Raw genomic sequence first — 72,089 nt, forward strand, 5'->3', positions numbered from 1 at the left:
TTAATATTCCCATTTTACAGATAGGGAAAACTAAGCAAAGTGATTGCCCAGAGACATAAGTGCCTGAAGTAGAATTCAGACTCAGTTCTTTCTGCCTCTGTGTACAATGCTTTTCTGTTAATCTGAGTGTCTGCTTGTATTAAACTATGCATCCCACAGGCTTTGCTATTAGGGCATCAATATGTTTTTGGTGCTCATCTGGGGAAAAAAAAATTGTCAGGGGACAGGTCGGAGCTTAAATGTTACTCTCTCTGTGATAAATTTGTTGGGACGTATCTTATGAAGCTCAACAGCAAATCATTGGAAATGAGAAGCATTTGGCAGTAAAGGGTTATATTCCTGTTCATGAAAGCCTGAAATATTCAAAGTCTGACCACTGACATTCACATTGAGTGAAAACCAAGCTATCGGCACTGAAAGGCTGAATTCAGAATAAGAAGAGACTTTCCTGATTTTATTTTTCTGAAACTCTATCCATGTGGGCTAGGCGTGAGAGGCCGGACAGTACAATGGAAACCGTCCTCACCTCAGAGTTCAGAGGTCATAGGTTAAACCTTACCTTGGATTTTTGCTATTTATGTTACTTTGGTCATAGCATGGGAGTTGTCTGGTCTCAGTTTTCTCCCTTGTAAAATGAGCTTATTTGGTTTAAGGGCCTTTGAGGGCCCTTTCAACTCTACATATATGATCTCCCTCTGCCCCCAAGTACAGAATAGTTGCAGTTTGACTGAGAGGTCATCGCCTCTTCTAGGGATTGGTGAGGATCCATAACCTGGCTTCAACGCCAGGACGTGCTCTGGGAAGTCAGAGCATATTGTCCTGAGTCATATGCATATTGTCTGAGTGTGATTTAGAATCGGGGACAACAGCCTAGAATCCTCCTGGAAATGGCTCTCTCAAGGGGAGGTTTCCTCTTCGTGTGTCTGCTTGAAAGACTGGAAATGACCTAGTCAAAAATCAATTAGTTGCCATCCCCCTTGAATTGGTGAGCCCTCAGCATCTCTGCCACGAGTGGCCTATTTTAGGAAAGTGGAAAAGTTCTGTAATTATTTCTAGGATACAATCTTCTACTCTCCAAGTGTGCATTCACACACGCACACACACACACACACACACACACACACACGCCCATACACATGTGCACATACACACTCCTTCTAACTGAACACAAGAGACCAAAGACCTTAAAATGGAATATGGCACAGCTGAAGCGTGTTCAGAAATAGCAGGAATGCTGTCCCCAGGTGCTGAATTGATTCAATCTTTTTATCTGGGGAAGAAATTGGACTCAGAGATATGAGCAACATTTTCTCCCACTGAACTGATTACTGTTATAATCCTGACAATGATTGATTCTGAGTAATTATCCTGGAAGGAGAATTAGATTAAAAAACAATATTCCAGATTAGAGAGAACTCTGGTCCATTTTTGTAATTAGCTCCTTTTAAAGTCTGAGATGCTATCATGGCAGAGGGACTGAAAATGACATTCTTTTATGCAGATCGTGTGTTGTGGCTTTGGAAGGACACACAAAGCAAACATAAGGCCTTATTAATAAAATGAACCAACTTGTGGACAAACTTGGGGTGTGGTTTAGTGGAAGGTGGGCACAAGTCTCCATAAAGGACAGAATTCTCTCTCGGGGCTGCCAGTGTGCCCATCGCACAGCCTTTGGCCCACCCCTGGCCTCCTTGGACTGCATTGTTCACCACGGTGAATGGAAAGTGTTGGCTGTGATGATCCCTAAGGCCCTTTTCTGTGTCTTTCATGCTTTCACTCTTCCATTCTATAATGGCTGATAGAAATGTACTTAATGTAAATGATGATGATCTAATGACTAAGGAAAGTAGTAGTAGTAGTAGTAGTAGTAGTAGTAGTAGTAGTAGTAGTAGTAGTTATAGTGATAAAATTTACAGATCACTTTAAGCGTATTAATTCATTTGATCTCGTATAATCTTGTGGGGTGCTGTTATCACTAAGATGATGAACTATAGGAATTAGAAATGTATATGAACACTTCAATAATTCAAGCTATGCAATTTCTTCAGGGTGGGATTTCCTTCCAGTGGCCTTCTATTCCTTAGTAAATGTTTAGTGAATTTGCGGAGGTGGAGACAGGTAAGTCATTTACCTTCCAGGGTGGTGAATATCAAATGCAATATTTGTAAAACATTTAGCACAGTACAGGCATTAATCACTGCATTTCATGAGCTAAGGAGACAAATGAATGGAATTCGAGAATGTGATACATAAATTAGAAGAAGAAAATCATTTCCTCATGGATGATATATTTTGTGTGACTCGATGGTCAGGTCAAGAAAATATTTAATTTATTTTTTCTTCTAATGTTTGATTAATTCATGGAATAGGCCTTGAAGAGAGGGATCAGATGGGCTTAGGAACTCATCCTTGATAAGAAGGACTACAAGAGTTAAGGCATAGAGACTACAGATGACTGAATGATGATGAGGAACTGAAACTAATTCAGTTTGAGTGGAACAGAAGACACGTAACAAGGAAGGTTCTGGGATAAGGGTAAAAAAGGAAATTGTAGAGGAATTTCCAGCTCTGACCCATATCTGGCTGTGTCTCTATCATCCAGGGTCTGATTCATTAAAGTTATTTTCCCCCCAATAATAGACGTTATTTTGCCAAAGCAGTCATGTGATTCCCTATGTCTCAATTCAACTTCTGCCCTTTACCATGTAGAGTACCTCAAGATTCATTCAGATCGAAGCAAGAGTTTTTGTTCTAGTACCTCACAACCCTCCCCCTAACCTTGTTCAGTGACTAATCAAACAAGCTGAAAACCTCAAAATAACTGATTCAGACTGAAAGCAGGGCTACATTCTATATACATATATGTCCATACATATGCACATATGTTATATTTTGACCACACAGCAGACTCCATGATGCTAGTGATGGAAACAAGAGAATTCTGTTGTGAATAGGAGAATAAAATTCTTCTTCCCTGATGAAATCCATTACACTTACAAAGAAAGGGAGAAGACGCAAATGAACATAGCGTCTAGTGGTCTTGTCCCCTATTAGACTTAGGATCTGGGCAGTAGGGTAGCTAGTAGTGTTGCTTTAGCTACACGCCCCAGAGGAAGCTATCTTGGAATGGGTTACTTGCATCCTCACATGTCTGGCAACCTCTGAGATCTTTTCATCACGTCTGACTTAGTTAAACCAGATCTGAAGATCTAAGAGAGTCCAGAGGCCAGGAGGAGTGTCAGAGGGGAAAGAGATAGGAAGGAAATAAGTAGCCAGGACTCAATCAGAATCCCTGATTGCTTCCTTTTCATATAATTCAGTGAGTCATGTAGATGGTCACCAATTCATGTTGTTCTTCCTCTTAGACTTTTTCCCATAAATGCCCTCACCGTGTTACTATTGCCAATGGCCCGTTTTGTTCCCCGCTGATTGGATTTCCAATTTATAGAAAATTGCCATTCATAAATAAATTCAGTTATCTGCAAGCTTTATGTGCCACTGTCCAAGAATAGATATTCATTAACATCCTTCAGCACATAATTATATTCACTAATTATCACTAGGACTATTTTAATACATTTCCAGGCAGCCTTGTCCTTCTCTTCTGAAAAAAAAAATAAAGGAGACAGACAGCCCTTGACAATGTGTGGGTTCACTGGTATATAGAACTGTTCATCTTATGAGTAATAAAGTCTGAAGAATTCATTGCTTTTTTATCCCCTTTCCTTAATAAAGGTTACAGAGACATGAGAGGTGTGGAATTAATGGGAAGATTCGGATCCTGCATATTCTGCTGCTGACTTCCTCTCCCATCATCCTAAGTGGGGATGGGCTTGGGGGTAGTCTGAGGGTGGCTCTTGAAATATTTCCACTTAGCTTTTTTTTCTTCCTATTTGCCCAGTGAATCAAGAAGGAAGTCCCTGAAGGACTTAGCCTTTTATCTCAGTTGCCTGGAGTTAGATGAATTTTCAGTACTTCCAAATAACAAATCAGAGAGGGACTTAGCTCCGCTTTGGTTGGTTAAAGAATTCTTCAAATTAAGAGACCAATAGATCCTTAAGATTTGCCCAATAGTAACTTCATTTGGAATGCCATAGGGATTCAATCAATAATGAGCATTTATGGAGCACTTTAAAATGTGTCCAACACAGTATGTATTATAGCTATTTCATTTCATCCTCAAAACAACCCTGGGGGTAGTTGTTATTATCATCTTGATTTTATAGGAAGGGTGATGGAGACTGAGAGAGTTTCTGGATTTAGCCAGCCTCACACAGACTGTGTCTGAGGCGTGACTCACACTCAGAGCTTTCTGGCTCAAAGTGTAGTATTCTCTTCACTGCACACAGGCTAGCCATCATTCCTCCTACCATCTCACAAGCAACAAAATAATTCAATTCAATCCAACATACATTTTAAATGTCTGTTATGTAAAAGACACTATTGGGGACAGAGAATTCTAAGCTAAAATCTTGAAAAATTTTTCCACTCCAGGTTCTTTTTTATTATTAAATTTTATTTTTAATTTATGAATAAAACAAGTATTTCCATAACATAGCACAATGAAAAATTGATGATTCCACATGAAACTGCAAATATACTATGCACATGGTATTCCTTTCAAATAAATAACAAAATGTCTACTTCTTTTTCTCCACCCCCTCCTGAGATGGCTACTATTAGACACTGAGAAAAAAAAATCTATATATATCTATATCTATTGTATATGTAAAATTGTTCTGCATATACTTTGATTTATCAGTTCTTTCTCTGGATGCAGATAATTTTTAAAAATGTATTCTTTATAGTTAATTTGGCTATTTATAATAGTCAAAATAACATTCATTCAAAATCATTCTTAAAATAATATTGTTGTAACTGTATACAATGTTCTCTTGGGTCTGTTCTTTTTCTCACTCCATTATCTCATGCATAATGTGTGAAAGTCAAAAAGAATAATATTTATAATTAACACAGGAAAAGCAATTTTTAATTACAAGTGATATCCCAAAACTAAATTGGCTGCTTAAGTCCAGCAGCAAGAAATAGAAAGAAATTTCATTTAAAATAACTATAGACAATAAAAAAGCCTTGTAAATCTGCCTGCCAAAATAAACCCAAGAACTATATGAACAGAACTATAACACCACACTAATAAAATAATATCTAAAGAACTGGAAAAATATCAGTTGCTCATGGGTAAACCAAGTCAATAGAAATGATAATTCTGTCTAAATTAATCTATTTATCTAGTGCCATAACAATCAAATGATCAAAAAACTATTTTATGGAGCTAGAAAAATAATAAAATTAATCTGGAAGAAAAAAAGGTCAAGAATATCGAGAGAATCGATGGAAAAAATGTGAAAGCAAATGGTCTAGCCGTACCAAATCTCATACTGTATTATAAAGTGGCGATGATCAAAACAATTTAGTACTGGCTAAGAAATGGCCACTGTGGAATCAGTGGAATAAATTCCATTCTAGTAAAAGATCAAAGTAATCTAGTATATGACAGATTCCAAGATCTAAGGTTTTAACAGTATGACAAAAATTAGCTATCGATCAACATCTCACATTGTATACCAAGATAAGGAAAAATGAGCACATGATTTACACATACAACATTGTACCATAATCATAGAATATGGAATAGTTTATCTGTCAGATTTTTGGATAAGGGAAAAAAATTAGGATCTAAGAGAATGTAGAGAGGATTCCAAACTATAAAATAAAATAATATTGATCCTATCAAATTAAAGGAGTTTTATACAAAATAAATGCATTGATGGTAGAGTTATGAACTAATCCAATCATTCTGGAGAACATTTTGAAACATTATAGCCAGAGAGCTATAAAACTGTTCATATCTTTTGATCCAGTGATACCTCTTTTAGATTGATATCCCAAAGACATCCAAAAAAAATGGAAAAAGGACATATTTGTAAAAAAATATATTTATAGTAGCTTTTTTTTTTTTGTAATGGCTAAGAATTAGAAATAGAACCCATAAATTGGTGAATTACTGAACACATTGTGATATATGATTATAGAGGAAAGTTATTGTGCCAAAAGAAATGATAAGCAGGATGATTTCAGAAAAACCTGGAAAGGCGTACATGAATTCATGCATAGTGAAGTGAACAGAACCAGTAGAATGTTGTACACAGTAAGAGCAATATTATTTGATGAAGAACTGCGAGTGACTTAGCTATTCTCGGTAATGTAATGATCCAAGAAAATCCCAAAGGACTCATGATGAAGCATACTATCTGCCTCCAGAGAAAGAATACATAATTATCAAATACAGAAGCATGCTATTTTTCACTTTCATTTTTTGTTCACGTTTTCTGTACAAAATGACTAATGTGAAAATGATTTACCTAATTGCACATGCATAAACTATATCTGATTGCTTTTCATCTCAGGAAGGGGTTGGAGGGAGGAAAACATCAAATTTGGAACTCAAAATTTTAAATAAAATATTTGTTTAAAAGACTAAGTAGTTCCCCTTGATGGAGGTCCTCAGTCACTTTCTGAATGTGTTATAGAAGGGATTATAATTCAGAGGTTGCATTACATAGTTTCTGAAGTCCTTCCAGTCATGCTAGTCAGTCACCAAGCTTCTATTAAACACATACTCTGCTGAAATGGTCAATGACAATGTCTTGGAAGTCTCTTAAATACTTGATGTCACCAGTAATTCTACCTAAATCTTCTTTTCTCTTGGGTAAATATACTTAATCCTCAATTTATCTCCATCTGGTTATTCCCTTCCTGGAACATCTAGATTATCTATTACTTTTCTTCATATGATACTCAGGACTATTATCAGCTGGTCCTCATCAGTCTAAAGGACCCTTTTTACTCTGTCATGTGTTTTTCAAGGGAATATAAGGTACTTTTAGTTTTGTTGATGATTGCTTTGACTCGCATTCAAATCTATAGGTGATTTTCAAAGGAAATAATGTGTAGTCACATGTTTTTCATTATATCTCTATAAATTTCCTTTTTTGGGAAAATAAACATTGAATTTTACATGCATCCTTTTTTATTTAAAGCTTTTTATTCTCAAAACATATGCATGGAAAATTTTTCAACATTAATCCTTGCATAGCTTTTGTATTTCAAATTTTCCCCTCTTTCCCCCTACCCTCTCTCCTAGGTGGCAAGCAATCCAATATATGTTATACATGTTCAAATGTATGTTAAATCCAATATGTGTAGACATATTTATACAATTCTCTTGTTGCACAAGAAAAATCAGATCAAAAAGAAAAGTAAACGAGTAAGAAAACAAAATGCAAATGAACAACAACAACAAGAGTGAGAATGTTATATTGTGATCCACACTCTGTTCCCACAGTCCTGTCTCTGGGTGGAGATGGCTCTCTTCATCACAAGATCTTTGGAACTGGCATCAGTCATGTCATTGTTGGAAAGAGTCACGTTCATCAGAACTGATCATCATATAATATTGATGTTGCTGTTTTACACGTATCTGTAATTGGGTTAATGGTTTCCCATTTTTTTTGTAGACTGTTGAGATGTTTTGTGATGACAGCTTTGCTGTCTAACAGGTCAGTTGTTTCCTCTCATTTCAAGTCATTTGCAGAATCTACAATCCTGAGTTTCATCTTCAGGAGTTTTTGATATAAATGTTAAAGGGCTTTTTCACAAGGATAAATCCTGTGTGCATCCCATTATAGAGGAACCTCTGGACAAGGTGATCTTAGCCTGTTAATAACAAATCTTTGGTCTCTGGACATTCCATCAATTTCATATCCTCCTAATCTTAATATGGCAGCACTCTTACCACACACACACACACACACACACACACACACACACCATTTGTTATGTTGTTAAAGGTTTTTAAAGGAATTCTACGTGGACTTGAGCTCTCACTCCCCAGGGAATGTCCTTAGATGAAAAGTTTTAGAGAAGGTGCTGACTGGAATAGGAGAAAGAATTTCTTTTCCGAAGAGTTCTGTGTGAGATCGATAACGCCACAGTGAGGGCCCCAGTTCTTATTCTTATTGGGCACACCTTTGTGCAATGGGGTATCATTAGTTTGATGCTGCCTTTTCTTCATGAAGCCATGTGGGTTTTTAATGATCCCTGCTTTGCTTTCTATTTCTCCAGTAATAGAATTCAAACTCAGTGGTCTATGTTTAAGAGACTCCATCCTTATTTTTTGGATTATTTGGTCATTTATTTACCGTCCCTCCCCCAACCATCCATGGTTTTTCACAGTCTGTATTCAAGAGTCACGGCTGTATTCATTCACTGTTCTAGGAAGTGCTTTGTCCAGCCCTGATGACTTGACCTCTTTGAGGACAGAAAGCTATTGCCTGGTTGTCTCTGCTCCCTGCTCTTATCTTATGCTCTTTCTATTGGCAACCATGATTTTCTTCCATCCTTCCCAGTTTAAAGAACATTTTCCCTGAAAAGGAAAAGGGAAACTAAATAAGACCTTTAGAGACCCAGCATTTGCTCTTTGGGAATTCATTTGCCGTTATAGGGGTCCCCAGATTGAGTGTCCGTGGCCTCTCTTTATTCTTAGCTTGCTTGGTAAGTTGATTAAAAAGGATGGAGAGAGGGCAATGCTCCAGAGTTCTAGATCTTTCTCATTGCCCACAATTTGCTAACATTGCAAAAGTCAGATACTATTTATCAGTTTTGAATTTTCAGCAGCAAAAGTGTCATTAATTTTAATGAAAAAAATACTGTTCTGCCATGGATGGAGCTGACCTTTTGAAATCCTTGGACCAAATGTGCTGTGTAACTATAAAGCATTATTATTGTTATTTGGAAATGAACTAGAATGCTTTATCCTTTTATAATACTGCAAGGGGCCGAATATATGAATATTTGGATTTTTTTTTTGCCTCCGTGTACTATCTAGCGGAATATTCATTTTGAGAGAGCTTCTTGCATCGGCACTTTCCCTGGAATGACGGGAATATGAAATCAACCTGCACCCACAACAATCCACACTCTCTTAAACAGGCAGCTAAAAAGAATGATTTGTCCAATGCTATTGATTTATTTACTTCTATTGCTTTCAATAATACCCAAAGCTGGATCATTTGTTATTAATAGGACCAAGCCTATCACCACCTCGGATTCCTTTAAACAGCCCCGCTCTCCTCTTGCTTCAATTTATCTTGATTACTAACCAGAGTCACATCCCTAGTTTCCAAAGAGCCTGGGCTGGCCTGCCTGAAATCTGGGCAACTAGCTGCAGAAATGCTTTTGTTTGGAAGCCAGAAGGAGGCCTGCCCGCTCACCTCTTGTGCCTGGATAATGTTTGTTTCCATCAAGCCATTTTAGTTATCTCCAAATACAAAAGGCGAGAGCTTTTTCTCAGCTTCAAAGGTAGCCTTGTACCTGAGCGCTGTTCAAAGGCAGCTCGGCACACATCTCCATCCCTCCCTTGCCGCAGCCATTTCGAATACACTTAGGTGTACCATCCATCCTCATTACATACAGCTCGTCCATATGGGCAGACAATTCTGAACAATCAGCTGAGCCCATCCCCAGGCTGGATTGAAAAGATCCTGGCTATGTTCAGCACCACTGCCTTCCTTTGCAGAGCTCCCAATTAGCACCATCTTTTTCAAATGATCAGAGACTTCATATTTGATTTCTCAGGTGCTCATTTATGCCCAAGCCACTTAATAGATATTAAGGTTGAGAGTGGGGGGTTCGGAAGGGGAAATTTAGTCTTAGGGCAGTGCAGGGCTGCACCATTAGAAGGGATTGAATTTCCTATGAAAAGAAACAACCCCCAAAGCTAATTTATTAAACTCGGCATCTTTGTCATAAAGAGAAATCTATAAAACACAAACATTTGCATCATAGAGCTAGTGCCCCAGCCCCACCCCAGAAGGGGCCAAGGATAGTACGCAAATTGCCACATTGTCCTGAGTTGAAGTTGTATTTCCCCCCTTCATCTTACTTAGATAGAACCTTACTAAATACTATAAATAGTGCATTTTAGTATGCACCTATGTGCATTCAAAGAACACAATACAGTTATCGAGTTCGTGGAAAAAAAGAAATGAAGCAGAGACCACATCGCTCTTCAGATACATTTGAGAATTTTGCAGACTTTCTATTTGTGTACATACATATACGAATGAAGGATTCATTAAGTTCTTACTGTGTGCAAAGAACCGTACTAACCTTTGGGGAGCTTGACGGGCCAGCCCTTCGGGAACTTAAATGCTAACAGACAACACACAGGAAATGTGTCTGCTGCAAGTCAGATAGAAATGGCCCGTGGTCTTTAGGGTGCAGTAGCAAATGGGAGTGCTGCTTCTCCAAGGTACTTGCCATCGTTACAGTGATATCAGTTTTTGATATGGAGCCATTTAACGGTACCAAGAATTTTGGTATCAATCTTTCTTTTAAGATTCTTTAGTAGCTGTGTCTGCAGCAACTGTAGGAGCAATTATCAGGCTGAATCACTAGAGGAGTTATTTCTCAGGCTGTAACTATGGCTATTAAGTTGGAAGCATTTTAGGTTTTGGGGTGATGGGTTCTGGGCTATCTCTTAAAGCTCCAGGGAGATGGTGGTCAAAGACGTTTGATTACCTTGACACATGATTTTTCCTCTTTCCTCTCCCCTCTCACTCTTGCTTTCTCTTTCCCTCTCTCTCTCTCCCTCTGTGCCTTGCTACTTGAGTTAGATAGAATAGGTCTCTCTCTATGTGTATATATATATATATATATATATATATATATATATATATATATATATATATATATATATATATATATGTGTGTGTGTGTGTGTGTGTGTGTGTGTGTGTGTGTGTGTGTGTGTGTATGTATTGCTGTTTTTGAGTCTTTTTAGTCTGTCCTTGACTTTCTGTGACCCCATTTAGGATTTTCTTGGTAAAGATAATGAAGTGGTTGGCCATTTCCTTCTCCAGCTCATTTTACAGATGAGAAAATTGAGATAAACTGAGTGACTTGCCCAGGGTCACACAGCCAGTAAGTATCTGAGGCCAGATTTTTAACTCATGAAAATGAATCCTTTTGACTCCAAGTTCAATGCTCTATCCATTGAGCCATCTAGTTGCCTCTTACAATTTTTCTAAAGAAACACAGATTATCTTTGAAAAAATAAAGTTGATTTCAATTTTTTATACATTTTTTCAGTATTCTAAATACTACACTAATAAATACACTAATAGGTTTTTCAAGTTGGTAATTGTAGCACATAGGAATGAAGTTTAATTAATTTCCAAGCTTGTGGCCTTTTTCATTTTTTAGTCTTAGACTCCATGTTCTCACATCATTTGCCCTGACCCCTTGGCCACTTTGGCATTGAATCCGTTGCATATTCCAATGTGGTTTGATTTGTTTTAAGTTTTCTTTGTCAAATCTTGAATGGCAAGCTCTCAGTCCATTGCCATGCCTGGAATGGATGCCTTTCTACTTTGGGAGGTCATTCCAGAATTGAACTTTGTTTTCCTGGAATAATTATTGCTAAGCTACCATAGTCTTTATTTAACGAGGAGATCTCAGAGTAAGTCTGTGAGTATATTTGTAGGGAAGATAATTATGATAGTGGAAGTCTTTGAATTCATAGTTGAAAGAAATGGGTGGGGAAAGAGTTGGCCTTGAGAAGAAGGGCTTGAATGCCGGTAGAATAATAGCCATCTCTGCATTTTTGAAGGATTTCATATGGACTAAGACCAGATCTGTTTGTTTGTTTTTGTTTTGCCTTAGATAATAAATCCATGATAATGGGTAGAAGTAACACAAAAGGCTTTCTCATTTCTAAAATGAGTAGGTTGAAATAAATTATCTCTGAATACTTCTAAGATCGTGATCCTTTGCAACTGTCCAACGATTTGTTCTTGAAGTTGGAAATAGCATAAAGCAATTTTACTTAAAAGAGAACACGTGCCTGCTTTGCTAGAGCATTCTTTCTTGTAAACTTCCCAACTTTACTCTGCTTTTTTCTTTGTCTTCTTTTTATGGTGACTCTGACTGTTTTTTTCTTCTTCAAGGAAATCATCATTGATTTCATTTGTAAAGGATTTTTGAAAAGGAAAAAAAAAAGATGCCCAGGGATGTGTTTGCTTTCCCCATTTACTAATATTAGTATTCCTTTGAACACTCTGATGGATTTCACCTTTTTCTTTGTCAGTTTCAAACAAAGGCATCCTTTGAAGAAATATGTTTCTCCCACATCTTTTCTTCCCAACAAATGAGTCTTTGCATTTTCTTTATGGTGTTTACGCTGGTTAGTGAAGGCTGGTTTGGGGAAGAAGAATGTGTCTGTTCATGTAGTTGTGCCCTTGCAAGAAACAGGCTGCCATGATAATTCCATGCTCACCACCACATGCTCCCATACAGTGGCTAGGTCAGCAGGGACAGAGCCCAGCTAAGATCTAGTTCTTCCTCAAAGAAGCAAAATAGTGCAAGGGACTGAAAACTCCCAGGTGCTCATTTGGCTTCTGACATTTCCGAGCTGTGGGCAGCTCCTTTATCCCATTTTTCCTCAGTTTTTTCATTTATATAATTGGGACAATCATACCTCTTCTATCCACATCATAGTTTTGATCTGAATTCAGCAATTTATATACCTAAATGGACCACGTCAGTGGCTGTTTTTATTATTGTCTGCCCTCTGCCATAGGTTACGTGAGAGAATATGGCTGCCAAATGGTACCCAATTTTTAGGTTCAAGGATGACTGGGTACACACTGCTGCAAAGTAATCTTCCTCATATCCTATTCTTCTCACAATACTCACATCCTCAGAAACTTTCAATAGCTTCTTAATATCAATTAAGCAAACTCTAAATTCCTTGAAGGACATTCAACACTATATCCTGGCTCCTTAAGAGCCTTATATACTAATGCTACATTGTGCTCTGGCCAAAGGATTAGACTGTGAGCTCCTGGAGTTCAGAAACTGTCTTTTGTCTTTTTTAAATACCCAGATTACTTAGCACGGTGCAATAGCAGCAGTAGCAGCAACAACAGCAGTAACACCACCAATAAAAACAACAGCAAAAACACAAACACCAGCATTAGCACCAATAGCAACAGCAATAACAGCAGCAGCAACAGTATCAATAACAGCAGCAACAACAAAAACAGCAACAACAATAACAGTAGAAACAACAGCAACTACAACCACAACAACAGCAATAACAATAACATCTCAGTCAGATTTCTTCCCTCTCTAGAGATCAGTCTTTAATTCATAAATAGAAGTGCTCAAGTGGATGACTTTGAAATCTATTCCATCTCTGAATTACATGAATTCTAATGATTTATCAGTGGTATTCCTTATATCTAGAATACCCTTCTCGACCACCATCTCTACCCACTGTGACCTTATGTATCCTCTAAATTCTAACTCAGATGCCTTCTTTATGAGGCCCTCCTTGCTCTTGATAATATTCCATTATATTCTCTCTCTCTGTACCTCGATAGCATTTTTATATTTGTTCCAAGGATCTGTACTTTTGTCCTAGATACTCCCATTCCCCATATACCCTACCTTACTAGATGTATACATGAATTACTATGGGTATAAAAAAGAAATGAATCATCATGAACATTTTTGGTGTTGACCGTATAACCAGAGTTAGACCATAGATATTAACTACTTCAACCATAAGACAGTTTAAATGATTTAAGTTTAATTTATAATCATTTAAGTTTAAATGATTTAAACCAGATGACTCCCAAATAATGAATGGCAGAGCCCAAACTGAAAACCAGGTCATGAGTATTGACATTCAGAACTCTTTCTACTGTGTCATATTCCTTGATAGTCTTGGAGGGGTCTCAGAGGAGGGGTCCATTTTTATGCTCCGGTTTGTGTTATAGACATCAGGTAAAATCTGACTCGATTCCTCTATTAGATTGTAAGTTCCCTGAGGATAGAGGCTTTTTATTTATTTTTGTAACTCTCTTAGTGACTATACAGTTCTTTGCATAAAGGTAGTATTTTATTTCTCTTTTAAAAAAAATTAGTTAATGATGACATTGCCAAAATATTGTACTGAGTAAAGACACAAATTAAAATAGTCTTTACTGACAGGACATGAAGGATGATGGCAAATGAAGAGACTAAATCTGTGCATGCAAAATGTCTTTTTTGAGGCAGCCATAAAACTGTGATAACAAGAAAGTTTCTCTCTAGGAGTTAGCAATTGAGCTGAGATTCCGGATAGTAATGAGACTTTGAGAGCATTTTGACATTTTTATTTTTTGAGATGCTATTTTTTTTTCAGGGCACAGGTTTTCAGTAAAAGTTTCTTTCTTATTTTTTTAATTCATAGTTTTGAAGTCTAACCCCAAAAGTCTAATTCTTACTCAGTGAGACCTGACTTTATTAAGATAATGTACTCATAGATGGTAAAATCTAAGTCTTAATTTTAGAAGTTAATTTCTGTCTTGCTATTGATTTTTCTATTAAAAAGGAAAGTGCAATGTATAAATGGACAGATTTTATCAAGATGAAGTGGCCTCATGGGGCTGAATTACAAATCATATAATGGTCATAAATGATCACTTTTTAAGGGGAAAAAGTCATTTGAAAAATGACAGGACTTGGAACAAAGATAGGAAAATTTAAAAGAAAGAGACTGCCATTGTCCCTGTCTGCAGTATATTATCGCCATAAAACCTTCCTCATATAGTCTGCAAAGGAAGATGAAGAGACTTTACAAATCAGTGCTATTGTCCCAAAATGGATTCTTGATCTGGCCCTCTACTTTCTGAGAAAGGCAGCTCAGGCCTCTGCTAAAGAGGAGGGCATAATAGCTCAAGTCATCCCTAAAATAGCAGGGATGACGTCCATCTCCAGTACCTTCCTTTACCTACCTACTCTCCACAGCTCTGCTGCCATTTAGATTAGGTTATTTCCTTGCTCTCTGAGCTCAGTTGCTCCTTTAGCTTTTATTTATTTATTTATTTTTATTTCATTCATTTGTTTGTTTGTTTGATGAGGCAATTGGAGTTAAGTGACTTAACTAGGGTCATACAGTAAGAAGTGTTCAAAGGCTGGATTTGAATCCATGTCCTCCTGACTCCAGGACTGGGTGCTCTAGTTATAGCACCATCTAGCTGCCTTCCCCTTTGTATTTTAATTGATTCAAATGCTATAATTTCTTCCTCCAAGTCATCTATAATATGGCCCCACCCACTCTCTTTAGTCTTATGCCCATCCTTGTGTCAACCAAACCACTTTGCACACAGTTCTCTCCCCACCAGGAAGCTCATTGCCTCTTGGCCTGGACTAATGACCAGCATTAGGCAGAGAGGATGCTCTCTCAGCCTATCTTGAGAGCCCTGACTTCACTGACCACCAAATTGGGAGTATGTCTTCCTTCTCTGAATTCTCATGTCATTTTTAGCCTTTTGAAGTTTTGTGGAAAGTAAACTGATCTTGGAGGCAGGAGCCTTGGATTCACAATCCAGCTTACATTTTTCCTAGCTAGATGGACACTACATGTATAAATCATTCAACAGAAGAAGACTTAGCTTCTTCATCTGTGAAGTAGGGGAAAGAACATGTTCGTTGAGTACTCAAATAATTGTTATGAGCCGAGATATTTACACACTTCATAGCTCTATGGAGACAAATGAGATTTGGGAATCCTGCTATTACTACTACTCCCTGGGCATTTATCATTGACTGATCACTTACTGACATTTATCACTGAAATGAAATGGAATATGCACTTATTAGGCCCCTACTATATTGCACACTGTGCTAAGAACTTTACGAAGAAGATCATATACCTTATTGACCTAAGTAAACTGGAGCTCAGATTGCATCTCATACATCTCTACATTTCCTCTAATGTGGGTCTTTGGTTTCATGGGTGTAGAGATCCTTTTACCAGGCAGATCTGCCTCTTCTCTGCATTTTTAATGAGACAAAAATATTTTCCCAGGAGTTGATGTTTAGGATAGGTAAATGGACAACAAGGAAATAGTTAGGGGCCCTTAATGAATTCAAGTCACCTAGCCTACATTGAACTGTCTTTGGGTCCAGTATTTGGAAGATCCTGGGAAAGGCAAGTGGTAATATAAGATTGGAGAAGGGTAAATATTATCTGAACTTAAAAAAAAGAAAATAAAAAGAATCAAGACTTCAAAGTTCAGACCAATATCTATGATTTTGATTCCTAGGAATACTCTAGGCTGGATCATAAAAAACTGGACGGTAACTATCTAGATAAGGAAGCAGTGAAAGTAAGCTGGTTTCCACAACATAGCATTTTCACTCTTTACATTTTGGTTTTCCTTTTCAAGTTTTTTCCTTTCTTTCTAGATCCAATTTCTCTTATGCTGCAAGATAACTGTATAAATATGTATACATATATGTTATTTAACTTTATATACTTTAACATATTTAACATATATTGGACTACCTGCCATCTGGGGAGAGGCTTGGGGGAAGGAGGGGAAAAATGGGAACAGAAGGTTTTGCAGCTGTCAATGTTGAAAAATTACCCATTTAGGATTACTAGGTGAGAACTCAGGTTGTCTGGACAGTGACAAGGCGAGAATTCAGGTTGTCTGGACAATTACAAGGTGAGAACTCAGGTTGACTTGATAGAAGGAGCAAGCTCATTGGCTGAAGTGGTTCTTCCCAGAAGCCCTTGCATTATCCCACGCCCATTCTCTGGGAGGATAAAAAGAGGCAACAGTGAGCCTGGAAAGTCAGTCTGCCTGGAGAAGGATAAGAGCTGGAGGAGATTCAGAGCCAGGATTCAAGGAGAAGACTCTGCACTACATCTGGCTTGACGGGGCTCTCTGCAGGAAGGGAAGTCACTTCTCTGGACAAGAGTTAACAGCAACTGCCTGGAGACAACGGTTCACTACAGGAAGAAGAATCTGTCTGAGAGATTTGAGTAGACACAGCAGATCTCTTCCCAGAGAGTGATCTGGCAGCTTCTGGAGACGACAGCTCGCTACAGCATATGTTTTGTAAATAAAAAGCTATAATAAATTTTTCCCCCCTGAGGCTGGGGTTAAGTGACTTGCCCAGGGTCACACAGCTAGGAAGTGTTAAGTGTCTGAGATCAGATTTGAACTCGGGTCCTCCTGAATTCAGGTCTGGTGCTCTATCCACTGCACCATCTAGCTGCCCCAATAAAAATAAAAAAAAAAAAAACTGGAGATAAAAAAGAAAGTAAGCTATTTAAAAAAAAAAAACAACAGGTCATATCTTCTTTTCCTTTCTAACAGAAATCCTAACGTAGATGTGAGGATGCTGTTAAGACCATTTATATTTTAACAAAGCTTTTGATATATATTCCTTATGTTTAGATAAATCAGGCACAGATGGGAATTAGATAGTATACAAAGGGATGGATTCAAGATGGTTGAATGGCTGGATTGAACAAGTAGCTTCTACTACCTCAGTGTCAATTTGATATCAGGTCTCCAGGTGAGTATCTCAAAGATCTCATCTTAGCCTTTTGGTATTTCATTCCCCCCCCCCCAAAAAAAAAAGAAAAAGAAAAAAAATACCTCATAATGATTTGGATAAGGTAGACTCATTAAATTTTGAGGACACAAAGTTGAGAGGCAGACATGAAGATGACCATGAATGACACAATTTGAATCCACAGGATCTTTATATGCTAGAACATCTAGATTGAGTCCAGTGAGAGGAAATTCAGTAGGGACAGAAATACAATTAAAATCTTAAACTTGGAAATAAAAACCAACTTCCATAGATTTGGAATAAAGAAAGCATGGGTAGAGGGCAGCTGTTCTGAAAAATGCTCTGGGAGTTTTAGAAAAACATAAGCTCAATATGTGGAAACCACAAATGCTAAACAAAATCTTGGGCTACTGAGGACCCAGCTTTTGGGAAAATGGAGATGCCAGCCCCACTCTCCTCTGCTCAGCAAATCTCAGTGGTTCATTGTGCTGCAGTCTAGGCCGTTTAAGAAGGCCATCACCAAACTGGAGAATGTTCAGGGGAGGGAAATCGGGTTGGTGACAGAAGAATCAAGTGAAGAAATTGGTCATGTTTAGCCTAGGAAAAAAAGAAGACTAGGCATGGAGGTCGTGATTGTTGCCTTCAACTATTGTTGCCTTAGAAAGGTTGACTGCCACATGGGAGAAAGGTTAGATTTGCTTCATTTAGTCAAAGAGAATTGAACTCGTCCCTTTAGGTGGCCATGGGCTAGAGTCGAATGGAGGCATGATGTCAAGGAGAGAAACCAAAAGCCTAAGACCCGGGAGACAAAATTTGGACATTTGGGACTGACCAAAATTGAAATAAGTTCTAAGAAGTAGTGGTTTCCATCTCTTCAGAGAGCATTAGGAGGCTGGGCCAGTATTGTTGGGGAGGTTGTACGGGGGAATCCTTTTGTGCATGGCTTGCGCTCAGAGGCCACATCAACCTCCCAAATCCTGTGCTTCTGCTATTGCTGTTAGTGGTATGAGACAGTTCATCGATTTGCGCAGGGGCAGGATTCCAAGATGGCCTCTGCATGACTCATTCTCTCTGTGTGTACTTCCAGAAGTTCCTTCCCTTTGTATGCCTTGCAGTAAAGGGGTTTTCAGTGGGTGGCTTCTCCACTCTCACGAAATCACCATCCCTGTGTATATTTATGTAAGAGAAAGGTTAAGGCTGGATATGCTCTGCACTGGAGACTTGTTACATCATCCACATGTGTCAACCACGAGACCTGTATTTCTGAGGCCTGGCCACACAGCTAATGCCCAATGAATGGTTGTGACCCAGGCTGAGGGTTCCCATCCTGTCTGCTCAACTGGATTTACAGAAACATGATCTCTAGAAATCATGTCAAGGATAAGTGATTTTTTTCATTTGGGCTATGGAAAGAAGGAGAGGAAGAAAGCCTTAAGCACCTACTATGTGCTGGATACTGTGCTAATCACTTATACATATTATCTCATTTGATCCTCATGACCACCTGAGATGTGAATGCCATTATTATTCACATTTTACTGTCGAGGAAACTGAGGCAATCAAAGGACAACTGGCCAAGTTTTACTGCTGGTAAATATCTGAATCTGGATTTGAACTCAGTCCTTCTTGTCTCCAGATGCAGATTTCTGGCCGCTGCATCACCTAAGCTACAGAATGAATTTTTTTTGGGAAAATACTTGTTTGGGGAAAGATCTGAGCCCCAATCTCACTTTGCTACTTTTTTGTGCTCAATCTCAGCTTCTGGAGTTTGGTAATGGGGATTCCCATGTTCTCCGCCCCAGCATTTTATCAAACAAAGATGCTTGTCTAAGAATTTGAATTCTTTCTTCCCCTGCTAATCCGAGGGGCTGACAGAGCTGTCTTGGGCATGTACCACATAGTTTTTGAGCATCATATAAAATGTTCTCATCATTTGGTTCTTTGGCAGCTAGCTCTTGTATTAGAGTCTTGGAGTCAGGAAGATCTGATTTTGAAACTTGCCCCAGACAAGTGTGGACAAGTACTAACAGTGTGACTGACCCTGGATAAATCACTTAACTTGCTCATGCCTCAGTTTACCTATCTGTAAAAAGTGAGGTGTCCAGGCTCCCATCTATCTGCCTCACAATCCAGAATCCTTATGATGCTATCATCCCAGAATCTGCTTTGGTTTCATGTTTCATAGTATTTGGTCCCAGAGAGTTTTGTATAATGAGTGACTGTATCTTTAGGAGAATAAAAGTAGTTCCTTTCCTTGCTTTCTGATAACATCCTAGACTTTCCTAGAGATTGCTCAGTGCAGTCTAGCTAACTTGAAGTGAATTTTGGATGACATGCTACTGATGTCTTACTAGGAGAACAAGGTTTGCCCCAGGGCTGGTGTGGTGATGGTGAAAAGCTGAAGACAGAAGAAATCCAATTTTATCCGTAGCCCTGTGTGGCAGGGGAAGGATTTACTCTAGCTGATGCCTCCAACCAAATATACTTTTGCTGAGAACCGGTCCAGTGGTTTGTGGCTCCAGCCCATCCTGTGGTCAAAGCATCTTTGACATTCTTGCTGATTTGGGGAATACCTGGGAAAAGTCACTGTTGGGCAAAGGCCAGGCGTCAGTGAAATGAGGACAATTAATACTTGTCTGGCCAAGCAGCAGTGGGGATTAATGAGGTGTTTGTAAAAAGCTTAAAGAGGCAAAGGCTCCCAGGGCTGAAAGTCCCAGTGCTGGTTAAATCAATTTGAGAATGATATTTTCAGCAAAAATCTCTATCATTGGAATATTATTGCCTCATATCAAGAGATAATTAAAATATCCAGCATCTTCATTACAAAATGGCTTGATAGGAATCATAAATCTCTTAATTAACTGATTCAGGGGAGGTTAGGGCAAGTTTTCAAATTAGCCTTAAGGACCAAGGAGCCCAGAAGCTCTTCTGGGGCCATGATGGAGAAGGCTTGTGTAAAGATTAATAGAAGCACACAGCAGTCTCAAGGGACAATGGCTAGTTGTTATGTGGAGTCTCTGTTGTGGGGGATGAAGGAGTACAAAGAGCTTAGAGACAAAAGAGCAAGGGGCAAATCTGGCTCCAAGATTTGTCAGTGGGATGGATCAGAGAGGTAGAGCTGGGGGCAGGTAGACAAATGACTCACCCAATGTCTTACAAGTGATAAGTAGGGATATAATTCAAATATAGGCTTTTACTTTCCCCTTTGTGTTACTGTGTTTATTAAGCCTTTTAATCTTTGAGCGTCACTTTCTTCACCTGTAAAATGGGAACAATGAATGCCAAAACTATTCACCAAGTCAATGGGGCTTCAATATTTTGCAAAACTAGAAAGTGTCATGTATGTGTCAACTCTGGTTACATAACTCAGCATCACACGAGTGTTTAATTACTTTAGATCTAGAAGAAAAGCAGCAGGTTTCTGAGTATCTGAGTAATGGGCCTGATCCTTGGTACTTCCACTAACTGCCTTTTCACTTCTCCCTCCTTATACATGGACATGTCCCAGCAGTGACAGGATGCCTTTGATATAGTCAGGGCCTCGCACATTCTCAATGAAAAGGCAGATTTATAGACAGACTTCCTGAGCTCCTTCAGCTGTTACCCAGCCTTCATTCATGCATTCTTTTTAGCTTGGTTTTCTGTCTAGATGGAGTGTCTAGAGTGTCACAGTGACTCAGTGTCCATATACAAGTAGCAGTTCAAGTCTGACTATACAGATAAAGGCCAGGTTGGACTGGGGTGGGAGGGGGGCTTGGCAAAGGGAGATTCAAACACTGTCCCATCACAAAATGGAAGAACGTTTGGTCAATGTTCCCTAGACAATGCAAAAGCTTAAGGAGACTGGAACATGAAAAAGTATACATGATATCAAAATACTCTTCTTTCTCAACTTTACACAAATTCCATGAACTTTAATCTTCTTGCCTCAAGTAAGTTTACAGTTCTATCTTGGGAAAAGGTTTTTGTTTGCTTACTTGCTTTTTTGATATCTTTGAAGGCACAGCTACAACTATGGACCACTGAGTCATATACCATTAAGTAAAAGGTATATTATTTTCTATCTCTTTATAGTTTTCTCCAGAAGTCTATGATATCTAACTTTTCTAAAATTCTATTCACCTCCTTAACTTCTTTCTTGTTTATTTTTTTGGTTAGATTTGTCTAGCTCTGAGAGGGGAAGATTGAATTTATTCCACTAGAATAGTTTTGATGTCTATTTCCTCCTGTAGCTCATTTAACACTTTAAAAAAGTGAATGCTATACCATTTGGTACATATATGTTTGATATTGATATTACTTCATTTTCTATAGTATCTTTTAGAAAGCTGTGGTTTCTTTCCTCATTTCCTTTGATTAGGTCTATTTTTTTGTTTTTGCTTTTTTTCTGACATTATGATTGATATCCTAATCCTGACACTTTATTCATTGTGTTACCTAGTTGCATATTCATTATAATATGTTTAAAGATACTCATAACTCTTCCAAGTTGTTGCAACATATACTTCCATGTAGTTTAGCTCTTCTGAGAAAGATGGCAGAGAAAGATTTCAATTAGCCAAATTAAAAGTTTGGAGATGTTAATGGGACATCCTGTCAAGGCAGGGCTCCTGTGAGGTGAGCCCCATTTCCAATACCATTCAGAAAGAGGCCTAAACGCATAGAATGAGTCTTTCTTTTTCTTGAAGGTCAGACATGGCTCCCACTTGTTTAGTTAGATATCTTTGAAAATATTTCTCAGTTTCTTTGAGACTGTAATTTTTATCCTCAAATTTTAGTCACACCAAAGCTTTAGTGAACTTATGGTTCAATAATTTGAGGGTTAGGCAGAAAAGACCTATAGCATGTAACATACATAATAACAAGTATGCTTTCAGAGCCATCAAGCAGTTGATGAAGCAACAAATATTTATCAATAAATTAGTGAGCATTCATGAAGTACATACTATGTTCCAGTCACTGCACTGGTAATACACTGACAAAAGTGAGAGTCACTGCCCTCAAGGATCTTCCATTCTGTTGGGGGGAGAAAAAATAAATACAGGCAAACTTTAGGGGGTACCTTAATAGTTAGCATGAATAAAGAAAGGCCACAAGAAGAAGGCTGGGCTTAATTTATTTTAATCTTTTCTTTTTAAAAATTTGAGTTGATTTTTCTCCCTCCTTCCTACCCTCCTCCATCCACTAAGAAGACAAGCAACATAATATCAATAATACATGTCAAATCATGCAAAACGTATTTTCATATTAACCATACTGCAAAAAAAAAGAGTGAAAAAAATCATACTTTATTTTGCACTCAGAGTTAATCTGTTCTGTCTCTGGGACGGAAATAGGATTTTTCAACACGAGTCTCTGAATCATTGTTTTTTATCAGAGTAGCCAAGCCTCTGTCGTAGTGCTCTATGGTCAAATTCTTTTTATTGTTTGCCCATTTTTCCAGACTATTTCTTGAATTTAAACTTTACATTAAAGTTGGGTTCTGGTTACCTGGGGATGGGAAGATACCATAGCAAGCTTTTGGCTTTTTTGTGTTGTCTCAGAACCACTTATAGGAAATAGAGTTGTCAATCAGTGTCAGCTGCACCAAGTGCCAGCCTGGAATCTCTTTCTGACCAGTTGTCTGACTTAATATCTCTTGGGCTGAGAGTTCCCAAGCTGCTATTATTGCTGTTGCTGTTGCCTTCCAGGGTACACTGCAGGTCATCCTCCTGTGTTTCTGTGTCCAGCCCACTGTCACAGACCTTTTCTGTGCATCTTCTAAGTTGTATCAGACTGAAAAAAATCCCCATCTGGCCTTTTATTGTCTCTACCACTCTCAAATTTGATTTGAGGCATTATTTTAATGTTGTTTGAAGGGGAAGGTTAAGGAAGATTAGCTGGGTCTTAGCATATATTCTACAATCTTGGGCTCTGTCTCTCTTGAGTAAAACTAAATAAAACTAGGGATTTGTAGAGGTGGCAATGAGGATAAAATGCATTCTAGGTTTGGGGACAGTGTTCCTGCATAAAGACATGGGCCTTTGGTGAGTGTAGCTAAAAGACCTGCATGACTGAAAGGACAAGACCGTGGAAATGAATTATGTGTGAAGAAATGAATTATGTGTGGAAAGCTTGGATGGCTTTGATGTATGAAGTGGAAAGGGTGAGAGGTAAAAGGGAATCCATCACCTAAAAAGGGTACTGTTCTGCATCCATAGTCTTCCACTCCTGCAGGAAGGGTAGAGGGTGAATTTTCTCATCTTTTCTTTGGAATGGTAGATCAGTGTTCTTTTTTTAAAAAATGGCTTTTATTACCTTTTGCTTCTTATTATGTAACTTGCACTTGCATATTTCCTTTTTCTCTCACTGGCAGAACCAGCTTTTACAACAAGAATTTATTTTAAAAAAGAGAAAGATAGTGGCAACTAGGTGATGCAATGGATAGAGCACCAGCCTTGAAGTCAAGAGGACCTGAGTTCAAATCTGGCCTCAGACACTTAACCCAGCTCCGTGGGCAAGTCACTTAACCCCAATGCCTCAGGAAAAAATAAAAAGATAAAAATAATCATCAAAATCTCACATTTAAATAATCTGATATCATATACAATACATTATTCCAGTGCCCTCTACAGCCCAGTCTCTAAAAAGGAACAAAGGAAGGTATCTACTCATTTATCTTTTTGGGGGCTGTTTTAGGGATCTTTTTGACTAATGTAAATCCACATTATTTAGTTTGGATTGGCTTTTTTTCTTTTCTTTTCTATTTACATTGTTGTTGTCATTGTGTGTATTATTTTCCTGATTCTATTTCCTTCACTTTTTATCACTTCATATAAATCTTTATATATTGCTCCACATTCACCATCTTTATTGTTTCTTTTAGTACAGTTATAATCTATTAATTTCATGTGTCACAATTTGTTTATCCAATTCTACAAATAAAAACAATCTCTGGATCAAAGATAAAGGACATCTTGGCCAATTGATTTGCATAATTCCAAAGTTATTTCCAAAATATTTGTACCCACTCATAGTTCCACCAACAATATTTTACTATGCTGATTTTTTTATAACCTTTCCACCATTATTTATTCCTGTCTTCTGTCAATTTTGTCAATTTGCTTGGTGGGAGGCAGAACCTCGGGCTTGTTGTGATTTGCATTTTTCTCATTATTGGCAATTTGGGACCTTCTCTATTGTGGATGTTAAATCAGTTGAAATTCTTCTTTGGAGAACTCCTTGTTTGTATTCTGTGTCTATTTCTCTATTAAAAAATGGAAGATGGCTTGATATTCCTAATGACTATTCACTATTCTTAGATCCTTCCCAAATAACCAAGAAAACTAAATGCATCTCTCTGAAAAAGAAAGAATTTAATAGCCTTTAAGAGCACATAACATTTACCATCATGAATCATACCTCAATATTTAGCTCATAATTATCTCTTTTAGGGTAAATAATTCCTCAATCATCTAGTATATTTTTTCTTCAAAAACAGCAGTGCTCTTATAATCGGGAGATAATTAGACTTGATTCTAACTTCCAATTCTTACCAGTTGATTATATGGCCAGTAGAAAGTCATCTTGTCTCTTTGAAACTCAGTTTCCTCATTTGTGGAGCATATAATCAAGATAATTATGCTTGTACATTGAACGTACAGGGTTGGTAGCAGAAGCCAGCCAGAGAATATTTAAGGTGTTCTGCAAACTTGACACACTTTCTACCTTCCAATTATTGGTGTTCTTGTTAAATTATTATCATTTATTATTGAAGGAGCTGATTTCCTGAGCTATGTGACTGCATGTTCCGTAATAGACCCAGGCAACATTAAGCATTCCAAGACTGAAAATAGGATCACAGAAATTATTCCTTTTGCACTGCCATAAGTTTATGTTCCCTTCTCCTTTCCATATTATTTTGTATGGGATCCCTAGTCCTTCTAGAGGGAGAGTTACACTCACTGGACCCAAGGTGATCCTGTTATTGTAAAGTTAAAAGTTAAGCATTTGTCCAAGATCAGGATTACAGAGGAGCTTTCACTGTGGGATTCTCCATTTGGTTTGACACAAGAGTATTCCTAATTTTTGTTTTCTATAATAATACAGAAGTAGACTTTATGAAAACTCATTGTCTACTAAGTCAAAGATCATTACCTATAATGCCAATGGAAACTCTGAGCAATCTAGAACATTAATCTGAAGGTGATGGAATTCTAGGTCTAACTAACCTACAATAGTACATAGGGAAAGCAATGTGGTCTTGAAGTATTTTATTTCAAACACCACTTTCCTCACTGTAAGACCATTTATTCTTTCAGCAGAATCAGAGAATTGCTGGTCAGTGCATGTCCTCTTTATCCTCACATCATTCTACAAAGTCTCATGTCAGTGTTAAGATGACCCTGCTCTTTAGAAAGCCAGTGGTGACCCAATATCTGGGAAGCCCCACTATGGTGGAATATTGGGGAGTTTCAACCTGTGATGTACTCTGCATGTGTTTTCTGAAGGTAGACCTAGCTCAATTGAGAGAGGATTAACCAAGATACGATGATTTATTTTTTTTTTGGAGAAGCAATTCATGAAACTGTGTACTAGAGCATGAAAGGGTGTGTGACCAGAGTCAAGAGCAAGAATAGTTGCTTCTGTCAAATCAGGGATCCTTGAAATACTAGTATCAGTTCTCTTCATCAGAGTACTTCAACATTCACTTTAAAAGTTCTCCAACTTCTTTTAACTCTTTTTCCCCTCCATTTTCCCTCCAAGTAATCATATCAAATAGAATTAGAAGTAATATTGATGAAAGTCAGTGACCACAGAATCTAGACCTGGAAAATGGCTGAAAATATCTAATGCATTTCATACATTCTGTAGATAAAAGAGTGATATCCATAGAGAAGTTATTTGTCCAGACGTGGAAACAGAAATGACTTGTAGAAGAGAAATCATTCTAACCAAGTTTCTCTCATTCAAAATGTAATGCTCCTAATACCATACTGGACTGTCTTTGACATACTGAACATGGAGGAGAAAGCTGAAATCTTTTCTTTGGAGCTCCAGTACAAGGCATGTGAGCAGCTTAGTGAAGTAACAAAACACAGTGAAGGAGAGATGGAAAGCCTGGTCAAGCTACCATCTCCCATCAGGCTCTGATGGAGGCAGTCCAGAACCCTAAGCCTGAGAATCTTGGGAACAGTGATTCTTTCAGACTAGTGCCCTTAGCCATCATTCTGAACGGGTTACTATGGAGATGCAGAATACCTCCTTTCTTTCCTTTCTCTCTCCCTTTCCTTCCTCCTTCCCTTCCTCCTCCCCCTTTTCCCCTCCCTCCCTCCTTTTCTTCTTCCTTCCTTTTCTCTTCTTCTTCCTCCCTCTCCTCCTTTTCTCCCTCCCTCCCTCTCTTCCTTCTTTTCTCCCTTCTTCCTTCCTTTCCTTTCTCCCTCTTTCCTTTTCTTTCTCCCTCTCTCCTTCCCTTTCTCCTTCCTTCCTTCCCTGATTTTACTAGTTACTTTGGACAAAAATACAGAAATGAAAGAGTCTTCAAAAGTTGACATTTGATTAGAGAAACCATTTATAGAACAAGTATATATAGAATAAATAAAAAAAATACAAGTTCATTCAGGAAAGGGTATATGGGTATGAACAGTTGAATCAGGAAATGCTCCGTGTAGAAAGATAACATGAACTGACTTTTGCAGAATGAAGAGATACTAAGGCGTGGTAATCAGGAAGGCAACATTGTGGGTATGAAGGTTGATTAGGGTAAAGGTGCAGGAACAAGTCATGGTGTTAGGAGAAACTGAGTCAAAATCAGTATAGCTATACTTGGACTATAGGAGAAAGGAGGTAATACTAAAGGTGAAAAAATAGCTTGGGGCCAAATCAAATGGGATTTAAATGAAAAACTGGGAGTTTGAATTTTCACTAGAGACAATAGGGAGCCACTAGATTTTGAGTAGCAGATGTGGTGGAAATAGAAAAGTTCCAATCCCATCGCCTCTGCTCTCTCACACTTCCTTCTGGATTATTGTGTTCCATTTTGAGTGAGCTGAAGAGTATTCAGAGAAAGTTATTTAAGTGAAAGGCCTTGACGCTATGCCATGTGAAGGTTAAAGAAATGATTCCTCAAGAATCTGAGATAACGATATCTTCTAGCTTGGAGAAAAGGGTAAGACAAGGCTGGCTAGTAGCTGTTTTCAGGCATTTAAAAGCCTCGCAAGCTGAGCAGTACTCATACTTGTTCTATATACACAAAAGGACATAAGTAGTAACAGTGGGTCCCTGTTATAAATGGAAAAATTTAGACTTGATGTTAGGGGAAAAAATGACTGGGCTGTCCTCAGAGAGTATGAGTTCATGTTCCTTGAAGGTGTTTAAACAAAGGCTGGATGAGCACTTTTTGACTTTGTTATCCTGGAATTCTTTTCATGTATGGATTACGCTGTAGCAGTGCTGTTTAATTAAAATAGAAATCAATCCCTCTGGATCACAGATTGACTTTAAAAATCAAGAGTTTTTATTATTATGTATTTTTATCCTATACTCAAGTACAAAAATATTTTAAAATCAATTATCTATGTATATATGTATTTATTTACTTTGTTAATTATTTTCCATTACCTTTTCTAGTTTGGGTTATACTGGGAGATTCAGGAGCAGGTAGACTTCAAGTTTAACAATTCTGGATTAGGTGATTGCTGAGGTCACTTCTAACTCTCCAGTTCTATAATCCATGACTCTGTGAGTGGGGGAAGAACATGACCAGAATTGTGATTAAGTCAAGTCCCTTTGGAAGCCACGTGGAAAAAGCAAGAGCCTGGGCTCCTGGATGATTACTCGGAAGCTCTCCTGGTATCACACTTGAGAGTTTGAATTAGAAGTCTGAATTAGGAGCAAGGGTGTATGAATGGAGAGAATCAGTTATATATAATGTATTGCGTATGGAAATGGCATCCTTTAGCAGCTGTCTGGATACAAAATGTAGCATAATAATATATTATGTATGTTATGCTAATTATATCATGTTACTATTGGTGAGAAAGGCTGAGAAGTCAGTGATAACACTGCAGCCACAAACCTGGGAAATTGTGTTTTGTATCCATAACTTGGGTACAACCCAAAGTTGAGTCAAAGATCCAGGTGATCTGAAATTCAGTACTGAAACTGTCCATTACCTGGAGCCTTCTCTTCCCTTCTCTCTGTTTCTGACCCTTATGGCCTTCTCTGTTAGCCCCAGGCTCCATAAAATAACCATTTTATGACTCTATATGATACAATGGAAATACAATCTTAGAATATTGAAATTAAGTTCATTGAGAATGGCGAAATTTGATTTCAAGCACTGATGCCCTCCTAAGACTCAGCAAGTCTTAGAGTTAGCACAGAAGTTCAAAGGCCCTTTTTAAGGAGTCCAAGTCCGGACAGGTTGTCCCAAGGCCAAACTCTTTAGGCTATTTATGATGGACTCTGTCATCTGAGAACCATCCTGGCCAAATCCAGAGCGACTCATCCCATGTTGCTCACTAGGGACTGATGGAATTTTGCCCCCAAACTCTTGAAGATGATTTACTAAGTTATTGCAGAGTTATTGTGGAGTTGAAATAGATCCATAGATCTCCATAGATGGAGATCAGAGCCTTTTGAGTGAGGATTTAGGAAACAACTCAGATGTAATGATAATTTCCTTCAAAATTATTGTCTGATAATTGGCAGAAGGCACACGCAGGATCCCTGGGAGGGATAGCACTCCCCTACTCCCAGACCATTTCTTTTACATCCTCCCTACCTTCTAGCCATTAGGGAAGGAATCCTTGTGACTCTAACCATTCTAACCAGTCATTCCAACAAACTAATAATCACCTACCTGTCTTATTCAAGTTAGGTAAGCTGGACTAGCTGCAAGATGCCCTGAGGAAGAGATAGAAGGCAGCATTATCAGGAAACTCAAGCTCCTACCGTCATCCTGACCACATATCTGTTTAGACCTCAGACCTTGATGGTGTAGGCCAGAATTCTGAGCCCATACCACCATCCTAGTGACTCCAGCCATCCTCCTGGGAAGCGATCCCTTTGGAGAGACAGCCTGGCAGCTGCTCTGGCCATGGACACAGTTTCTGAAGACTCTCAATGAAATGTTTGTACAACAAGACCAAATAGTTAAGCATCATCATTTGATTTTATCAATGGAAATGGCATTAAAAAGGGGCCATTCCCACTTGCTTTGCCACTCACCTTTTTATTTGATCTATGGCTGAAGCCTTTCCTATGTCACACTTCCCTCATTTCAATGTGAGCTCCTCGAGAGCAGGGCCCGCCACTTCCCCAGTAACATTCCCATTGATTGGCATTGTGCCTTACATATAGGAAGGAACTTCATAAATATACAATCCATTATCCATTCATTCATAATTTTAACTGAAATACCAAAATTTAAAGATCTACAAATGCAGTATTACAGCTCTGGGGGAAAAATAGTGCTTGTGAGTGCCAATGGGATAAGGCTGGGTGGGATATATTTTTCTTGTTTTCTTTTGAACTTTCACTTGGCAAAATCTGTAGCTGGTGTTTGCCATCTTGATTTATGAAGCTTGATGCTCAAAGTGCGGCCGTCCTTTAAGCATTACAAGCCTGAAAGCAACTTGTTGTTTTCTAGCATCAATTGAAGGATATGGTTTTCTTCCCCTATCATTTATGGAGTACACTTCTTAAAGTGCTTTTCCACACATTGTTGAAATTAAGTGTATATGAAAGTGAATGAGAAGAGTCAATTCCATTTGCCAAGGACACAGGCTGCCCTGAAGTGTTCAGAAAGACTCCCGTCACCTCTGTAAGGAAGGAATTCTCATGGCAGTTTGGAGATTTTTAAGTTCACATGGTTATTATTTCCTTTTATGCTTCTGGGCTTGGCTAGGTGAACAGCAGTAGGCCTGGAGAGAAAATTCAGCTTTTATAAAATAATATTGACCAGGTAGAAGGATTCCAGATACAGTGGAGAAATCATATTCCACAAACTCAAGTGTTCTTTCCCCAAAGCTCTGGCAGGGTTTCAATTATTTGGAGTTTGGCCAAGTTGGTCTAGGAAGGCAAGGAACTTTTAATACCAGAAGAAATTATTAAGAAGAAAAAGCATAAGCTATAAAAGAAGCCTAAACAGCATAAAACTACTTTATTCACCAGTGCTTCTTGCGTCTAACCCAGAGTAGATTCATCTAGGTACCTTTCAAAATCAAAAGATTTTCATTGAGAGTTTTGGTCCTGCAGAGACCTTCAGGGAGAGGCTGGAGAAATTGTAGAAGCATTCTTACTCAGGTTCAATTTGGAGGCTCCTGTTCCTCCCAGGTCACACATATTCTGATTCTGTGATACTCTGAGAAGCCCCTGGGGACACTCAGAGCTGGAATATAGGCCAGCCTATCAGGAAGTTATTGTCTTTGCAGAGGGTACCAGTGGGTAAAGGAAAGCTAACACCCTAGTTGACAACCAAGGGCTTTATTAGGTTCACATATTGGACTGAGTCTAGTCAAACAAAATTCACCAAAGACAAATATAAAGTATTGCATCCACTTCACACACGGGACAGGGAAGGAGAAGTGAGGCATATTCAGACGCTAATATAGTCAAAAAATTGGGAGTGGGCTCAGAGGAGATTATGAGTTAACAAATCCTATGTTCCTTACCTTAGAGCTGGAACAGACCAGCTAGATGGCTCTTAGGTCTGCTAGTCCAAAACTATAATGTTAAAAATGAGGACCAATGAGACTCAGAGAGGGAAAGAGACTCTGCCCTTTTGACAAGAGTCACATAGATTTTGTGACAGGATTTGGATTTGAAGTGAGGTCCACTGAGTCCAAATCCTACACCCTCCCCATTGTAGCACTGTGATACTCAGGCACTGGAAGTCTCCAAACCTATGCTCTTATGGGCTGGTGGCCCAAGCAGAGGAAAAGATCCTCCGATTACCCTCTTGGGTTCTTCAGTCCACGTGGGCCATGCTGTGCTTGGTTCCTAGTGCTGCCAGATAGCATCCAGAACAAGGTGAACATCTTGGTCAGGGGTCTTGTGATTGAGCCAGCATTCTAAGAAGCTGTCTGGTTTCAGAAACTTGGAGATTGTAGTCCAGAGAAGGAAAATCTTAAAGAAGACAAGAGCTGTTTTGAAGTACGTGAAGGGCAATTGCATGGACAGGGTATGAGCTTGTCCTTCTTGATTCTGCTACTATGTCCTGGCCCTTGGGATCCAAAAAGGCAATGGAAAGCCAGTGAAGGGCTTGTTATCTAGTAAAAGAGACCCCACTGTATCTCTAAGCCAAACTGAATAAGGTAGCACTTGGTAAATGCTCACTGAGTGGCGTTGGGGCTCAATCTCTGATCTTGGGAATCATTGAAAAGAGCTGATCACAGAACCCACTAGCACTGATGAGCTCCCCAAGAGAGCACCCGAGAGATGGGTGACTAGCATCTCCTTGGCAACCTAGGCTGACCTGGCAGGGACAGAGGCTGCTTCATGAAGCAGACACATTCTCTTTAAGAGACATTAAGCCCACATTTGTCTTTTGTTCCAGATTCCACACTCAGATCACACAGAACAATTCTGATCTTTCATTGAGAGATTTAAAAATTTTTAAGTCAATTATTATTTGTTGTTGTTCAGTAATTTCAGGTGTGTCTGTTTCTTTGTGACCTTGTTTGAGGTTTTCTTGACAAAGATACTGGAGTGGTTTTCCAGTGGTAAGAAAGAGCAGGGTTTTTTTTTTTTTTTTTTTTTTTGTTGTTGTTGTTGTTGCTCTTCCCCTTTCCCATGCCCCATCTTCTTTTCACCAGGCTAAATGGTCCCAATTCTTTCAAACACTTTTTATGTGATATAGATTCATGACCTTCACCCCCTCGCTATTCTCCTCTCAACCTTCTCCAGCTTATCAATGCCCTTCCTGAACAGAGGCTCTCAGGGTTGAACACAATACTACAGATCGGATGGAAAAAGAATACCATATATGGGATGCCGCCATCTTTTGGCTGGGACATTATGTTTCCACTAATACAAGCCAATTTAATGGCAGCATTTCTGGACGCCACATCATGCTTCTTTCTTTTCTGCCTGGTATCCACCCTGAAAATCCAAATTCACATCTGAAAGCTTATTCGACCTAGCCCTTGAAGTGAATTTCTCCTGAAAACCATGCTCAGTAATGCAGAAAAATAGTCAGATTCCTCCTCTCCAGTTAATCCTTGGTTATTTAAATCAATGCACTCCAGGGCATTGAAGAGGATGACACTGAAATTTCAAATAATATCTTTCACTTTCCTCTCTTATGTCTGGCTCTTCTCTCTTATTCTTTTTTCTTATAACTTCTTTATCCCTTAATCTTTCTCTTCTATTTATCCCTTGATGCCTTTTTTCTTTTTTTTCTCTGTTATTCCTCTTTCTCATTCTCTCCTTTCTATTTTTCTTTTTCTCTCTCCCACATTTTCTTCTCCCCTGTAACTGATTAATTTCTTAGGATCCAGTTTCTGAGATCACACACTGGATTGGCCAAATGCTATTTAGTTTTGCAGTGGGAGTCAGTTACTATTTCAAATCTCGGATGCTATGATTTTGTATGGGAGAGCAGCAGCAACATGGATCAAGTCTGCCACTGGAACAGTAAAATAAATATTTTTATTAAAATGCTTTAAATGGTTGGGGAGTCATACATTGAAATAATGCCATAAAAGGGCACTTAGAGGAGATAAATTTGACGGAGATTTTCAGAGCTCTGTTCTATACAATCCCAGCATGGGAGAGAGGGAATACTGAGATGGAATTCTCAGTCATGTTTTAATCCTAAATAGCTATAATAAAGGAAGTGTGCAATATGGAAATCTCATCGTTTAAGGAAAGGCACTTGAGGCTGCTTGAGCTGCAGTGATACAGTTCAGCCTCTTGGATTTGGCAATATCCTGCTCCCGGTGAATGCTACAGGCTGTTGAAGGGAAGAGCAGCCATTTCCTTGCCTCCTCAGTACATATAAATAATGAGTTGGCAGAGTTCATGCTCTGCCCTTATTGTCTCTGTCAGGTGGGGGGGCAGAGGAAAGTTGCAATCCCTCTAGAGTAGAGAGGAGGGCATTTTGCTAAAGGAAAGAAGACTTTTAAAAAATGACCTTATGGGACCTGAGTTCAAATCTGGTCTTAGACACTTAACACTTCCTAGCTGTGTGACCCCCTGGGCAAGTCACTTAAACCCATTTGCCTCAGCAAAAAAAAAAAAAAATGACCTCATATATCATTTTCCAAACAAATTAGTCTAAAGAATGCTCTTGAAGATAAGATATTTTGATAAAATCATACATATTGGGCCAGGAAAACAAGAGCATAGAATAATTGGTGGATGAGGATATGTAGAAAAAAATTAGGCCTATTTTCTTGCCAAAAAATTGCTCATCTTGTGTATATATTCTGTATATCTTTCTATATCTCTTCAACAACAAGAACAACAAATCCAAACCCAATCAAAACAACTCCTTGGAAAAGGACAATTATTTGTCATTACAAAAAAAATAAACATTTATGAATTTTTTTTGCATATATAGAACTTTTTTCTTTTTATTTGGGAGACAGATCTGGTATTGTTTAGTCAAAGGGTATGCCCTTTGGCATATTTCCAAATTGTTCTCCAGAATTCTTGATGTAATGTTCTGGTTAGCTTTCTGGAGGTCTTGGGACCAGCCTTCATTTCAACAGAGTGATCACCACGAGAATAGCCACAGATAAAGTCCAAAAGTCTTTATTGTCTCCTTCACAGTCTGTCTCCTTGCCTGGGGCCTGACTAGCTTTCTGGAGGCCCTTCAGACGGCCTTGGTCTCAGTGGGGGAAGCAGGAGGAGAGCCTGCCTCCCTGAGGCTGATGAAGATGGAATGTCTCTTTGAGTCAGAGGGCCTGAGCTCCAGCCTCCAGTCCTCTGTCTTCTCCAAGTCTGTCTCTGAGTCTATCTCTAGATCTGACTCTGACCTCTTAAATACTCCATTACAATTAAATCCATTCATTATATTGAGTATAAACCAATTGTTATATCACTGGAACACCATTTTTTGTTGTAAGAGTAATTAAATCATACCGAACTAGAGAACTATTAGTCACCATGCTAAACTAGATAACCATTGTATTATCAATTCCACTGAGTTAACATCTTGTTGTAAGAATACTTGTTTCAAGTATGCTTCTCCAGAATTCTGGCCCATTACAGGTGGAACAGTTCACTACTCTACCAGCAGTTCATTAATGGAGCTCCCTTTCTCTCATCCCTTCCAGCACTTGTCATTCTTGATAGATGTGAGATGGTACCACAGAATTGTTTTAATTTGCATTTAGTGAATTAATACTGACTTAGAAACTTTTTTTTTCATATGATAATAGATAGCTTTCCTTTCTTCTTCTGAAAATTGCCTATTTATGTCCTTTGATCATTTATTAATTGGAAAGTGGCTTTTAGTTTGATATATTTGATTCAGTTACTACTCAGTATATATTTGAGAAATTTATCTTGTATTAGAGAAACTTGTAAATTTTTTTATATTAGTTCATTGATTGTGGTACTTTAAAAAAAAGAGTAGTTTCCTTGTCTCTTTTAATTACATCTTTATTATTATTATTATTATTATTATTATTTTGCTTTGTCTCAAAACATAATTGTTACTTCCATCTTTTTTACCCCTACTAAAGCATTAGGATTCTGCTCTTTCCCTTTATTTTAATGCTGTATGTTTTTCTATTTTCTTGTAAACAACATATTGTTGGTTGCATTCTGGGTTTCTGATCTATCCTTCTATCTGGTTCTGTTTTATTATTGAGCTCATCTTATTCACATTCATAGCTGATCATATTATCTTGCTGTTACTGTGTACATTGTACTCCTGGTTCTACTCTTTTCACTCAACATTAATGCCTGTTAAATCATTCCAATCTTTTCTTAAGTCAGCCTAATCAACATTTCTTATAGAATAATAATATACCATATTAGTTAATTCCCAATTTATGGGCATCCCTCAAATTCTAATTCCTTGCCACTACAAAAAAGAGCTGCTACAAACATTTGCAGAGGAGGATCCCTTTTCCTCTTTTTTGGATATTGCTGGATGAAAGGGTATGTGTATTTTTATAGCCCCTGGGCATAGTTCTAAATTGCTTTCCTAAATGGCTGGATCAATTCACAACTCCACTAACAATACTTAGTGTCCCAGTTTCAAGAAATAGCCTACCTGTCAGATCTTTGGAGGAGGAAGAGAGGAAGAAGAACTAAAAAAAATTATGAAATGCAAAACAGATAGTTCTGATTACATTAAATTGAAAAGGTTTTTGCACAAACAAAACCAGTGCAGCCACGATTAAAGGAACTGGAAAACTAACGAATGGTTGGGGGAGTTATGAACTGATCCAATCTCTCTGGAGAGCAATTTGGAGTTATGCCCAAAGGACTATCAAATTATGCATACCCTTTGATGTAACATGTCAGTACTGACAGAGATCAGACTTCCTATTGGATTCTATTGTCAGCTGGCATCTAAAGAATGGCTTGATCCATGATTGGTGATTAATTTATGCTTTCATTCATTTTCAATGAGTAAGAACCACCTGTTTATGAAATCTATGGTGAATGTAAAAGGAATCTTGAAGAAGAATCCTGCAAGAGGATAAGCCATGGCTGGGTTATGATCTGCTCCCTATCCAAGGCCACTTACTCACAACAGACAAACAGACTGGAACTATCAATGTGTCCTTTAGAGGTCATTCAGTGCAGCCTTTAGATAAACAAAAAGGAGCTACCATTCCTCCCCCGACACTTTGCCTGATGATTTCAAAGGACAGGATCTTTCAATTAATAGAATATTCTACTTATTCTATTTGTTGTGTTCTAAATATTCATAGATAATTTTACTACTTTCGAACTTAAATTTGTATCATTACTATTTTTTGACTGTTCCGACTTCTGCCCTCTAGGAACATGTAGTAGAACATGCTGCAAAGGTCATCCACAGCATCTTAAGTCATCAACAGTCATTGTGATTCTGTCTTGCCATTGGACAGTGATGACTCTGAAGGACAGAGTAAGACCAATAACTTTGTGCAACTCTGCCTCACTTAAATCTTATATATATATATATATGAATCAAAAGAACATGCCAAATATCTCTTTTAAGTTACTATTTTTTAAAATAAACAAACAGCTATCATATTCCCTCTGAGTCTTCTTTAAGCTAAAAAGTCACCATTTCCACAATAGTTTTTATTGTGTGATAGACCTTATACCACTAAATTACTCTCAATTATATCTTTTCTAGTCTATGAACTTCTTTCCTAAAATATGATAACCAGAACTGAATGCATTAAATTGAATAGATGTGTTTTCGACCAGGACAAATTGCTACAGGATTACCTGCAATTGAAGAAACCTGGCAAAACTACTCCTAAATAGAAAAAAACCCACATATATCATCATAATTAACTAGTACAATAGCAAAAACAACAAAAATATGATTATTTCAATAGATGCACAAGAAAAGCTGCGACAAAATCCAAAATCTGTTACTATTAAAAACACAAGAAAATATAGGAGTAAATGGAATTTTATTAATACAAGTAGTATCTATCTACGACCAAGAGGAGATAAATGAGAAAGCTATCCAACAAAATCCTATGTGAAGATGATATAATGGTATATATAGAAAACCCTACAGAATCAACTGCAAAAAAGGACTATTTGAATCAACAATGTAAAATAAATCTGCATAAAATCACAGTATATCTTATCTTTAACTCTCTCTATAATATGACAGCATGAAGAGATAGAAAGAGAAATTTCATTTAAAATAATTGGAATAATTTAAAATACATGGAAACATACCTTCCAGGAATTACCCCAGGCATGTATGAACACAATTACACTCTTCTCATAGATACAGATCTAAATAATTGGAGAATTATGAATTACTTATAAATAAATTGAAATAATATGATTAAAATGATAATACTACTAAGATTAATTTATTCTGTGATAATCTGTGATATACCAATCAAAAGATAATGGATTTAAAAATATATTGCTGTTCAGTCATTTCAATCATGTGTGTTTCTTTGTGACCCCATATTCCATACCTATCCTGTCAAAGATATTGGAAAGATAGGCTGTTTCCTTCATTTTATAGATGAGAACCGGAGACAAACAGGGTTAAGTTACTTGCCCAGGGTCACACTAGTAGTGTCTGAGGTCAGATTTGAAATTAAAAAGATGTCTTTCTGTCTGTAAATCCACCACTTTTTCTCCTGCACCACTTAGCTGCCCAATTATTTTATAGAGCTAGACAAAATCATGAAATTCTTTTGGATCAGCAAGTGAAAATTATCAAGAGAATCAATTTTTAAAATGGAAAGGAATGAGACCTAGAAATATCAGATATCAAACTATACTACAAAGCTGTAATGATTCAAATAATTTGTACTGGAAATGTCAATCAGTGGACCAGATTTGGTACAGAATAAGATCAAATGACCATAGTAGCCCTGTGCTTGATAAATCCAAAGGTCCAAACTATTGAGACAAGTACTAAAACAATTGAAAAACTATAAAGTTGTCTGGCAGAAACTGGGCATACATCAACATCTCACACCATTTATCAAGGTTAGCTCAAAATGGGTTCATAATTTAGATGCAAAGAATGAAATCATAAGCAAATTAATGGAGATGGAAAAAATTAATTGCCTGCCATATCTGTAGAGAGGGAAAGAGTCCACGATCAAATAAAAGCTAGAGACTTGTAGGAGAGAAAATTGATCATATTGATTATATAAAATTAAAAAAAAAGCTTTTCAAAAACAAAATCAATGTAGCTAAAATTAGAAAAGCAGGAAAAATATGCATCAAATTTCTTTTGCTAACACAATCATTTATTATTTTAAGATTATTGCTTTTGCTTATCTTTATTGAGATTGTTTTTTACATCATCATATTTCACAATAAAACCAAATCTAGTTAAGTTTTTATGCCTCCCCAAAAAAGTGAATGAAAGACTCATGATAATGTGATTCCCACTTGCAGGAACGTGCCGTATCACCATCCTGAGGACATATGATCCCATTGTGATGAACCCTGATGAGGTCCAAAAAATTAGTGACAACCTGGATACCTTTATCACAAATGTCCTGAAATAGGATGAACTTGCAATTCTGGGTAACCTTAATGTCAGAATAGGCAGAGAGTTCTTGGGAGAAGTGGCAATAGTCACTTATTATGGAAGACTTAGGCATCTAATGACCTTCTCCTCACCAATACTTTCTTTCATACTAAATACAATAAACTTCATGGATGCACCCTTGCAGCAAACACTGACATTGATATACTATGTCATTATAAGGAGAACAGCCAGATAGAATGTAAGAATGATGAGACAAGGACAGTTAATTGGCTTAATGGATAGAGTACCGCCCATAGAGTCAGGAGAACCTAAGTTCAAATTGAGCCTTAGATATTTAATATTTCCTAGCTGTGTGATCTTATACAAGTCACTTAACCCCAACTGCCACACACAAACAAATGATGCAATGTTTAAGGATTTCTCTGATGTGCATCTCTATGAGGAAAAGTAAACCAGTCATACTGTGACTATCACACAGGGGTCTCGCTCTTAATTGTTGCAAGCAAGATTCCAATCATGGGCCTCTTCAGTTTGCTGATCCTTCACCTGGTAGATGGTCATTTGCCTCAGAGTCAGTGTGGCCTCAGCAAGCCACTTCAGAAAGGCCAACAATGGTCTATATGGTGTTTGTCCTTCTGTAATTTCAGGATGAATTCCGGGGCAGAACACTGGTAGGTACACAGATATGAACTCTGAACTTTGATGTTATTTATTACTTTAAAATATGATCTGATCATTCTCTGATACACTATAAATTTGATTTCAAACATATTATAGACTTTCTCCCCACATCTTTTCTTTAAGCTGTAATAAACATTGACAATTAATAAAAAAAAGAATAATGATATACGAGGCAGTTAACAATTATTAAGTGGTATCCTCCTTTTTGTTTATTTGCTGTTTTATATGAAAATCTCAAATAATTATAGCGCGGGCAATTTTCTTAGCCTGGTTCCCAACCCAGCTCTCTGCCCCTCCTTTGCAGGCTTCCCACACCTTGAGATGCTCTGGCATCTCTGGTTACTCAGTTCAATTTCTAGAAATGTTATATCAGCAAAATGGCAATAAATGCTTGCGGATTTTCCCCAGCATTAATGAGGAAAGAACTGGAATGCTCAAAACAAATCTGCCTCTAGTAGTCCTGGTGTTTCTTTGATTAGAAGAAGAGAAAGCTTTAAATGGAAACCAAAGACAGGCATGGAAAGTTGGAAATAAACAACCCCCAGTGCTTTTCCCTCTCTCTCATCATTCCTTGCAGTTAATAAAAGCATAATCTATTTGTACCTGCCTTTTGCCTTAGGAGACAGTAGAGGGTAATGACAATATTTTACTATCTATTTTCACATTATAAGCTGTTGTTTCCAAAGAAAGCTCCAGCCCATGTATGTGATCCCATTATTGTTCTCGGGGGATGGCAGTCACCATGGCGATTGTAATTACACAGCTTCATTAACTTTCTACATTCTACCTGTTATGGGGGGGGGGGGAGATGCACATTAAGAAAATTTGCATATGCAGGAAATGAATGTCATTTGTGAGGAGCTAATGTCATTAAACATTTCAGCAGCTCTGATCTCCGGTGGAATCTCCTTTTCATTTTGTTTTCTCCTAGACCAAACCTGAACGGTTTCCCGAGCTCTGTAAGTGATTGTTCCCTATCCACATATTGCTGAGAACACATGTGTGGAATGGGGGCTAATCTGATTTAGCCTTAAAGGGTCATTGACACAGGAGTCATCAGAGAACAGAAGCAGCTACTTTATGTACTGCCGTCTTAATCCAACTTTGTTCCTTAAGGACAGGTCCTGTGCATTTTTCATCTTTGTATTTCCAGGCTTTGCCATCTAGTAAATGCTCAAGATTAAACTGAGCCCAGTTGAAGTGAATGATTGTAGCCTTGTGCTAGTGGGGCGAGAAAGAAGTGTGCATGTGTATATTCATTTCCAAATGTTTGATGGAACCGGTGACCCACATTTTAAGTAATTGGCTTTGTTAAATAAGCATTTTTCAACCACTGTTGCCCAATTTTACCCCTAATCTCTCATTTAAATGGAAAAATAAATAACTTCCCATCTCATTATTAACAAATAAATTAGGGAACAAAATTAGAGGCCCAGGAAGGCAGGATGCTGATGTTTTACTCTTAAGATCTTGAGTTTAAAAAGGCCTTGGAGATCATCAGCGCACTCATTTAGCCATAAACTATCTGTTCACAGTGAGATGAAGTGACTTGCCCAATGTCACATAGGCAAATCAATTCCTGAGCTGTTTTAAAACCAGGATTCACATGCTGCTCCCCTTGTCAAAAATGTTCACTTCCTACACTGATCAAATATCAGCCCACTCATCCTCGCTTTGGGGAGGGCAGAGTTCAGTCTTTTAGAAACCCACCTTTCCAGTCTTGGCTAATTTCATTTCTCTTCTCTCAAACCCCATTTTTAATCCAACCAGGCTACTAACTGGCAGCCAGGTAGCACTACAGTAGATTAAGTGCCCAGACTGAAATCAGAAGACCCATCTTCCTGAATTCATATCTGGACATGTATCCACCGTGTGACCCCGGACATATCCCTTAATCTTGTTTGCCTCACTTTCCTCATCTGTAAAATGAATTGGAAAAGAAAGTGGCAAGTCACTTAAGTATCTTTGCCAAGAAAACCCCAATGGGGAATAATTGTATCAAGATGGAGCCCTTCCCTGCGCCTGGTTACCATCCCTCAGCACTGTGCCTTGTCAGAGTTATCCCTCATCTCTGGAATGCCCTTCCTCCTCTCTTCTAACTTCTATAGTTCTTATTTTCCTTAGTGATTCAGTTCAGATTCCTTATCTTTCAGGAAGCTTTCCATAATTCTCCTCATACCAACCAGGCGCTCATTTTTATGGTTCTTGTCTTTGTCATTGTACATATTTCCTGGTTTACTTCCTATATTCTCTACTGTAGCCCAAGTAGAGTGGATTCTCCTTGAGGGGAAGGACTGATATGCTCTTGCTTTGTATTCTTATCCTTAGTGGTGACTTGTTTCTAGAGTCATTCTATCTGAAATCATTAAAAATATGAGATGTGAATAATAGTAATGATAATGATGAGAATTATGGTGGTTTGTAAGTAGTAGAGTAGAAGTATATATATATATATATATGTATATATATATAGTAGAAGAGAATAAATTCTATCCATCTTTTTTGATTTCTGAGACCCATTCTAGTATGGACTTGAAATATTGTAAGTTCTTAGTACACTTCCATTGTCTCAAATTGGCACTGTCATACGCTCAGATAACTAAGAGATACGGGGAAGCCATTGTGCCCACTTAAGAAATTGAGGTCACATGACATCCATAACATACTTAAAGAAATTGAGCCATGCAAAAGTGCTGCTCTAATGCTTGGTGCAGAATACAGGGGGTGAATCTGGCACTGCAGAACACAGCCTCCTTCCCTGCATGACTTAGCTAATGCTGTCTTGATTGGCTCAGGATGTTATATGAAATCTCTGCCTCTCTATTTTCTGAAAGGGGGAAAGGCTTCTCTCAATTGACTCAATGAATTGGAGAGAATTGCATGGGCAATCTCACTTTATTACTTTTAGTAGTACAGGGCACCGAGTCACTAAAAAAAGAAAAAGAAAAAAAAGGGGGGGCATTCTTTGAAACTGGTATCCCACTGTCCAGGGAGAGGCACTCATACAGCATTTCTCAATGTCTTTTGATAATCTTTTCTGCTATAATGAGCTGGATAATACTTTTTCTTTTTTCAAATTTTAGTATATATCTTAATTATTTCATCACTTCCTAATTGCATATTAAAAAATTTAACAATCACTAAAAAATGTGTTCCAAAGTCTTTCTCATGCTTCTTTTCCTCCGCCCTCCTTGGGAAGACAATCAATTGATATTAGTTGAATATGTGAAGTAATACAAAACATATTTCCATATTACCCTTGTTACAAAAGAAAACATGGACAAAGAGCCAAGAAAAATAAAGATAATTTAAAAACTATGCTTCAATATTCATTGAGAAATCAGTTCTCTCTCCGGAGGTGGGATAGCATTTTTCATCATGGGTCCCTTTTTTTGTATGATTGCTTTGACCAGAGTAGCTAAGTCTTCCCAATTGTATCATTGTATTGTAATTATGTACAATGTTCTCTTGGTTCTGCTCACTTTATTTTGCATGATTTTAATGTCTTCTAAGTTTTTTTTTAATTTAGAATATTTTCACAGTATATATGCATGAGTAATTTTTTTTATAATATTATCCCTTGTATTCATTTTTCCAAAATTTCCCCCCCTCCCTTCATTCCCTCCCCCCCATGACAGGCAATCCCATACATTTTACATGTGTTACAATAAAACCTAGATACAATATATGTGTGTAAATCCCATTTTCTTGTTGCACATTAAGTATTAGATTCTGAAGGTATAAGTAACCTGGGTAGAGAGACAGTATGCTAACAATTTACATTCGCTTCCCAGTGTTCCTTCTCTGGGTGTAGTTGTTTCTGTCCGTCATTGATCCGCTGGAAGTGAGTTGGATCTTCTTAAGTTTTTTTTTTTAATGAAACTGTCTCAAAAGGAAACTTCTCAAGAAAATGGAACCATGTAATGATGAGAGCTTCTGTCCTCATTCCACTTGCCCTAACATGTTTGCTGAGTTTTGTCTCTATTCTAAGCTATGGCCTTCATTTATCCAGTTGTCAAATGGATATCAAACTACTCAGAAAAGTTGTAATTAATTGGCTATTCAGGGGATGATTTCAAACCCTGGACAAAGCTTTCTCCTCTGTCTTAATATTAATCATGTGACCAAAGAAATTCCAAGACTCCTAAAAGCAACAGCTACCATCAGTCCAATTGCATCCATTAAAAAAAACAAAACAAAGCAACAACAACAACAAAAAAAAACCAGATGACTTTTTCACTCTTCATTAGAGCTTCTTGTTGCTATCTAGTCCTGATTTTTGAAATTAAAGCTAAAAATCAGATTGAGAGAAGCAGGGGAATTATCAGTATGAGGCAGTCTCAAAGGCCCAATTAATAGCAGCTACTCCAGGTTGTTTTTGTTTTGGGGGGGCTGAGGAAGGAATTTTTAGGGAAACTCCATTTTAATCATCCTCAGCTCTACCCAAGTATTTGTAGATGTTGACAAGAAAGGCTTTTCTGCTTAATGTTAATGTTTTAATTAAATATCTAGAAGCTTACTGTCTTCTGTCGGTGTGAGGGCCTTACATTTTGGTGGATAAATGATTTTCCGAAATAGTTCATAGAAACTCACAGCCAACAGGCTATCAGAATGGAGGGCCTTATGCTTCGGCATTAGGGATCAAGAACACCCCAGTGATTAGGAAGCCATCGTCCAAGCCCAGGATGTTTTAATTTCTCCAATTCCAAGCTGACAAGCTGGACTTCCCACATGCTTGAAGGGTGATGGGCAGGTCTTAGTTTCTTTCTCTCAATACAATTTGTCATGTACATGAGGAAAAGACATCCCTTGATCCCACCTCCCATTTCTGATAATCTACTGAACTACATGAATAAGTCTTTTAGAAATGAAATAGAAACCGAGAAGCAGTTAACTGCCTCTTGAAAGTGGAAACAGTGTAGACCAGAAGACATGCTGAAGTGATAGTGGTTTCAGGCACAAGCAAAGGGCTCAAGAAGGATAAATTTGAATAGTGTGCTGTAGTCTTTGGCAATCCGGGGTGACTTTTTCATGTTGGATAAGAGATTTAATAGCATTCCTGTTACTAGGAGTGAGATTTCTAAGATGTACAATGAGTCCTGTAGTTAGCCAGTATCCAAACAGGATTTGGGGAATAACTCTCAGGAAACAACCATGTACCTTTCTGGTGAGTAGCCTAGTTTCCGGTATTGGCAAATTGGGCCGAGGTGATATACACACCTTCTGTATTTAGGACTCTAGAGTGAGTCTTAAAATATGTTCCAGACTAACTGCTAAGATCTGGGAGGTTTTAATGGGCTCTGAAAGGAGATGATTTATCTTATTATTGGCTCCTATTCTTTTTTGTTAATCATTTGTCTTTGACATTTGGGGGGATTGCTCTGAGCATATTGCAAGAAGTGGAATCGGCCATGTGCATTAGAGAAATTTCCCATTCCACAAACCAACCTTAAAGCCTGGTGCCTATGGCCACATTCCAGATGGGGTCATGTGCCTAAGATCCTTGACCTTTTCTCATTTAGGGATTATTTGGAGAAACAAGTGATGATATCCTTCCTGGGGATCTGCATCTAATACAGAAATGTAAGTCTCACAGACAGTATAAAACTCAGTTTAGAGTATGTTTGTGGTATTGTGCCAGCAGCATTTCTGTAATCAAGGAAAGAGAGCATATATCATGGAGTCTTTTCTATTTATAGAGTAGCATTGGGGAAGTCACTTACTTTTTATGGATGTAGTCCTTTAATAAAATCCTAATAAACATTTTATGTACTTTTTATTTCAGTAAACTATTCAGCCATGCCTTCTAAAATATACATGCACAAAAGCTAGCCATTTCCCTGCTGGGGCGATATTTGCAAGTTATTGGTTAAATAGAGAAAATATTAACTAGCATTCATTTCTCACCATCACCACATCTCACAGTTGACTTCAGAGCTAATCTAGATAATCTAAGTCGAACTGGAATAAGAGTTCCCTTTGCAAAATCCCTAACAAGTGTTAATTTATCTGTTCCTACAATGAGGTAGGAATCTGTTAGCACTCAAAGTAGAGCATTTCACTTTTGAATAATTGGACATTATTGGATTTTTTTTTCTTACGTGGATCCTGAATGTATTGATAACAGCAATTATGATCACTGGGGCTAATTACATCTTAATTTAAAGCCTCTTTGCTCATTTCAACCCTTTTAATATTTGAAAATAATTATCCAACTCTTAATTATTTTGCTTTTCTTACGGTCAGCCAGCATTTGCTAAATACCTACTATGTGCAGATATGTTGTACTAAGTACTTCAGTTCCTTCCACCATTTTCCACAAGCTATGCTTTAAATCTTGCACAGCCTCCAATTTAGTAATATGTCTCTTAGGACAGAGAATAGAGGAATTCTCTTTCTTTCCAGGAAACAGATATGTTTTCTTATGCAGTGTCAAATCCTATCAGCATTTTTGCCCGTTTTATCAATTATATTTATTATTATTATTATTGTTTATAAACTGATAAGCTTATAATCTGAAGCTTATAGTCCACTAACATCTCCAGATCATTGTTAGAAAAAACAACAGCAAAAAACCACTCTCTGGTTAAGGTCCTTTCCCCCAATTTCATTACTATCAATATGATTTTGGAATCCAAGTTTCAGAGTAGATACATATGCTATTGCATACTTATTTATTTGGGTCTGCCCACTGCTATGACTTATTGAGATTATTTTTTTCAAATAATAACTCTATCATTCATTGTTTTAGTTATCTATTATCAATATTCAAAGTTTTTATGGATTACATCTAAGATTTGATCCAAATAATTTATTATTATATTTTAATAATGGAAATTCCAAACACAAATATCTAGGATGCTGTTCTGGATTCTCATGCTTTAAATTGAAATCACCATTAACAAGTACAATTTAGTCTAGTCCTTCAAGTAATTCCATACTAAGTTAATAGCATCATCACCTTGACCACAATTTCCTATCTTGTCCAGATAATGATAATAAGAGGCTTTGCAAAAGGCCTTGTAAATATTTAAATCTCTATTGCTAGAATTATTTAATGTACCATTAGTGTAACTTTAGTAAACCAAAAAGTGCAATTAGTCTGACATGAACTGATCTTGATGAAGCTGCTTGGGCTCTATATAATCACTCCTCCTCCTCTTTCTCCTCCTCCTTCCTATCCTTTTGAATATGATTGGGGAAAAAGAAAAAGAACCTAGATGTTCTAATATATCTATAGCATATTTTTTTTGTGGTGAGAAAGAGTTGAAAATTGTGGGGATTCCCTTCTAATTGGGGAAAGGATGAATAACTTTTAGTGTGTGATTGTGATGGAAGACTACTGTGGTATAAGAAATGATAAGCTTGATGATCTTAGAAAAGACATGGATAGACTTTCATGGAATAATGAAGAGTAAAAATGAGCAGAAAGAAAAGAACATTGTATGCAGTAATAGCAATATTGTTTTAAGAATAATTTTGAGCAAATAAGTCATTTTGACTATTTTAAATACCCAAATTAACTCCAAAAGAACATATGAAGGAAGACAATATCTGCACCCAATGAAAGAACTGATAATTATAAGTATGTATTGAATGATTTTGTTTATATATCTCTGCATAACATATATGTTTGTGTCTAATGGTCGCCATCTCTAGAGCAAGAGAGAGAATAAAAGGAAGAAAAGAAATTTACATGATAACTCTATTATAGACTTAAAAGGAATTGAGGTTGTATATAAAAGATTTTCAGTTTTATGTACAAGCATCTTTTTAAAAAAATTATACTATGCTATGGAAATGATTGTTCTATTCCATAAATTAAAAATTAAATAAAAACAATAATGCCTTCTAGAATCCGTGCAATAATTAAAATCAACCTCCTAGGACTATAGATTTCAAACTGCAGAGAATTTTTCCTTTTCTCTTCCTATAGTTTCTTTACTATTGTCTAAGATAGTTCAGCAATCTTACACAATGGTAGAATATTTGTTACAATTCAGTATTCTAGCATCAAATTTGTCTGATCTTGATGACTAGATCTCATTATCAGATACCTGCTATTCTCTTCTTATTTCTTTTCTTATCTTGAGTATTAACTTCATATTAGTAAAATATGTGTGCTTAATCTTTTCTCATTGAAAGATTATGCCTCTTGCAAATAAGATAGAAACAAAATAAGAATTCTAAAGGTTTTTTTTCCCCTCTAGTTCTGTTGGCATTGTGCAAAAATTCTTATTAACCTTCCCAATCTTTATTTTATTTTATGTGTTTCTCTTCCTCAATAAAATTTAGCACAAACAAAACACTCCAAATTCAAATTTGATGTAGTCTCAGTTCACTCTGATCTTTATTTTCTGCCATTTGTGTTCTCCACCCATTGATGCCAGGAAGATATTTTGTCATCTTCTCTGTGTGCCCTATGCTATATTTTGAGTTTGACACCTAATTTCTGTTTCTATTTATTTTTACTCAATGTCTTTGTATTGTATTTATATATTTTCTAAAATATATTCTTGTAAAGGTCAAGGATTGTATCATTCATTGTATTTATATTTCTAATGTCTAGAACAGTGTGTGAAACTTATTTTATGCTTCTTGATTGATTAATTCTTCCCTCTTCTGATTTCATGGATATAACATCACAATAAACAATGCTATTCAATATCTCCTTTTCCGTTTCCTTTTCCTTTTCTTATTCTTTTTTGTTCTCTTAATTTTTTCAGACATTGTCAGATGGTTCAACAATCACTTTATAAGCTTGATATTTTAGGATGTAATTCCATTGTGGCTAGTGGTGATCTCATTGAAGGCAACTCTATGTTTTACTCATAAGCAATTTTAGAAGGAAAAAAAAACCTGAAGCATAGTTTTAGTAGCAGATAATTCTCTTCTCTATTATCTGTTATTTGTATTTGGTTTCTTTGGCATGGTTTATACCCTTCTCTTGCCCCTGGTACAGCTCATGAATAAAATAATATTCCCTTTGATTAACCTTGATACTTATCACCAACCTCAACTCAACACTGGATTTAGAGCTATGGACAATTCTGCTTGCACTTTGCCAGTGTTTTATTTTCATCTTCACTAACTTGCCACTTTATTTTATCATTTCTTCTCTTTTAATCCATTCTTTTCAGAGTTCAGAGAAGATTTATTCAGTTCTTTTTTATTCTGTTCTCATTTTAAATCATTTCATGGAAGTATCTCCCTATTTCCTTACATCCTTCATATTTCCCTTATGTTAATATACAGGAATATAACCAGTCAGAATTAGGGGACTTATATAAGCAGACAAACAGGGTTTTCTTCATGCTCTGGGAAGGCTTTGTGATTATTATGAATGTTTAGGAGTAGCTCCTCCTTTCACATTGTGAAGAGTTTTAAGAGAATTAACTCTGCCATAATAAATCTAAGAACTCACCTTTAGGTTTCACATGTTTTACTTGGCAGTGGGAAAACCAATCAGAATATTTACTACAGTTATAAAAGTAAATGTGTTGATAAATAGTCTAATTTTGAATACTTTTGCATATACTAAGCTTCCCCTCACAACTCCTTCTAAAAGTCTATCTGGTGTTATTTAAAAATGGAATTGCTGAATCCAATTCTTTAGTGCATTCTTAATATACAGCACTACTCCACCCTTCTTGCTCACTGTCATGGGCTAAGGTATAAACCCCTAAACTATAGTCTTTGACACCACCATTTTATTCAGCTCTTTGTTTCTCTAATCTTTTTTTTTTCTTTTTACTTAATTCGCTCCCCCCCCCCCTTCATTTTGGATCTCACGATGGCTCTCTTGGCTAAGCCAAGATATAGAATTGATTAACTGCTGTCACATATGAGATATTAGACTCTAAACATAAATGAGATTCACTTCTATAATTTGGTCAGCAATTATAGTCAATCTCATTGATCCATTTTTTCAGATTCTTCTTTCTTCCTGCTTTTGAAAATGTTATTGCATTTTTAATCCTCTGTAATGTTCTTTTCTCTAAAATATAGTCGTTCTCTGGGAGCAAATTTCTTGGGGAGTTTCTGGAGGCAGCCTTCCCTTCAGTTCAGTCCAATAATCCCAAATGCAGTCAGGAGCTAAAAGTTCAGATTCTTTATTTTTTCCTTGAAAGTCTTGTCTCTTTTCCTGGGCCCGGTTAGCTTCTTTTAGAGGCCTATCTCTCTCCTTGAATACAAGAGCTCCCTCCAAATGTCTCCAAATCCAAAGTTTGTCCTTCAGCCTCCAGCCAACTTCAGCCTCTCATCCTCCCAAAGTGCCATCCAGCACAAAGGTGGAAGTTGGAATAACTGACTCCGCCTCTGAGAATGGGATTGTGGGCTTCTATGGGCTTGTGACTCTCCCAGAAGTCCAAGAGTGGGTTTTTCCTTTAGTGGGCTTGTGGGCTCGGGCCTGAGAGCTTCTTGCTTATATTTCTGTTGTGAATCTCCTTGACTTGTGAATCTCCTCCTTATATATGCTCTCTAAAGGTGTGAAATCTAATATGTACTAACTACATAATCACTTAGCACCTTTTTTCAAGTTCTGGCCCATAACAACCCTCTACCTACTTTTGGTATCTCATAGATCACAGCTAAGCTCCAGAAACCTTCATGTCTCAGAAGCCTACTTTGACTTCAGAAACTAAAAGGGATTTCAATGGGCTCTCTTTAGCTGTACAATCTTCTTAGTAGGTATGAAATATATAGCAGGGACAGGGCAGCACTCTTGCTTGATTCCCCTTGTTACTGATATGCAGGTACATTATTTTCTTCCTCTTGACATTAGGTTCTCTTTATTATAGTTCAATGTGAAAAAATAAACACACAGAACACAATAATATTGATCTTTGCATCTTGCTTCACATTATAACTCTTCTCCAGAGCTTCCTTTCTGTATCTCTAGATACTAGATTTTGTGTTATGTTTACTCTCTGCCCTAAGTGGTACATGACTTCTATTGGGTTTCCATTTATATTCAACCCTCCTTTCCTTCACTCTTATCTAAACACACAATACTTGCTCTAAATATGTTTTCTTCTTTTCCTACGGGTCCTCTTATTCTTTCTCACACACTTATAGAATGTGAAGCCCTAACCTCCTACTTGCTTTAGAAGCCATAGACCATATTTTGTGATATACCCAATCACACCTGAATTCCCAACTCCTACTGTCAACATAATAATCCTTATAAGGAATTATTTGAAATCTAGCAGGATAAAATATTTTACCTATTTTGCATAAGATCCATAAGTATTCTCTTTCTTCTTTTTATTGCAGTAATTTTATTTATTTTTAATACACATTACTTTATGAATCATGTTGGGAAGATAAAAATAAGAGCAAAAGGGAAAAAAACACGAGGCAGATTAAAAAAAAAACAAAACAGAAAAAAGAAGTGAACATACCACGTGTTGATTTATCTTTAGTCTCCTTAGGTTTTTTCTGGATGCAGGTCCAAAGTCTATTGGGATTGCTTTGGATCACTGAACTAGTGAGAAGAACCAAGACTTTCATCACACAATCTTGCTGTTATTGTTTATAATGTATTCTTGTTCTGTTTGTTTTGTTCAGCATCAGTTCATGTAAATCTTTCCAGGCCTTTCTATAATCAGCTTGTTCATCATTTTTTAATTAACAATAATATTCCATTGCCTCCATGTACAACCATTTGTTCAGTCATTCCCCAACTGATGGACATCCACTCCTTTTCCAGTTCTTTGCTAACACAGAAAGAGCTGCTAGAAACATTTTTGTACATATGGGTCCTTTTCCCTCTTTCATGATTTCCTTGGGATACAGACCCAGTAAGGGTACTACTAAGTCAAAGGGTATGCATAATTTTATTTTGGACATAGTTCTATACTGTTCTTCAGAATGGCTGGATTCTTTCACAACTCCACCAAACAATGCATCAGTGTCCCAGTTTTCCCACATCCCCTCCAATATTTATCATTATCTTTTCCTCTCATCTTAGCCAATCTGAGAGATGTGAGGTGGTACCCCAGAATTGTTTTAATTTGTATTTCTCTAATCAATAGTCATTTAGAGCATTTTTTCATATAACTGTAAATGACTTTAATTTTGTCATCTGAAACTTATCTGTTCATATCCTTTGACCATTTATCAATTGGGGAATGGAATATATTCTTATAAATTTGATACAGTTCTTTATATATTTTAGAAATCAGATCTTTATCAGAAATATTATCTTAAAATATTTTTCCTAGCTTTATATTTCCCTTTTAATCTTGTTCTGTTGGTTTTGTTTGTACAAAACCTTTTTAGTTTCATGTAACAAAGTTATCCATTTTGCCTTTTATAATGTTGTCTAGTTCTTCTTTGGTCATAAATTTCTCCCCTCGCCAAAGATCTGATACATAAGTTATCCCTTGTTCTCCTAACTTATGATATTATTATAATATCATACCCAAATTATGTATCCATTTTGACCTTATTTTGATATGTGATGTGAGAAGTAGGTCTATGCTGAGTTTCTGACATTATTTTCCAGTTTTCCCAGCAATTTTGTTAGTGAGTTCTTATTCCAGAAACTTGATTTCTTGATCAAATACTAGATTGCTATAGGCCTTGATTATTGTTTCCTGTATATCTAATCTATTCCAGTGATCCACTATTCTATTTCTTAGCTAGCACCAAATGGTTTTGATGATTGCTGTTTTATATCACCGTTTTAGGTTTGGTAATGTTAAGCTATTATCCTTTGTATTTTTTTTTTTTCATTAGTTCTCTTTATGTTCTTGACCTTTTGCTCTTCAAAATGAATTTTGTTATTTTTTTAGTTCTATAATATAATATTTTGAAAGTTTTATTGGCATGGCACAGAATAAGTAGACCAGTTTAGGCAGAATTGTCATTTTTATTATATTCAGATCTGACTTTATTTTTGTGAGAAATATTTTGTAATTGTGTTCATATAGTTCTTGGGTTTGTCTTGGCAGGTAGACCCTCAAGTATTTTATTTTGTCTACAATAATTTAAAATAGAATTTCACTTTCTATCTCTTGCTGATAAGCAAGTAATATATAGAAATTCTGATGATTTATGTGGGTTTATTTTATATCCTGCTACTTTGCTAAAGCTAAATACACAATTAAGGACAGGGGGAAGAGAGAACAAAAGTATATACAAAGAAGAAAATGGAATGGAGGGAAAGAAAGAGCTGGTAATCACAACTGTTAATGTGAATGGGATGAACTCTTCCATAAAATAGAAACAAATAAGAAAAAATATTGCATTATTTTAAAACTGTTTCTTCTGGATCTATTTTCCAGATTGGCCATTTGAGGTATTGCACATTTTCTTCCATCAGCATTTCCAGGAAGCCTCTTTGGGCTTGACACCAATTTATCTAACTCTTTGAGATTTCTTCTGTGTCCAATTGATAAATGGTCAAAGGATATGAACAGACAATTTTCAGATGATGAAATTGAAACTATATCCACTCACTATGAAAGAGTGTTCCAAATCACTATTGATCAGAGAAATGCAAATTAAGACAACTCTGCGATACCACTACACATCTGTCAGATTGGCTAAGATGACAGGAACAAAGAATGATGAATGTTGGAGGGGATGTGGGGAAACTGGGACACTGATACATTGTTGGTGGAGTTGTGAAAGAATCCAGCCATTCTGGAGAGCAATCTGGAACTATGCCCAAAAAGTTATCAAACTGTGCGTACCCTTTGATCCAGCATTGCTACTACTGGGCTTATATCCCAAGGAAATACTAAAGAGGGGAAAGGGACCTGTATGTGTCAAAATGTTTGTGGCAGCTCTTTTCATAGTGGCCAGAAACTGGAAGATGAATGGATGTCCGTCCATTGGAGAATGGTTGGGTAAATTATGGTATATGAAGGTTATGGAATATTATTGCTCTGTAAGAAATGACCAGCAGGAGGAATACAGAGAGGCTTGGAGAGACTTACATCAACTGATGCTGAGTGAAATGAGCAGAACCAGAAGATCACTATACACTTCAACAACAGTATGAGGATGTATTCTGATGGAAGTGGAAATCTTCAACATAAAGAAGATCCAACTCACTTCCAGTGGATCAATGATGGACAGAAACAACTACACCCAGAGAAGGAACACTGGGAAGTGAATGTAAACTGTTAGCACTACTGTCTATCTATCCAGGTTACTTATACCTTCGGAAGCCAATAATTAATGTGCAACAAGAAAATTGAATTTACACACATATATTGTATCTAGGTTATACTGTAATACATGTAATATGCATGGGATTGCCTGTCATCTAGGGGAGGGAGTAGAGAGAGGGAGGGGAAATTTTGGAAAAATGAATACAAGTGATAATGTTATAAAAAAATTACTCATGCATATGTACTGTCAAAATTTTTATAATTATAAAATTAATAAAAAAAAAAAAGAGAGATTTCTTTTGTGGACATTCTGTCCTCTTCTGAGTTTGTGTTTGGTCTTCCCTGTCACCATAGTAGCTTTCTATGGTCAAGATTCTTTTCTGTTTCATGCTTATTTTCTTTCTTTTTCTTTTGGTATTTTCTCTTTTTTAACTGCTCTTGAGGTAAAGATGGTGTTGTCCCAAGCTTCCTGTGCAGCTCTGAGCCTTAGCTTTGAGCACAGGGCCCCTTGTGTTTGTTGGGGGGTGGTTTGGATGTTCTTTCCAGGGAACATCCTAGTTTCCTAGAGTTTGCCCTCTGAACTGGTACTGAGGGCTGGCGCAACTAATTTGGTCCTCTGTTGAGCCAGGATTAAGAGTCTTAGCTGCTGATTTGCTGTAAATAAGACCCTCTTATTGGCTTTTCCAGAGCCTATCTGACCTGAACTGAACATCCTTTTCACCCCAGTGAGACTGATCTTTCTTGAAGTTTTTTCAGTCTATCTTGAGCTGGAGGGGTTTCATTCCAGGAGATTCTGTTCAGAGATTTGGTTTCATGTGATTTTTAAAGGAAACTGGGAGAGCTCAAGCAGCTTCCTGACTTTCCTCCGCCATCTTTGCTTCACCCCAGAACTTCTATCCATAAGAGTTCTCATCAGTTTATTCATAAATATATATTATCTTACCACTTGGACTCATTGAAATAGACCATCTTGGATTGGTATGCCATTAAATCTCTAAGTGAATTTGAATCAACTTGCCATTTTAATTTTATCAGTTCCAACCCAACCATGCATGTTAGATAACTCTCCAGTATTAATCATTTTTTATTTCTGCTAAGATTGTTTTATAGTTGTCTTTAGATAGGTCTTGTGTGTGACTTGGTGTGTTAATGCACAAGTATTTGATACATTTGGTCCTCATTGTAAATTGTCTTTCTCTATTAATTTTTTTTCTGGTTTCTCTTAGTCATCTATGGGAATACTAATGACTTTGTGGGTTTATTTTTTATTCTGCTGTCTTGCTTAAAGCCATTTATTAGGTCAATTAATTTTATGTTGAAATTCTTCGGATTTCTAAATGTACCATCATATTACATGAAGATAGACATATTTAACCCCTTCTTTTCTAATTATTATTATCCTAATTTATTGGGTTTTTTTTTTTTAACATTGAGAGACACCACTCAAGTCTAAAGCTTGAATTTCTAAAAACTATGTTAAATAGTTTCCAGGGGAAGGGAAAATTATTTCACTTCTTTTATAATCTATGAATTTAGGGTTGAAGCTTGAACCTCATAATCATAGGATCATGATCATCATATTAAGGCGTCAAAGAGACCCTGGGGACCATTTTTTCTAGTGTTTTCATTTTAGAAATGAGAAGAATAAGACCTCAAAAGATCCACTGATTTTTTTAAAGGTCATGAAAATAGACCAACATTGAGGGCAGGTTTTAACTAGCCCACTGATTCAAACCTAGCATTGATTTCCACCATGCCTTAACCTATGGAGCCTTTTGCAAATCCTCCAGTTTTTAATAGAATACTGTGTTTTAAGTGTTTTTAATTGATGTGATTTAGTGGAATCATTACTTTATTAATATCATTTTTCTCTTCAATTTGATCCAATTCAACAATCTTAATTTAGAAAAATCACTTTGGGGAGATGACAGAATAAAGTCAGGAACTTACCCAACCTATCCCCCATACCTCTAAGTAATGACTAAATAAATTTCAAAGTATCAGAACAACTGAAAAGGTAGAACATAACATTTTCTTTCTGAAGACAACTTAGAAAGTCCATAGAAAAGATCTGTGATACTAGGGTGGGAGTCCAGTGTGCAGTACTGATGCAGACTGTGCCAGTGCAGCCCCCCGCCCCTGCCCCTGTCCCACCCCCCATACCAGCAAAGCAAGAATGGGTCTAGGGACTCTGAATCAAAGACAGTTCTTGGGGTTTCTAGGCCACAGACACAAAAGACAACCTGGAAAGTTGACAGGAGATGATTTGTCATTAGGGTGACAGGACTTTGAGAAACCAGCAAACCAAGATGTGGGCAGTGGTAGTGGTGTCAGCTTTGAAAGCTCAGCTCAGAACAGTTTTTTATTAGCACTGAGCAAGAACTCTGTTCCTTACATTTGGGCAAGGACACCCCTAACAGTTCTAGGGCAGAAAAGAAGGCTTGTGGTAGGTTCCTAAGAGGATCTTGGAAAACAGCTGCACAGCTATAGAGACTTAGGACAGTGCACCCTCTACCTACCTAACAAAGAGTTAAAAGGTGAGTAATAGGTTAGGAAAATGAGCAGTCAACAGAAAAAGTTTCTGACCACAGAAAGTTGCTATGATGACAAAGAAGATCAAAACACATATTCAGGAAAAAAAGATATATTTTTTAAATCTTGCTGTGGCATTTGGGGTTAAGTGGCTTGCCAAGGGTCACACAGCTAGAAAGTATTAAGTGTCTGAGATGAGATTTGAACTGACTTCAGGGATGGTGCTCTATCCACTCTGCCACCTAATTGTCCCTGAAAAATCCCTTTGTTGGCTGACTGGAGGATGGATGACAGTAGAGAGAAATTTGAGGCAGTCTGATCCAACAGCAGACCAATGCAAAAATGTAAGTGGATGGCGATGATGGCCTATACTAGAGTGGTAGCAGTGTCAGAGGAGATAAGGGGACATATTTGAAAGCTGTAAAAGTAAAATTGATAGGCGTTGGCAGCAGATTGAATATGTAGTTTAAAGACAGTGAGGAGTCCAGGATAATTGCCAAATTGCTACCCTGAGGGAATGATAGGATGGTGTTTCCCTCTATAGTAATAGAGTTGGTAATAGAGAAGGTTTAGGGGAAAAGATAATGAGTTCTGTTTTGAATATGCTGAATTTCTATTGGACACCCATTTTTGAGACATACGAAAGATTCTTGGAGATGTGTGATTGGAAGCCAGCAGAGACTTTGAGGTAGATAGGAAGATTTCAGTATTATTGGCAAAGATTTGATTATTAAGTCCATGGATGCTAATGAGATCCCAAGTGAAGCAGTGTAGAGGAAAAAAAGGAGAGGGTCCAGGACAGAGCCCTGAGAGACATGAATTTAGGGCTATCAGAGCATATGAGTCGAATGAGATCAAGGAAAGGAGATAGAAAAAGGAGCATTCAGACAGGGAGTAGAATAGAGAGTGGTATCTCGAAAAGCTATTTAGAAGAGTAAAGAGGAAGAAAGAGTGATCACCATTGTTCAAAGAGGCAGGGAGGATAAGGAGAATGAAGATTTAGAAAGGCATTGATTGATTTAAAAAGCATTGAGTCAGGAAGAGGGCAATGGAGGGAGCTCAATAGAGTATGGCCTCTATATTTTCTGTAAAATATGAGTTGAGAAATTGGAGGGCATGGGAGCTATGGAAAGCTTGAAGAGGGAGGAGGTGGTTTGGAAGAGTCAGAAGAATTTGGGGAGAGAGAATTGGGAAGAATTTGGAGAGAGATAATGAGATCATAAGAGAATTGTAGTAGGCTTATCCAGCAACAATATTGTGTATTGGACTGAATCAATAGAGTTGCATGATTCTCTCCATCTTAATAAAAATGCCACTTTTGTGAGACTGTAGGCAGTGAATGGTAAGAGTGATTCAATGTTTAAGTTTGATGAGATGTAGTTAGTCATATGATAAGGGGAGTAAGGATACGAGAGAGGAGGATAGTATAAAAGTGAATTGATTTTCTAAGTGTTCAAGTTGGGGAGAAGACCTACTGGGGAGGCAGTGGTTAGTGTAGGAGAGATGGCCTAGGAGAGAATTGAGAAGTCAAGAGATCGGAGAACAAGGATAGGATTGAGGGATCTTAAAAAGAGAAGGAGATCATAAGGGACTATCATTCATAGCCTCAATTTTCTCAGTAAGGAGAGAGGAAAGGTTGTCAGCTGAGAAAGAGTCGGGGAAAATGTTGGTAGGCTGGTGAAAAGGAGATGTGGAATAGCTTCTACCACTGCCTGGCCTATTTCTGAAGATGTTTGGGGAAAAAGGAAGAGAACCAAATGTCAGATATTCTAGTATCTCTCTTTGTGGTGACAAAATACTGGAAATTTCCAGGATGCTTATCAATTGAGGAATGGCTGAACAAGTTGTGATAAACGCTTGTGATAGAATACTACGGTGCTATAAGAAATGATGAGCTCGATGATTTTAGAAAAACGTGGAAAGACTTGCATGAAATAATGAAGAGCAAAATGGGCAGAACAAAGAGATCATTACATACAGTAACAGTAATATTGTTTTTTAAATTTTATTTTTAATTTATAAAATAAACAGCATTTTCATAGAACAAAACAATAAAAAATATGATTGCACATAAAACTGCGAATCTACCATGCACAAGTTGCTACTCCTTTCAAATATACAACAAAATGTCCATGTAACTTTTCTTTTTTATTATTCTCATTACTCTAGAGAGGGCTACCATTAGATACATTAATAATATTGCATTAAGAATTATTTTGAGTAATAAGTTATTTTGACCACTATAAATAACCAAATTAACAATAAAGGGCATAAGAAGAAAAACACTATCTACATCCAGAGAGAGCTCTGATAAATAGAAGTATGTAAAGAATAATTCTATCTATCTATCTATCTATCTATCTATCTATCTATCTATCTATCTATCAGTCTGTCTGTCTGTCTGTCTGTCTATCTATCTATCTATCTGTCTTCATAAACCTATTTGTGTCTAATGGGAGGAAAAATAAATTTACACAATTTTGTGGTATATTTGAAAAGAATAGCAGGTTGTGCATAGTAGGTTTGCAGTTTCATGTGCAATCATCTTTTTATCATACTATATTATGGAAATGCTTGCTTTATTCCATAAATTAAAAATTATTTCAAAAAATAAAAATTAAGGAGAAATGGCTCCTATGGGAAGTGAGATCGGCAATCAGCGAAGGAAACATGAATGAGGATTGAAAAATGACAAGGGGTTAAGTTGAAATCATTCTTTGAGAAAGAAGTTTCAGTTGAATTGTTGGGACTATACGTTGTGATGGGAAAAAATGAGCAGGGGATGAGTAAGTGGAGGCGGTGAATGCTTCAAACATCCCTTGCACGTATTTGCTACTCCCCCTTTATCCAGGGCTATGACACTGGAGACAGTCCCCTTCCTTGGGAAGGCCTTCCTCCATGTCTCTATTCCTCCTCCTCCTTCCAAGTCCAACTCATCTACTTCATAAAGTGCTTCCAGATTTTCCCAACCCATAGCATCCTTCTCATCTTCTGTCCCCCTGTAGAACTTGCTATTGTCAGCTCCTCTCTCTTGGCACTCATCAAATGATATTGTTTGGAAGTGATTTGCTTTTCCCATATTGTCTTCGCAGTCATACTGCAAGGCTCCTGAGGACAGGAAGTATATTCGGGGTGTTTTTCACTCTTCCCCAGGCCTTAGCATGGGGCAGCTACTCCTAAAGTATTCCTAGATGGCCTCTGACCTCATTGAGAGCCCTTAATTCCTCAATGAGGGCTCTCGAGTTGGAGCTGGAAAAGACATTGTGAAGCATTTGGTCCAATCATGTTATTGTACAAGGGAGGAAATGGGGAATAGTAATGTTTGTGACATGCCCAAGGTTACCCGAGTCAGACCCATGGGGAGGGCTTCAGTCCAGGACTATCTGACTCACCTGTCCCTACTTCACAGACACAAGATAGTATCCGACTCAATGAGAAGTCTGCGCACTCAAAAGCTGAATGCATTTAAATGGCTTTTGTGCACTGTTTCCCTCCTGTTGGAGGAGAACTTAGGGGTGCTCAGGGACTGCAAGACCCTCCTGAATTTCTGAGCTCCAGAGAGGAAGTTCCCTGGGATGAATGTCCACATTTCCCCCCCCCCTCCTCCTCTGTGAATCAAGATTTGAAAATAGGCTCCCTCAGGGTGGAGCTCACTAATCCCCCAAATGAAGCGCCATCCTGGCTGCACCTGATCACAAAGAGCTCACGGTTGCTAAATATTTTTAGAAAAAGATGGGTTCTTCAAGCTCTCACCTCCCTTGCTCATAATTATGATGATCTTAAATTGGATGAAACAAATACTTAATTAGGATTTAGAAGATGAGAGCTCCAGCCCAGGGGGCCCGTTCTCGTCCATGCTTTGTCTATTTTTACCCCCGTGCTTCTTTAGAGCCTGACATGTCATATTTAAGTATGTGTTTGCCATTCCCCTGTGAGACTGCCCTGGATACATCATGTGTTGGGAGTGCCAGGGGCCTCTGAGAAGAATGGGCAGGCCATTGATCAGGCAGGAAGAGCCGGCTGATTCCACGCCCTGTGAGCTCAGTTTCTGTCGGATTCTGCAGCTCGGGTACTTAGCTAAAGTCAGAGTGAATTATGGGCCCGCTGGCAGCATTGGCAGTGCCTCTTCCCAAGTCTGGGAATGTTTATCATGCTGTTAACATTTTAATGCAGGCTCTGATATTTAGATTTCCTCACACTGCATTAATAGCATCATTTAGTTTAGCCTTGCACTGGAAATGAGTCTGTCTTGTCAGATGCTTAAAACTCTTGCAGAGTGGCCTTGAACATGGCTGAGAAGTGCCATGGGCCGGCCTTGCCCGATCTCAGATAGCATTCCTTCTAAGTAGGAGAAACAGATTAGTACCATTTATAGATGAGCAGCTCTGGGATTAGTGGATAAGGCAATTTGTCTTTGTAGAAGGGGACTGGCCAGTAATTCTTAATTTCCTTTGGAAAGAACGAGAGAAAATGGGCAAACAACTCAGCAGATCTTTAGGATGATCTCTACCCAAAGGGTCATGGAGCACTGCAGCAAGTAGAGGGAGCTGAACGAGACAGGGCTCAGTGGGGATCCACAGTTGCTTCAGGATGAGCACATCTCCTGAGGGAGTGCTCAGCTCTTTTTGTCGTGCAAGTTTTCCTAGGATGCTCTGGGCACACGGTGTTTTCACCTGGTACTTGACCGCTGGCACTGGGCCTTTCTGACTTGACCATTGGCTCCTCAGTGCACAGAGCCATCAGATCATCGACAGGCTTAGGATGGAAGCCATTCTTTGGCAAGAGCCGCTTGGCCTGAGTCTCCCCCTCGCTTGCTGGCCCTTCATGCAAATGATAAAGCCTTGAAAGTGAGCTTTAGGGGAGTGCCAAGTGCTGGGCAGCAGTAAGAGGGAGCCGCTTCTTTTAGACATGCTCCCTTTACCTGTTGGTTATACGGAAGATTTGAGATGGTCCCTTGCATCCGCTATCCATGACTTGGCTGTAATACTTTAGAAGGTTCTTCTACTCAGTAGACAAAATAGAAGTCTATAAAGTCCCTGTGGATGGGGAAGAGTGGGGACATGGGGCTGAGGCCCAGCCTGCTCACTTCCACTGGGGTCACATGCACAAGCACGCGGCGCGCACAGCAGGGTCTAGCAATGATTAGATGAATACAAAGAAACAAAACGTTGCATTTAAGAAAACATGTGTTGAATCTGGTTTGTGGACAAGCCGATCCACTGTTTTCTTGAGCCGATTTTCTTTAGTTCACGGACAGTGCGCAAAACACTTTTACGACAGAGGAACGAGTGGCTTCTCTGAAAGTCCCCCGGGAGTGAGCGGAGCCCAAGGCACGCCTCTGGCCTCTGCCGGGCACTGCTTACTTCACCAGCTGGCACTGAGGAATGCAGATGTCGTCCCACCAAGCCCACCAAGCCCAACAAGAGCTGCAACTCGGCATGTTCTGGCACTGACGGATCCCTAGCAAAGTACCCCGTACAATACACACACATCCATGTATACTTGTATGTTTGTGTGGCACAGACGGATCCCTAGCAAAGTACCCCATACAATACACACACATCCATGTATACTTGTATGTTTGTGAGTCGCAGCAGATTTGTATCTGTATGTTTGTGCTGCACATGCTTAAGTACGTATGTTCTGCACTTTATGCACCTTTTATATACTTATGATAGTTATCTATGTGTGTACATGCATATCTATGCACACACACATTTTTATTTGTTGTTTAGGCATTTCAGCCATGTCTGACTCTTTGTGACCCTACTGAGAATTATCTTGGCAAAGATACCAATTGCTGGCCATTTCCTTTTCCAGCTCATTTGACATATTAGGAAACTGAGGCAAGTAGGATGAATGAAGTGACTTGCCACAGCTACTAAGTGGCAGGACTAATAGTCTGTGCCCAAAGGGGCTTCCTAGCTGCCCAATATCTCCCTCAAGCAGCCTCCCCAAGTCCTCAGTCTCCTCACCTCCCTCTCTTTTAGATTCATACAGTGGCCTGTGTCACTTTTGCCCATAATTTGTCTATTTCCATGATGAAGAATTCTTAATTCTAAGAATTAATCTGACTGTGACCTCATGTCTCTGTTTCTCCTTCTGTCACTCTGTGTCTCTGCCTCTCTCTCTGTTTCTGTTTGTCTCTCTCTCTGTCTCTCTTTTTCCCTCCTTTACCCCCCTCTCTTCTCTCTTCCTCTCTCTTTCTGATGCTCACTCTCTTTCTTCTCTCTTCCTCTCTCATGTTTTCTCTCCTCTCTCTTTCTTCTTTCTCTCTTCCTCTCTCTTTTTCATGTTCTCTTTCTTTTCTCTCTTCTCTCTCTCTTTCACTTTTCCTCCCTTCCCCCTCTCTTTCTTCCCTACTCTCCCTCCTTTTCCCTTTTTTTCTTTCTTTATCTCTCTCTCTCTCCTTCCCTATCCCTCTCCCTCTCTGTCTCTCTCCTTCCATCCCCCTTACCTACTTCCAGAACTTTTCTTTGTCTATGCTATGACTTCTGATAGCTCCATTTCTTCATTCTGAAGAAGGATTTGAACGAACATTTCCCTGACTCCAAGTTAGGAGCAGTCAGAAATAAAGGTTCTGGATATGCCAAAATCATTATAATGAAACTTTTGTGGCAGCAAAATCTGGAGAGAGCTGGGGTGCTCATCAATTAAGGAATGGCAAAGTAAGCTGAGCTATGTGAGATGTGAAAAATGTGAAATTTCAGAGAATTTCAGAGAAATTCTGGCTCAGAAAGCTGCTGTGAACCAATAAAAACTCAAATGATCAGGAGCTGAAACACGATTTACAAAGCCAGTGGAACAATTTCCAGTGGAAATCATGCAAACTCCTGAATTGAATATGATATCTTTACAATGATTCCACTTTATTCTGCAGAAAGGTTGGGAGAAATAATTTCCCTCCTTTCACAAAGAGGGGGGAGCCTGCAGGTGAGGGATTCTGTGTATGCTTTAATGGTAGAGTTGATCTGCTCGTTAGTTTTTCTGAACTCCCCCACCTTTGTTATAAGGAAAGGCTTTTGGGCTGGACAGGGACAGAGATGTATTTGAAAGTGAATGTAATGTAAAAACAAAGGACAATTAACTTTATAAGCTCTTTATCATTTCTCTGTCCATCCATCATCTATCTATCCACCTCTCTTTGAAGGTCTAGCTTGTGGGAGAGTAATAAAATATGTCATATGTAGTCCAGATGACAGATAGATGGAAGTCAAGAGTAATCTTGTTGCTATTGTAGAGAAGAATCCCCTCCCCAACTCTACTGCAATTAGAACTATTTAATGAAAAGGGACAGAGAGGTAGTGACTTCCCCATTATTGCAGGTTTTCTGGCAGAGACTGGATCACCTTTACCTAAAATCTTGTTGAAGGGATTGTTCTAAGGTTGGGCAAAGTGCCCTCAAGCGTCCTATTCCCTGGTAAGAGTCTCATCCTAAGTTGTAAACACGAGACAAGTTGAAAGTATCTGTGAAATTTCCCAGAGTCTGTACAACTCTTCCCCAAACTGTTTATTCACATATTTCTATCTGCACAGAAATGAAATACATTTCCACTGTAGACAGCGCAAGCCATGAGCAGGATTTTCTCCAATAGGAAATTCTGGTTTACAGTCATAACTAAAGTCAACATTTCCATGGTGGATATAGAAAGGTCATAAAATGCTGTTGATGAAGCTTGGATTGTCTTTCTGTTGCTAAAAGTCATAATGAAAGAAACATGCAGGCAGATGTTTAATATAAAATATCCTTTTCATTTCAGAACAAACGCCATATGGAACACGTGGCCATTCTATTTGATGGCCTGAATTAAAAAACAAAACAAAACAAAAACCCAAAGCAGTTCTGAGCAAATCAGCCTTGGCTTTTGTTTGTGTCCGGCCCTGCATCGAGCTTCCATGAAGGTCCAAGATACCTCAGGTGAACAAGCTCCCTAGATGCCCGAGGTACCCCCAGACAACCAACTTCCCTTGGACACCCAAGGTCACCAAGACAACCAAGCTCCCCTGGATACCCAAGGTCACCCAGACAACCAAGCTCCACTGGATACCCAAGGTCACCCAGACAACCAAGCTCCCCTGAAAGGCCTAGGCAGAATGTCAGTAGTGTGGCGGGACCACCCTGTCATCTTTCCTTTCACCTCACCAAGCCACCTCAAGCTGCTGTTTTCAGGATTTCATCCTGTTCAAGAGTATGTTGATGAGAGGTAGGTACAAAGTGAAGGGGGAAACATTCTAATTTATCTCATTCGTACAATTATCTGTTTTTCATGTGGATCTTCATTTTCTGAAATAAAAGGAGGCAGTTTTTCCAGGGCCTGCTGGAATCCAAAAGTATTATAAATGACATTGATTGTGCTAATTGCTCAGATCGCGACTGAAGAAAGAAATTGAGCTCAACAAATCCATTTTGTTCCTTTTGGTCATATTTATAGGAATACAAGCAGTTACCTGATCAAAAGAAGACAGTCTGATGAACAGATCTTTTGTATTCGGATGGTGAATTTTTTTTAGTATGACTTTATTGAAACTTTATGATATTACAAAAGATGCTATATTGATCAAAGAAAAACAAACTATTTAAAAACAGTAAAAGAAAAAAAGGCAAGCTTGCTTTTCCTTCACAAATAAAACCAGAGATTATTTTGTCCCATAGAACTTGCAAAAAGACATTTTGGCAGGAAATAAACGTATGTACTGGATCAGGCTGCCTTCATATCCAATGGGCAGAAAGTTCAGTAAAATTAAAAAGGGCCAAGGTGTACATGGTTTGTGGGTAATTCCCATTAGCTGTGTTTGGTTAGTCCGCATGTTAAGCCTCCTTTCTAATTTCCACCCCTTTGAGATTAAAGACATAACACAAAGTTCCAGAAATGGAGAGTCAGCTGATAGCTCAGGTGATATTTAGATCAACCTCTTAATTAGGATGTGGGAGCTAAGTTCCAGAGAAGTGATGCGCTTTGCTCTCTATCACCAGCATTGCTACTTCTCATGTTTTAGTTTAGAGAGAATTTCTACAACAGGCAGCTAGCTTTACTTGCATTAAAGAAGTGAATTCAAATCCAGTCTCAGATAGCTCCTGGCTCTGTGAGCCTGGTCAAGTCATTTCATCTTTGCCTTAGTGTCCTCATCTAAAATGGGGATAATCATAGCACCTTTTCCCCAAGGTTGTGAAGATCAAATGATGGATTCATAAAGTCTTATAAAGCCCGGTACATTGTAGGCACTTAATAAATGCTTGCTCTCTTTCTCTTTTCCCCTTCTAGGGCCAGTGCTCCTGTGACGACTCATTTCGTAAATCTGTCATTGGGAAATAAGGGTAAGCCCCACCTCTGGTTCTGCTAATATTTCTGAAGATGCTGCTGTGGCTCTTGAATTTTGCTTTTCTGTCTTATTATAAACCTGCTCTATCTTTGTCTTTTCCATTCACAAATGTCATCGTTGAAAGATTTTTATCTTCCTTCCCCTAATCAAATCACCATTGGATAGATGTTTGTTTCAAGGATCGCCATGACTAATAGATTAATCTCCTTACGGTGGCCATTCCGGTGATGGATGGACTTCTCCCTTTGGAGTTTACGTGGTCCTTGAATGGCGCTACGGGCTTGCTCTTCCTGGCTTTGTGCTGTGCCATAAGCGAAGAATTAAGTGCTTTGTCATTGTTATAGTTTCTGTTAGGAATCCTTCACGAGCTATGTCGAATGAATTGCTGCCAGTGTATCTGCATTCACCTTCAAGTGATATTAATTATTAAAATTACGAAGAATTAATAATATTAACTTCACTGGTAATTGTTTTGTACAGCGCATATGGATAGATTTTTCAATATTTAACCATTTCAAAAAGGTATGCTGCCCTTGCTGAGAAGGTAGTTGTATTGAGTATCTTTATGATAATATATGTAAAGTACATTTCTAAATGATCAGATTGCTTTCTGATTCTTTTGGGATACTACTGGAGTCCTAGAGAGCAAACATCCACGGTGCATTTAGCCTGGACAACATAGCTGGATGCCCAGCCTCTGCCTCAGACCTAAGTAGCTGGCTGCTTAGTGCCATAGGCCACTTCTTTATGTGATTTCCCTGATGTGTCCAAGAGGACACAGATTGTAACCTGCACCAGTTGGCCATCCTGAGTACTTCCCAACCAAGCAATCCCTGGAGAATCTTAATTCCTGGCACTCCTCAAGATATCTTGTCATTCATTGCATGAATACAAATAGAAGTTTGAGTTGTCCATTGGTTATTTCTCACTCATGATGTCCCTTTTCTCTCTTCTCCTTCCAATAATCAATTTCCATAAGGATCCCCTTTCAGCCCTTTCTCCTGGACTATTCTTCCTGTACAATACACTATTGCTTGTCACCACAACCCCCTTTGCCCTGTGAATCATAATCCATTTTCTTCAGAGATTAAGTGTTTGATTTGTGTGTGTGTGTGTGTGTGTGTGTGTGTGTGTGTGTGTGTGTGTATGTGTGTATGGGTATATGATTGAAGGCCATATCCACCATAGGAAACATTTGGACACTGAAAAGCTGGGCCTTGGTTTTTAGTAAGAAGTTTGTTATCCTTAAAAGAGATACTGAATCCCCAAGGAAATTCTCTGGATTCTTCTCTTCTGGGACAATCCATGGCCTAAGGACTGACTCTGGGATGAATCCATTACCCAAGTGCAATGACTCTCTAAAATGGCATGTGCTTTGAGAGTTAGGATAGCTGGATTCTCCCCACCACTTTTATCAGAATCTAAAGAACACATATTTTTATTGAAGCCCCTCAGCCCCATGCTGCTAGTACCCTGGACTGTTGAATTTGAATGGACTGCAAGAGTGACAGTTCCAAATGTTTCAGAAACAAATACCTTTAGCACAATTCTCTTTAGAAACGGGAAGTACTGGAAAACTTCCTTATCCCCAGGGAATCTCTCTTCCACTAGACTTGGTTTACCACATCTTTCATGAGACTGGAATGGCCCTGATCTCTCCCTTCTCCTTGCATGAATACAGAAGCTATTCAGAGCTACAGCAGAAGTAGGAATTGCTCAGGGGGATTGGACTTCAAGGACTGGAGAGGTATTTAGGTCTATTTTTTCTTGGCCCCTCACTCAATATTCTCCCAATCTCATAATTTTATATTGGAAATTTAGGTGGTAGAAGAGAGCAAGATTTCCACTCTCTGATGTTTGAGGTGACAGCGAGAAAGGCTGTCATTAGACTCTGAAGAAGTACACAATCCAAGCTTTGCTAATTCACAGAAGCATTGTTATAGGTATTTGATATTTTAATTTTATGCTTATAGATTTCAGGAGGAGAGTGTCATATTCAAGAGGAAATCCATTACTGAGAAAAATGCGGCATTCAAGTGTTTTGAAAGGTTATATATCATACAGTTTCTGGTTCATACAGTCTTTTGATTAACCACCCTTGGCATTAAAACAACCACACAGATAGGTCAAATGATCAGAAACAGCTGCTGTAAATATTATTTCGGAGGCGAAGACAGTAATACACCCTGGAGTGACAAGTCATCAGTTATTTGTTTTGTGAAAATGCAAAAGGACAAATGCGGAAGGTCCGACTGGTGGGCTCAGTTTGGGGTGAAACTGTCATTAGATGGGAATTCTTCTCATTCAGAAATCCACGAGAATTGAAGAAAGACCCTTTGCATGTGTTTATGAGATCTTTCTGATTTGCCTGGAATTATTTAAAACAGTACTTTGTAACTTAATTTTAGGAATCAGTTATTTTGATATTTTCAAAGTAAGAAGATCAGTTTTTGGTTAAATGACTTCTAAATTCTAAGAAGTATTTCTCCAAAATCATGGAGCAGAAAGGCATGGGCTTGTCTCTCAGGGATCCTGTCAGAGAGGACATGCTGAAGGGCATGTCGGTGTCAGTGATCTCACCTCAGTAGGGTTGTAACGGACCATCTATTCCTTTGGTAAATCCAGGAGCACCTTAGGAGCAGTGTTGCTCAGCCACCAGCTTTCATGTTATGTGTCATCTTGGATCAGAGCTGCAATGGCAGCCCCTCTCTGCTTCAGAGCAGAACGGCGGCCACTTGCCTAGCACTTGGAGATTTATGGTGTCATATCCTCAGCCTAGCTACCAGAGGTCCAGCACTGTAACCATGGTTGCCATTCTTTACAAATAAAAAAAACCCATAAAACAAAACAGCCATCTGAAAGGGAAGTGACTGATCTACAGTGATGCTGCTCATACACACAAGAGGCAAGATCAAAATTCAGGTCTTTAAACTCTAATCGTTAGCTTCCTATATAATAATACACTTCCATCCCCCAAACATGCTGGTGGGAGTGCTGTCTCTTTGATACAATTGCTGCAGGGAGTAGCAAATTCTACAAGGCATTTGAAATGCGTATTACTTGAAAAAGAACATTTCTTTGAATTTTAATATTTTAATTTTCCAAATTATATGTAAACACAATTTATAACCTTTACTTTTTTAAAAACAATTTTGAGTCCAAATTCTTTCCGACCCTCCCTGTCTTCCTCCCTCATTGAGAGGACAAGCAATTGGATATGTTACACACTCAGTCATGCAAAACATATTTGCCTATTGGCTATGCTATAAAATAAAGCACAAACACACACACACACACACACACACACACACACACACACGAGAATAAAATAACAGTCTGTTTTGATCTACATTTAGATTCCATCAGCTTGAGAAAGAACATTTTTATAGACCTGATATAAGTAATTAGGATAATCAGTCAGTCCATTGGAGAACCAGATTGCAATGAGAAGGATTTAAGTTAGATGAAAGGAAAACCATTTTTGATCATGAAAATGGCTCTAAAGTTGACCTCTAGGGCCTCATAAATCTCTTTTCTTGGAGTTCTTTGAAAATAACCTTTTTCCAAATAATTCTCAAGAGCATTATAATCTTTTGTGCTGAAACTCCTTTCAGGCCTTTCTTGGGGCCTGATCTCATGCACATGGCACTGGTATTCTGATTGCTCCTGGCCTTTAGACATTCCCATCATGGCCCCGACTTGGCAGTGTTCTTTTGTCTTCTTAAAGATTCTTCTTTGTTTGTTTATTTAAGAGAATTTTTTATGAGTGGGGAAGTGGAGAGAGAACAAATGTTAAGAAGTCCTTCCCACTTCTAGTAAGCTAGGCTTGATGCTCAATTTCACAGGTCTCATTCTATCCATGTGCAAAATGGAAAGAAGACCTAGTCTCATCATTAGCTATGGAGCATCTATTGTGAGGAAAGTAAACTTTAGCTGGATCTATAAGATTGAATTATATAATGTATATTCTCTTTCTCCCATTAGCTTTCTTCCTACTGGTCTGAAGCCTCTGTTTAGCTTCTCCTAAATGTGTGAAAGGACTTCCTTCCCATAGGTAATCAGGTCATATATTTTCTCTTTTTGAAAATTGCTAAACAGCCTCCCCCAGGAAGCTTTTTTTTTGATGTAAATCACCAACAGGATTCCTAACACTCAATTGTCAGCACACACATTTTGTTTTGTTTTGATTTCTCCCTCCCCCTGCCATGTTTCTCAGGGTAATTTTATATGGATCTTGTGTTAATTTTACTTTGCTTATAACATCTATCTCAGATCTTTCCTAGTGATCTGTCTTTATGCCATTTCCATTCTAATACCCCAGTATCACTTCCAACTTTTTTTACTCCTTCAAAAGCTTATGGAATTGAAAGCCAAGATGGCAGAGTGAGAAACACATAATTGAGCTCTTCAAAGTTCCTCACTAAACAACTTTAAAATAGTGCCTTTAATTGAATTGTGGAGTGGCTAGCTGAAAAAAGGTTGGAACGAGACATTCTTCTGGCCCAAGACATCATAGAAAGTTAGACAAAGAGACCTGTGACATTGGGGAGGAGGCTGACTTACAGTGCATGTGGATGAAATGCCAGGGATGGTGCTCTGAGGAGCATTATTATAATCTGAAAAAATCTAAGACCCGTCCTGTGTAAAAATTATCAGAATGCAGAGCAAGAGAATGATGATCGTACCTGTTCCAATATCATACAACCTTGGAAGCACTGAAAAACATGCACACCAACCTCTAAATTGGCTCTGAAAACAGTAATGCAAAAAAAAAAAAAAAGATGAAGCTTGTGACATAGCACCTCTATAATCCATGCTGGGACGCGAACTCAACATTAACACGAAATTCCAAATAAAGAAACAGAGTGGAAAAATGAGCAACCTCCCAAAAAAGAACTGGGTAATAAAATTCCTTATTTGTGATGAGGAAGATCAAGACACAAATTCAGAAGAAGACAATGAATTCAAAAATCTGCAAGCAAAGCCTCAAAGAAAAATAAAAATTGGACACATGTTCAAGAAGCATTACTGGAAGTGATTAAAATTATTTTCAAAATGAAATGAGTAATAGAAGAAAAATTAGGTAAATAAATGAACACAAAGGAAGTAATTTATGAAAAATAAAATTAACAGCAGCACAAATATACTAAAGAAAATAATATCTAAAAACCAGAATTGAGCACATTAAAAAAGAGGTACAAAAGCTTCGCAAAGAAAATAATTCCTTATAAATTAGAATTAGATATGAGGAAACCAATGATTCCATGAAACATCAAAACCAATCAAAGTCAGAAGAATAAAAAAATAGAAGAAAGCATGAAATATTTCATCTAAAAAGGAACTTACCTGGAAAATAGATTAAAGATAATTTAATAAGTTATTGGATTATTTGAAAAAACATGATCAAAAAAGAAGCTTAGAAATTTTATTTCAGGAAATTATTAACAAAAGATGCCCTGATATCCCCAAACCAGAGAGCAAAAGAGAAATTTAAAGATTTATTGAACTCCATCTAAAAGAGATTCTAAAAATGAAAACTTCTAGAAACATTAAAGTCAAATTCTAGAGTTATCAAGTCCAAAAGAAAATCCTTCAAGGAGCAAGAAAGAAATCATTGACAAGCCATGAACCCACAGTCACTATCACACAAGATTGAGCAGCTTCCACATAAAAGGTATAGATAAAATCTGTAAACTGATATTCCAGAAGGCAAAAGATATGGGATTGTAAACTAAAATAACCTACCTAGAAAAAACTAAGTGTCATCCTTCAAGTGAAATTCACAGCTGAAAATTTGGCTTTTAAATACAAGGCTCAAAAGAAATATAAAAATAAAAACAAGAAAGAGATGTCAAAAGTGACTCAATATGGTGAACTATTTATATTTATATATGGGAAGATGATACTTGTATCTTCTATGAATTTTATTGGTTAGGGAAGACAAAGAATAGGAAAAAAATATCTCATGTAAAAGAAGTACACAAGAAGAGCTTTTACAGCAGAGGAGAAAATGATAGAAGGAGGTGGGTAACACTAGAACCCAGCATCTAAATTGTTTTAAAAAGGGAAAATTCTCTCTTTCTCTGTCTTTCTGATTCTCTTTCTCTCTCTGTCTCTCTTTCTTTCTAATGGTATTGGAAAACTATCTTAACCAATAGAGCAATAGTAGAAGAAGGGGAAAAGAGAAAGAGGAGGTGATAAAAAGGAGGAGAGATAAAGTGGTCAGAAGTCGAATAAACTTTAGAGGAGCGATAGGATAAAGAGAAAGAAGTATAAACAAAAGAAAATAGGTTGGAAGGAAATATATAAGAAATAGTCATAACTGTGAGTATGAATGGCATGATCTCACTTATAAAATGGAAGTATGTGGCAGAAATTATTAGAAACCAGAATTCAACAATATGTTATTTATAAGAAACATACTTGAAAACGAAAGTCACACTTAGAGTTAAAATAAAGGGCTGGAGCAGAATCTGTTGTTTCAGCTGAAGTAAAGAAGTAGCAAGCATGATATCAAAGAAATGAATAAGCAGGGAAACTCCATCTTGCCAAAAGGAACTGTAGAGAATGAAGAAATCGCAATATTAAACATATATACAATAAATGGCAGAGGATCCAAATTATTGAGGCATAAATTAAATGAATTATAGGAGGAAATAGACAATGAAACACTACTCATAAGGGATCTTAACTTTCCCCTTTCACAGATAGGCAAAATCTTACCCTAAAATAAACTAAAAAGAAGTCAATTACATCAGAAGAATCTTAGAAAAGTTACATGGATAAACTGCTAGAGAAAAGTGAATGAGAATGGAAAAGAGTATACCTTTTTTCTCAGCTAACTGTGT

Source organism: Sminthopsis crassicaudata, chromosome 5 (genome assembly GCF_048593235.1).
Source record: "Sminthopsis crassicaudata isolate SCR6 chromosome 5, ASM4859323v1, whole genome shotgun sequence".
NCBI lineage: Eukaryota > Metazoa > Chordata > Mammalia > Dasyuromorphia > Dasyuridae > Sminthopsis > Sminthopsis crassicaudata.